At 36.8% G+C, this 72089-nt stretch overlaps 3 protein-coding genes across 4 annotated transcripts; 2 read left to right on the top strand and 1 right to left on the bottom strand.

Annotated features, from left to right (window-relative positions):
• Positions 1 to 3807: 3807 nt before the first annotated feature.
• LOC121430791 (transcription elongation factor A protein 1-like) lies at positions 3808 to 25686 on the top strand. The gene is made up of 9 exons (XM_041628191.1): positions 3808 to 3876; positions 11163 to 11237; positions 12206 to 12320; positions 14059 to 14274; positions 16081 to 16146; positions 20315 to 20469; positions 21784 to 21930; positions 23009 to 23080; positions 24457 to 25686. Exons 1-9 carry the CDS (start codon positions 3808 to 3810, stop codon positions 24463 to 24465), a joined length of 924 nt encoding a protein of 307 aa, XP_041484125.1. The 3' UTR covers positions 24466 to 25686.
• Positions 25687 to 32721: 7035 nt separating this feature from the next.
• On the top strand, positions 32722 to 46417 carry LOC121430804 (trichohyalin-like). The gene is made up of 11 exons (XM_041628212.1): positions 32722 to 32834; positions 35277 to 35518; positions 36682 to 36854; positions 38267 to 38448; positions 39033 to 39233; positions 41274 to 41485; positions 42152 to 42284; positions 43656 to 43823; positions 44509 to 44789; positions 45190 to 45375; positions 46128 to 46417. Exons 2-11 carry the CDS (start codon positions 35378 to 35380, stop codon positions 46260 to 46262), a joined length of 1812 nt encoding a protein of 603 aa, XP_041484146.1. The 5' UTR covers positions 32722 to 32834; positions 35277 to 35377; the 3' UTR covers positions 46263 to 46417.
• Positions 46418 to 56176: 9759 nt separating this feature from the next.
• Positions 56177 to 67144, bottom strand: LOC121430828 (heparan sulfate glucosamine 3-O-sulfotransferase 1-like). Of its 2 annotated transcripts, XM_041628244.1 has the most exons (3): positions 67007 to 67144; positions 60788 to 61889; positions 56177 to 56317 (listed from the first exon to the last, which is right to left on the bottom strand). In XM_041628244.1, the coding sequence occupies exon 2, from the start codon at positions 61845 to 61847 to the stop codon at positions 60816 to 60818; it is 1032 nt and encodes a 343-aa protein (XP_041484178.1). In that variant the 5' UTR covers positions 61848 to 61889; positions 67007 to 67144; the 3' UTR covers positions 56177 to 56317; positions 60788 to 60815. The 2 variants fall into 2 exon arrangements, with proteins under 2 accessions (XP_041484178.1, XP_041484177.1); XM_041628243.1 differs by lacking the exon at positions 56177 to 56317 and having other exon boundaries at positions 60307 to 61889.
• Positions 67145 to 72089: the final 4945 nt, after the last annotated feature.

The raw sequence follows: 72089 nt of genomic DNA, 5'->3' as shown, positions 1-72089 counted from the left end.
GTTTTTGGAACCCTTATCACGTTACGTACGTAACGTGCCCTATCGTGAAAAAGACATCCTTTTTACGTGTTTTTTTTTTGCCGCGCATGGTATCCACTCGTCAATGTAAGTGGCCCCTCCGGGGTCTTAAGGTAACGTTTAAACGTATCAATGGACGTGCATTCACGGATTGTCAGGGGAAGATCATTCCATAGAACTGGGCCAGCGTGAGCAAAAGCCCGAACCCCCAATGTCTTAACGGATTTAGGAATAACTAGGGAACCAGAGTTTGATGAACGTAGGGTCCTGACTGGAGTGTATTTGCTGATTAGATTAATATTGTACTGTGGAGCAGAGCCGTTAATTACATGGAATACAAGGAGAAGGATTTTGAAGATGATGCGATCGTTGACCTAAAACCAATGAAGAGATTTCAGAACGGGTGTGATATGAACGTGTTTTTTAGATAGGGTGACCAAACGTGCTGCAGCGTTCTGGAGCTTTTGGAGTTTAGACAACTGGGTGTTGGGTAAATTGTAAAGTAAGGCATTCCCGAAGTCAAGTCGTAAAGAGATCAGAGCATGAACCAATTTTTCAGTAGCAGATTATTTTCTGATGAACCCAATATTGCGGAGCTGATGCCTTACAGACCTACAAATGTTGGTTATTTGATTTGACATAGACATTCCATAATCTAACATGACACCTAGGTTACGACACGTCAGGGACACATTAATGGTACATCCCGAAATAGAGACGGATGACAACTTGACCTTACTAAGTTGAGCCCTTGAACCAAATAGAAGGAACTCAGTTTTGGAGGGATTCAATTTCATGAATGACTATCCAGCCAGGAGTGAATGTCAGCTAAACAATTCTCAATTAAGAAGGGCAATTGCATTTGTTGCATCAGCCTGGTTAGGTTTGAAGGAGAGATAGAGTTGGATGTCATCGGCATAGATATGATAATTGATATTATGGCGTTGTAAGATATGTCCCAAACTAATCAAGTAAATCGAAAACAAAGTGGGTCCGCCCACAGAACCCTGCGGTACACTGTGAGAGAGAGGCATACTAGATTTGCAGTCATTAATACAGACAATCTGCGAGTGACAGGAAAGATATGACTGAAACCATTCATATGCCTGACCCCTAACACCAAATGAACTGAGTGTATTAAGTAGAACAGTATGATTGACGGTATCGAAAGCGGAAGACAAGTCGAGTAAGAATATGGCTGATATATTTCCTTTTTCATAAGCAATGAAATCAGTAGGCTTGAGCAAGATAACCAACGAAAGCTCAAAAACTTGTTTCCTGCTGTAGGGTCCTCGATCTGGAAATGACCAAACTCTTATTCACTCTAAAAACAAATCAGTAAAAAATGACTAGTTAATAGGGTCAGCTGGGTGCAACTGTTATTCTAGTCATATTTGACTATTTTCTAGACATATTTTACTAGAACAGAGTTAATTCTGACTAGAATATATGTCAGAAATGTGAATATCAGTGATTGCCATATCAGTTGCTCCCAGCTGACTACTAGCTGGTCTAGTCAATTTGACTATGTTTGATTGCATCCAAATGAGTATTAGGGATGGGGGCTCAGTGTCTTGGCTTCCAATTGCAGGGATACACCACAGCACTGGCGTATAGATGGGCTTCGGGGGGGGGGGGGCATGTCCCTCTCCCTCAAAAAAGTTCAACGACCAAGAAAAAATACAGAAAGGGGGACTGATTATGTAGTATTCTAAATGTGTTATAAACATGTATCACAAACTTGGCTTTCATATTATTTTTTTAATAGAGATTTTGCCCCATACACCATGCTCGGTCCCACAAAAATGTATCATTAAGTCACTGCTCCTCAGGGAGTGGAGATCGTACATAATTATACACGCTATATGCAGGCAATTAATTCAGAATCAAATGACTGGGATCATTATCGAATCGAGTTGCTTTTCCGATGTGATCGAAGACAAAAATAAAAGTAACAATTTTACTTTATACTTAAAAAGCATCAGTCGTTATGTCCATGTCATTAATATTGGTCTGTTGATCATGGGCGGAAATTCCAGGGGGGCAGGCCGGGGGACGCGTCCCCCTAACCCAAATAGTAGGGAGGGCATAATATCAAATGTCCCCCTACTATTTTTGGTCTTTTATGGAAAAAAATACATCATTGAAAATCGAAATAAAACCTGTATTTTTGACGAGATAACCTTACCTTTTGGTTGATAACTTTTTTTTCTTTTGGCTTGTCATATTTATTTTGGTCGAAATGACCTTGGTCCCGGCCCCTACCTTTGCTTGGGGAGAGATTTCCGCCCTTGTGTTGATCATTATTTTCTTACACTTCTTATATCGGCTTATTTTCAACGTTGCCGATATTATGCTTGAACCCCCCCCCCCCAAAAAAAAAAAAAACAGAAGAAACCTCTCAGACCAGTTGATGTAATAACAAGAATGCGTATATACGTAAACACCTGTAAAGGTCAGGGGCAGATGCAGCCTTCGCCAATAAGGGGGAGGGCCTGGAATTTTTTTTTCAGCCACATTTTCCCTGATCGGCCGTTCGAAATTTATTTTTGTTTGTTTCTTTGAAGGGGTACTCCTAATAATAGTCACTTCTAAGCTTTCAATCTTATAAATCAACATAAATAATAATTTCATTATAGCCTTATCTATGTGTGAGCTATTTTTTTTTTTCGTCCTAAATTTAAACATTCTCTTCAACTATGTTTGTGATCCTAAAGGATATATGTATCCAACTAAATAATTACTGCGATATATAGCGCGAAGCGCGAACTGAAAAAATGAAATTTTGACCCCAAAATGGGACTTTATTCATGTTTTTTAAATCATGAAAAGGATGAGTAGTTTGAAATCTTCTGAAACTACGGATATATAGGCTCCTATGATTTAAATAGAGATGAATTAAGAAGCTGCGTATCTGAATAAACATGCGCGCATGTGTTTCAAATTTCGACCTAGAATCTGGGCATTCTAAATGCCTTTATTATCAATAAAGCGAGCGCGAGCTTAAAATGATATTTCGATCTGAAAAAAGTGTCAATTTATAAGGTCAGTATTTCAAGCACTTTGTCATTGTGAGGTGGATATGGATCACACTTAAAAAAGCACTGACATTTTCCATTATCATTACCTTTTTGAGTTTAGACATTAGTTAATATTATCAGACCGTAAAACAAATTTTTACAAATAAGCCTATACTTTTTGTAATTTGTAAAATAATCAAAACAAATAATGAAAGTTTGATTTCCGAGCTGATCTACGCTTTGTATTATGACTTTAAAATTTGATATTTATAAGCTCCATATTGAGCAAGATATGTAGGGCCTAAATCACCTAAAATAGGCAATGCGAGCGCGAAGCGCGAGCGAAAATTTTATATTGTTACGTGAAAGAATTAGGCATGCCAAATAATTTTTGAATAATATCCCAAGTCTTCCTCTCATCTTATTTTATTCACTCGTCTTCTTCCTCTTATATTGTATGTTTCCCCAATGGATCCGCCTATGATAATAATGATAATAATGATAAAAACATATAGGGCCTAGGCCTATGTATAGCGAGGTTATAACTCAAATCCAAAATGATGATCATAGCTCAGTGCGCGCGCGATCCGTGGTTTTTTTCTTAAATTCTTGCTGCAAATTGCGCGCGGCGCGCGCGGAGTACGAGTGCACACGAATTTCGATATGCATGTCGATTGAAGACGAATCCCGCCATCACTTTCAATTCTTACTTTTGTTACAGCTTCTTTGACTCTTTGTTGATTTAAGCTCTTGAAAGAAAAGTGTCAGAATGTCAAACTGTGAGAAAGAAGTAATCCGTATCGGGAAGCAAATCGACAAAATTGTCTCAAAAGGCTCGGTAAGTAGTAAAGAAGTTATCCCCTTTCTACTCGTTGTCCCGTGTACTCACATCTGTGTCGTGTTGAAAAAAAAAACTCTGACACGGAAATTCTGATTAAAGCCAAAAGGAAACTGTTGACGTGATATCTGTGCTCTTGAAATAGGATTATTATTTTAGAAATGAATTTCAATAAAAGCCTTGGCCTTATCCTTAGTTATCATCATCCAACTTCACACTGGGCCTGGGGACAAACTTGACACACACCTCAATATCAGCAATCCGAATGAATGGAAGATTTTCAAAAATCAAAAGAAATCTAGGTTATTTAGTATTGTCGTGATGCGATGACAATAACAACTGACTCGGACAATTTTTCAAACGAAAAAAATAGTCTTTATCTTTTCTCTCTTGGTGGGCTGTGGCTGTATATTCTTTTAAGTTGAAAGAATGATAAAATAGTAGGCCTAGGCCTAAAAATAAAATAATAAAGCAAAATTAATCACACTGAAAACGCTATTTAACTGTGCAATTACTCGTAATCTGAGTCCTGTTCCCGCGCTGAGACTGCCAATCTTTTAAAGGAGGTGACTCAAGATAACGAGTGATATGCTATGTCTATTCATTATCCAGGCCAAGTCCCCTCTTAAAACTTGGGAAATTGGCAGACTCAACAGGGGAATGGGACTCTGATCACCAGTCATGAGGGGTACAAAAATTAGACAGTCAAAAGGTGTTTTAATGAGATTTTCATTTGTTTTAATGATTCTTATTATTGGAAATATCCATTTATCATCTCTAGGAAACTGAAGGTGGCAGAGTGGTTTTGAAGAGGAGGGAAATGAGGGGTATATGTAGATGAATATCAACGGGTTAATTGCCATTTTGTATTTTTGGGAGAGGGGACTTTGGTCACGAGTAATAGTACTCCTAGTTATCCAAGATGAATATGAACAGGTTAATTGCCGTTTTACGGGGAGGGGGGATTGATCACGAGGAGTAATTAGACAGTTACATTTTTAAATGAGGGGTAGATGAATATTAACTAGTTAATTGCCGTTTTATTTGGAGGGGGGATTTGCATCATGGGGAGTAGTTTATAGAGTTTTAATGCAATTTTATTGTTTCTAATAATTCGTATTGAAAATGAGAAACTGTCAAAGTGACAGTGATTTTGGAGAGGAGGGATACATGATCAATGGGTTACTTCGGATCTAGGGGAATTGGAATCACTAGAAGTAATTATACAGATATTGATCTTTTTACCCGACGAAAAAATAGGCTGTTAAAAAGAGGGAGATGCAATTTGATTTATTTAGTAAAAATTTGATAGACAAAATATAAAGTATAATTGTGAGAAACATATGAAAAGAGATTTATTTAGCATAAAAAGTATAGTAGACGACAAAATAAAGGCATAAGGGCTGAAAAGAAGTGGATACAATTCTGATTTATTTAGTAAAATGTGAGTCGACAAAATAAAGCAATGGAGACTGAAGAGGGATAAGCCAAATGCAATTTTGATTTATTTAGTAAAAACGTACTAGACGAAATAAAGCAAAATTTTAATAGTCAGAAACATGAAAGAGACAATCCTAATTTATTTACTATTAAAAGTACTACATGTAGTTAACGAAATAAAGCAATAGGGACTGAAAAAGAAGTAGATGCAATTCTGATTTATTTTGTGAATTAGGAATTGACAAAATAAAGCAATAGACACTGAAGCGGGATAAGGCCTGACTGTTAGGTGCAAGTTTGATTTATTTAGTAAAAACCTAATAGACGAAATAAAACAAAATATTTATTGTGAGAAACATGAAAAGGTGAATATAATCCTATATGAAAAGTACTAATTTAAAAAAAAAAGCAATGGTACTGAAAAGAAGTAGATGCATTCTGATTTATTTAGTAGACCTGATGACAAGGATGAGAAATATAGCTGCCATCCAAGAAGCATGTCTTCACCTTCATACTTATGACCATCATGAGAAAGTTGGCTCACACCAGTCTGGCCTGTTTCTGAACCAAAATTTCTGACTCGATTTCAGAGATGAGGTCATTTCTCAGTTGAGCTCTAGATTGCTGGAGGCTTCTAATGATTTACATGTATGGCGGCCATATGATCATTCCTGGTATGGTCTTTATCATCTTGGCAAGATAGTAGCCAAGACTTTCTAGCCTCCTTTGTGATATCGTAAGCTGTGCTGACAGCAGCATTCCACTCAGGTTTGCCTTTCCCCAGATGGAAAGGAGTGTGGTAATTCCGTTGAATATGACATCATGGATTCAGCAAGAGGAAGGAGCGGGTTTTCAGGATCTTGAAGATGGACATCATTCAAGTCACGGATGCTACAAAAGAACTTGGCTGCATCTCTTTCCATGGGAATTGTGTAGGATGTCCCGATGGAGTCTTGACTGACACTGCCACTTACCGGTATTACCCTGAGTCTTTTCAAAGTAATCTTGGTTTCAGATTGAGGAGCAGGACTGGTGCTGAATGCTGCATCATGAGACCGAGTTTTCAAGACTAGCAGGTGATCTGAGGCGTTAGTTGGATCATCTCTCATTTTTTTAACATTACTGAAGAGGTGCTTGTCTCTTGAGGGGACAAGAAATGAGTCTAGACATGACATATGCCTCCCATGATCAATGTTGCAAATGGTGATTCTCGAATTGGCTCCGATTGTGATTGCGCAGTGCTTTCGAGACCGGATCGTAATACGAAAACTTGTTTCCTTAGTATAAATGTGGATTAAATCTGCAATTTTGGAAGTGAATTCCCCTGAGCTTTTTCCCGAACTGAGCCTGTATAGATCTACATGTAGATCTAGTGTGGGGATATCACTCGTGTCAAGGTGAATACATTTGATTAAGTGAGTGTTGCTGTTATGTGCCACGAATGATTGTTAGGCCAAAATTATTTACGGTACCTTTTCCACGTCAACACTGTCAATGTCGGGATTAATTTTTTAGCGACATGACCACTACATGTAGTTTCTACTCCCGGCCCAAATTCCTATCATGAATCCAGCCCTAAAATGTGTAAATGGCTGAAGTGAAAGTCTAATTTGCTTTAACGTTTAGTTTGGACTTAGTGAATCTTGTTTTTTTTTAAACTATGTATTTTTGGAAAGATTAAAAAAAGAGCATTTAGAATGCGGGATCCACTCACCACTGCACTGCACTGTTTACTCCATCACCTGTAATTGAACTGATTTCAGACTGTCGCATATGCAATCAACTATGGTGTCGTCAAAAATATTAAAATTTAAGAGGAAAAACTTTTTATCTAATCTATTTCTTTTTCCGAATGAACAGACAGAATTATTTTTAAATAATAGATGATGTTAATTGATTTTCTAGATCACTCAACTGCCTCTTCATTTAAAAAATCAATGTTTTTAATATAGTTTTAAAAAGTTTTTCCCTTTAAATTTTAATGTTTCTGACAACATTGTGATTGCGATTGTCTGCTAAAATCAGCTCAATTAAAGCTGACAGAGTAGGCCTTAACAGTGCAGTGCAGTGGTGAGTGGAATCCCGTCTTGTAAATGTAAATCCTTTTTGTCTCACCTGCATAGCAGAGTGAGACTACATGTATAGGCGCCGCTTTTCCGACGGCGGCGGCGTCAACATCAAATCTTAACCTAAGGTTAAGTTTTTGAAATGACATCATAACTTAGAAAGTGTATGGACCTAGTTCATGAAAGTGGCCACAAGGTTAATCAAGTATTACTGAACATCCTATTAGAGTTTCATGTCACCTGACCAAGGTCAAAGGTCAATAGTCAGCACTGCTGCTATGTTGAATCGCGTGATGCAGGTGAGACGGCCAGAGGCATACCACTTGTTTGTTTAAAATGATTATTCCCCAAATGATTATTTTTTGAAGAAATATAAATTCACCAAACTAAAAAGAATTAGATTATCAGCCATTTACACATTTCAGGGCTGGATTAATTATAGGAAAAAGGGGGGGGGGTTAAGGTTTTATTTTCATCCCATCCTGTGACATCATACAATCCAACCTCTCTTATCCGCCCTCCCCTTATCAGGATCTCTCTATTATCCGGACGCACACTTGCCGCGATTTTTGTTTTTTTCTTAAATCTAGTATGAGGGGAAATTAGATTTTGAATCTAAAACAGGGCTCGACATTAGCAGTGGCCCGGGGCAACCTAAATTGAGAGTCGGGCCACCAAATTTCTGTAAAAGCTCTCACTTGGTGGCCCGGTCGGGCTACCAATATTTTGATAAATTCTAATGTTCTCTATTGTTTTAGGGCCACCAAATTTGCTTTGCGGGCCACCAAAAATATGAAACTGATAATTTTGGTGAAGCGATCAGGCCACTAAGCAAAACAGTTAGTGTGGAGCATTGTCTAAAATGAAAAATTCCTATGCAATTGACTTTGATCACATACATTTTCAAGTTTAGTCTACAACCACATTATCTTTTTATGAAAATATCTTTACCCATATCACAGAAAGAATGTATATAGACAGGATACTTTCCCAGTAGATCGAGGACAGCGCAAACATTTCATCACATTCATTTTTTTCTTTTGCAGGGCGAAAACAACATGTCTCGCCAGCTAGCGCTAGGACTCGATATTCACTGCGCCAACTATCATTTTTTCAGCTAAAACAGCCTAACAATGGCTGACTTTGCGAAGCTGCGATGCCCGGCGCGATGATCAAATTTTTAAACTTACTTTCATCGAGTCATTCTCTTTCTTTCGAGGTATGTCCGTTGTATCATTCCTAAATTATTTCAGCAGGTAAATTATCCAAGAATTTTCGCATCCAATCGATTTAATTTCCGCAAAAAAAAAACGCCTATAATTTGCACTGACACTGCAGTGAAGACTGTCTGTACACCCACTACAGTAGATTACCTGTTGCTACCATTGGGGAGGCGCAGCTGCGTGTATTTAATATTCGGTCTACCAGATCCGGATAAATCCTCTATCCGGTTTGGTACTGGTCCCAACGTGCCTGGATAAGAAAGGTCGGACTGTATAGGCAAAATCCCTGGCTATTGTTGATGACAATGTTATTGCATTGCCATTGGCTTTGCCTTTTTCTATCATTGAATCTTGTGATTTTCAATCTTTCATATGAAACATTATCCATATTAAGACAAATGAGTCACAATATACTGGAGGTGACTGATGCCAACTCTTAGCTGCGAATGCACAGCTTGTAACGAGTCATGAGTGTATAAAAAAAGAACTTGAAAAGGACAATAGACCTTGGACCTGACCACTCTATGGGGCATTGGGACCTTGATAAGGTTGAGAAAAGCTGCCAGAACAGTCAGACCTTCAAGCACCATTGACAATCCACAGATATTTAATCAAAATTTTTACCTTAGATATAGTTTATGATTACTAAACTGCAATAAAAAGGACTGATTTCACTAAGAAAAGTTCATAACTAAAAGAAAAAAAAATAAAGTCAGTAGACAGTTGACCCTGCGACAAACCTTGACGCCATTATTGAGTGCATTTGTGTGTTAACATGGGTACCAAAGCAGCACATATGCACAAATGCTCTATTACAGTTTATGAGGTCAATACTGTTATGTTTTGACCTCATTAGTATAGGAATGGATCTGACTAGAAATACTGAAGACTTAAATAGGACTGGGTCAGGGTAGAAGAAAACCTTCCATACAAAGTAGGGACTAATTTGTACATTGTGATTTGGCCGTGAACCAGAATAGCCTGGTGGTTAAGTTTCTGCCCGGAAAGCAGTAGATGGCAGGTTCAAATCCCACTGGTTCCAATTTTGTCTGACTTACAATTTTCATTACAGATCGAGCATGTGATCTTAAACACATAGGAGTAATGCAGAAATTTGTGTACAAATTATAATTTCCTCATATTACAGCCTCTTTATTTAATATCTATTGTCCATGGTGGACTGCATTTGCATATTAATGAGTGAGAAAGAAGAGGAGGGTATTAGAATTCCAGTTCATTGTGATTTAAACGTGAACCAGAATAGCCTGGTGGTTAAGTCGCTGCCCAGAAAGCGGTAGATGGCAGGTTTGAATCCCACTGGTTCCAATTTTTTCTGACTTATGATTTTCATTACAGATCGAGCACGCGATCTTAAACACATAGGAGTAATGCTAAAAATTTGTGTACAAATTATAATTTCCTCATATTACAGCCTCTTTATTTAATATCTATTGTCCATGGTGGACTGCATTTGCATATTAATGAGTGAGAAAGAAGAGGAGGGTATTAGAATTCCAGTTCATTGTGATTTAAACGTGAACCAGAATAGCCTGGTGGTTAAGTCGCTGCCCAGAAAGCGGTAGATGGCAGGTTTGAATCCCACTGGTTCCAATTTTTTCTGACTTATGATTTTCATTACAGATCGAGCACGCGATCTTAAACACATAGGAGTAATGCTAAAAATTTGTGTACGAATTATAATTTCCTCTTATTAAAGCCTCTTTATTTACTACATGTACAGTACAGACTACATACAGTGTACCAAAGGAGAAAAAAAACTCTAGGTAAACTTATGCGCAATATGTCAAATGAAAAAGTTGATTGTCAATCAACCCACACTGATACATGTAGGAGGCGAATCCCTCAACCCAGGGACCTAACGCATGAAATAATTTCGTAATAAACGCTATAATGACATTCCTTGTCTGATATTAGGAATGGGCTATGCATGGGTCAAAAATACTTATTTTGTCATTTCAATATGACAACAGTTTTTTTTTTATTCATTGTAATGTATCTCAACATGAAATGACAATATTTTTTGTCTTGGGTCCGAGAAAAAAAAAAATCCAAAATGGCCGCCCAACCCCCCCCAAGAAAATCGCAGTTTTGGCCACAACTTCTTTATTTAGTGGTCAATTTCTCTGGTTTTGGTGTCTATTCACATTTCACACTTTTTTCGTGGACCCAAGACAAAAAATATTGTCATTTCATGTTGAGATAAGGTAAAAGGAACACAAAAAAACTGTTGCCACAGTAAAACAAAAAAATCACCCATTTATAGCCCACTCCTGCTTATATCTTTCAATTTTTCACCTAAACAAATCTGAACATTATCAAGGTTGGACTCGCTCAAGCGTTCCTTGGCTGGCTTCATTCTCTCTCCTTGGACCCGGTGTAGAAAGAGTTGTGTTTAAAATCCCAAAGACATGTACATATCATTGTTTGAAAGCCAAGTTGCATTTAATCTTTGGAGTTGTATTTGATCGTGACTCTTTGAGCAACAGGCCCTTGACCGTGTAGACTGATGTGTTTTGTTTTTATTTATTTTGTTCAGGAGTCCGAGGATCCGTTGCAGTTACTGAAAGAACTCAGATCATTGAACAACACCATCACTCTGGAGGTTCTTCAGGTACGTCTACATAGTTTTTTTTTATAATAAAAACATCAAAGAAAATACAAACCAGCAGCCAGGAATTGAAGAAATGTTCAATTACAGTTACTTTTCAATTAAATTACTTTTTTCAATTACAATTACTCGTGTCAATTACAATTTCAATTACTTTCTATAAAAGTCATAAATGAAATCATTTTGTATTCGTTATGTACAAGCACCACCTATTTCAACATAATTCTTTTAAAAAGTTATAGAGAAACTGACAAGATGAAGCTTTATGTAAAACAGCAAGGATTCTGCTTATTACACTCTTTGATGGTGAAGCAGTTGACATGATAAAGGTCATGAAATTAAATCATAAATAAGTTTATTCTAATAATAATAATAATAATAAAGGTATATTTACCCAGGGTAGCCACTTCAGTTCCGAAAACTGTTCTCCCAGCGGGCCCTGCTATTATTACCCGGCTAAGCTAGGCTACCTTCTCGGTGCACACAGCTTTTTGAGGAATTACTTCCTGCCGGTACCCATTTACCTCACCTGGGTCGAGTGCAGCACAATGTGGATAAATTTCTTGCTGAAGGAAATTACGCCATGGCTGGGATTCGAACCCACGACCCTCTGTTTCAAAGTCCGAAGACTAATCCACTGGGCCACAACGCTCCATAAACTCCATTCTAAAGTAATTGAATGTAATTGGCAGTGATTGAAGTCAGTTACAATTACAATTACTTTCCCTTTCAAATTTTGAAATATAATTACAATTACTCAAAAAATGTAATTAATTATATAATTTATCAATTACCTTGTAATTAAGCCCAACCCTGCCAACAGCCTTGTTTACCACCACCTCCCGACTGATTTAACAAGGAAGTTTTTTTGCAATAAACCAAAGTAAATGGGAATCTAAAAAAAAATAATTAAAAGTTGGCAGCTCTGACGGTAATTGCTTCTGAAACTCGCTCCCCCTTTGCCTCTGCAGAAAACCCGGATCGGGATGGCAGTCAACAACCTGAGGAAGCAAAGTGACCAGGAAGAGGTCATTAACCTTGCTAAGGTTCTCATCAAAGGCTGGAAAAAACTCCTACCTCAGCCAGGTGTGTACAATATTTTCGGTATGAGGGAGTGGGCAGGGCAGGACGGGTCATAGGCCCGTATTCTGAAGTCAGGTTTAACTTACACTCAGGTTTAAAGTTGTTGTTTGAGTATGGGAAGCCAAAAGTATCAGGATTTTTTATTTAGTTAAACGTTTCTTATGTTTGCTGTGCTCTTTCCTGAGTCATCGATGGTGAAGACAATAATCTATTCATACTTCCCAGACAATTATGAATGATTTGGGGGCCAAATGAGCTGAAATACATGTATGATATCTCTACCGTTAGTATGTATGTAACAATTGGCTATTCATACTTAAACCACAACTTTAAACCTGCTATCAGAATATGGGCCATAAAGTTTAATAGTTACATGTGGTTTTCTGAACAACTCAATCGGATACATGTTCTATTGTTGGAAAAGAATTCCTACTTCTAGCTTTGTACAGTATTGTTTGTAGGATGGGGGAATGGATGGTTTGGGGTTGGGTTCATAAAGTTAGTTACATGTAGTTTTCTACAGAACAACTGTTTCTGTTTGTGGTAACTCCCGTAGGAACTCGGCAGGACAGCATTTTGCTGGTAAATGCCAAGCTGGTATATAACCAATTACCTATGAAATATTTTACGTCTAGGTTAATCAGTCATAGTGGCTGACGTTATAGACTACAGATATCACTCTTGGGCCTTTTTATCAAAGTGGAGACAATGGCAGAGTTGGAATTCGAACTCACAACCTTGTGATTATGAGTCCATTGCTCTAAACACTGGACCATCAATCAGATACATGTTCTATGGTTGGAAAAGAATTTCTACCTCAACAGTGTTTTTAGAGTATTGTTTGTGTGAAGGGGGAATGGGCGGGGCGGGGTTCATAAAGTTAGTAAGCGACTTTCTGAACAACTCAATCAGATACATGTTCTATTGTTGGAAATGAAACTCCTACCTCAACAAGGTTTGTAGAGTATTGTTTGTACAATGAAGGAATGGGTGGGGCGGGGTTCATAAAGTTAGATCTACATGTAACTTTCTGAACAAATCAATCGGATACATGTTCTATGGTTGGAAAAGAATTCCTACCTCAGCAATGTTTGCTGATTATTTTTTGGATGACAAGGGGGGGGGGGGTGGGCAGGGTTCATAATTCTGTTTGTAAGTAATCATGAGATTATGATCGACTGATACATGCCCTATGGTTGGAAAAGAAATCCTGCAGTACCTCAGCAAGGTTTGAAGAAAAAAAAATTGTATTACAGAGGGAAGGGCAGGGTATTTGGGCAAAATTTACAATGCTGTTTGCAAGTTTGCATGAATTTATGAATAACTGATACACGTTCTATGGTTGGAAAAGAATTCCTTCCTTGACAAAGTTTGAATTACCCAAGAAAGAAATTTATCCACTTTGTGCAATGCTTGGCCCAGGTAAGAGGAATAGGTATCTGTCACTTTTTTGTGGTAGGATTTCTTCCTCAGATGCTTTTATAGTGTTTATACAGGGGTTCTGCTACGGCCGGGTAATAAATGTAATACCACATGTTAAAGCACAGTTTAGTTAGTATGCAGGTATATATTTGGATAAGGTAAAGTGTTATTGGCCACAGTCCATTAACGATTAATGCTATTTTTTATTTTGTTAAAGCCAGTACGTGGAACTGTTCAATATTTACTAACATCATTTGGACCTACATGTATTATTATCGTTATCATATTATGGATTTCTCCGGTTTGGGGCCATGTCTAGGTGGGGGCACACCCGCTGCCAAGGCGAAAGAGAAAGCGTCAAATGGCGACTCAGGGAATTCATCAGATCAGGGTCGAGGAAATGGCGACAGCTCGAAGACGATAAGCAGGCAGTCATCATCATCTTCGGCATCTTCCCATTCCTTCTCCTCAACCAATCTCGATGGCATCAGGGAACGTTGCAAGCAGATGATCTCAAATGCTCTGAAAGTATCGAGTAAGTGAAAGATAACACTAATGGGGCGTTGCAAGAAACTTACAAACAATTGCATATTGAACGTGAAGTCCCCCCAAATCAAGTGTGTTTGGGAGCTGCAAGAAAGTTATGTAGCAATTAAATGCAAATCAACTACAAATTTTGAATATAGTAGAGTAGAGTAGGTTTATCAAAACAAAAACACTTTGGGCCAAAAGGCCAAAATACAGGATTTTTCACAATTACATGGGAACACAACGTAACATAACTTCGAAATACATAAAAAATACTGAGATAGTAGCATTTAAGGCGTTGTGGTATGAGTCGTCATCAAATGACTTACAATATTCATTATCACTATTGTGGTAATTAATTACAGGACTTGCGCTTGATTTGAAATTGAACTTGAATTTCTTGCAACACCCTATAAGTCCCCTTTTCACAGAGCTTAGGGATTGAACATGCATTTGATTTCCACAAATTCATTTTAGTTGTTTAAAACTTTTTACAATTGTTTTATACTCAAATTATGACATGTGTTGATGGTGTCATTAAAAAATTCAACAAGCAATAAATCATTGTATGTAGTATGATGGATGCAAGTAATCATAAAACTCAGCCCTGATCAGTCTTCATTCTTTGAGTTATATGGCCCTTACTCTGTTTTATGGACATCATCAGTATTGACTGTTTCAAATTCCCTGGCGGTTACCATGGTAACAGTCAGTAACCAGTGCTTTGAGGCCAATCAAAATACAGGATTTCGTTTCTGCACTCGGAGAAGGGCAACTGGTCAGCGCTAGCAATGCGACTTCAATTGGTGCCTAGGAGGTTATATGCATAAACTGCAGTGATGATTGATTAATTCTCTGTTACTAGGTGTTATAATTTGTTACGATTCCTCATTGCATATATTGACCATACTTCCTTATCACAAAGCATAGCAATCATTGAAGAACGTGTTCTTGCGATTGATTTTCATGGACTACGATGCATAATTAATCATGAAAATCAAGCATGCAATTAATACACTCACCTTTGGGTTATACATGTAGGACCCAGGGGTCGATTGCACGAAAGGGTCTTTCCAAGGACCGTCTTTCGTGTCGCCCATCTTTTATGATGCGCCATATGCGGGATATTTCTCTGAAATGTATGATAAACAAATAGAATTTGTTAGCGAGCATTTTAATCAAATTGTATACAATTTCATGATATATCACATCATTTTATACACAAAGATTTTGTTTACTATAACGGATTAATAAAAAATGTTTGCAGGTAATTTATTTGAAATGCGTTTCACATGGCGCATCATAATAAATGGGCGTCACGAAAGACGGTTCTTGCAAAGACCCTTTCGTGCAATCGGCCCCAGGTAATAATGAGTTAACTTTCGGGGTGAAGCATAAACATAATTTCATAAACTTTGCAATAATATTAATTTTCTATATAATTAAAGGATAAACTTAGGAAAAAATGAGACTCATTTATTGTCATTGTTAATGCCAGAATTTTGCCTTGATCCTGAAAATATATTTTTTTTCTTCAAAAAGGTAAATGTTTACTTGGGGTCCTGGTAAAAATAAGTCTTTAATCAAATTGCGAACTTCATTCATCTACTAATACTTGTTTTTATTTCATATCATCAACATCATAACAGCCCTAGAATATAAATCATTTACCAGAAACTGGATTAGTAAAAACAACACTTTTGGGAGGATTTATCAAAACTTGTTGAAGGCTTGAAATCATCCATTTTGTTAAAAAGATAGATGATCTTACCATTATTCACCGTTATGTTTTTTTTTCTGGTTTGTTTTCCAGTACCCGATATAGAAGGAGAAGAGGATTTACAAGATCCAGAAGAACTAGCCGGCATCATTGAGGATTATATCCTTTTATTAAAAACGTGTGCGCTTCCTTCTCGCTCAGGCCTCAACACTGACACCAACACCTAAATCATACTTGAAATCACCCATTGCATGTAATGTCAAGTTAATGATAAATGCCATCTGTGGTGATGTTTTTAAAATGAGTTTGTACAGATTCCAATAATGAGCACCCAAGTGTCTGTTTGTTTGAATTAAAAAAAAACTGTGATAGAGGATTTTGAAGGAATTGTGTCATTGCTGAGAAATCACCAAAATTTGCTTCAAATTTCATAAAAATGTCAGATTTTTTTTCCAAACAATAATTATACACAGTCCCACGTGTACCTATCTGTGTTGGCGATCTTCAGTGTTATTGTTTCCAGCTTAGATTTCATGATTACTCAAGCACACTGGTATAAATTCAAGCAGCAAACCTAGTTTTGGGGGATGAACTATTGTTTCATCCCTCTCCCAACTTAAAGTACTAGTCCACCTCAGAAAAATGTTGATTTTAATCAACAAGAGAAAAATCAGACAAGCGTAATATTGTAAATTTCATCAAAATGGGATGTAAAATAAGAAAGTTATGACATTTTCAAGTTTCGCTTGTGTTTCACAAAATAGTTTTATGCCCAATTTAGTCAAATGCAAAAGAGAATCGATGATGTCCCTCACTCGCTATTTTTTTTTTGTTTTTTATTGTTTGAATTATACAATATTTCAATTTTTACAAAATTGACAGTAAGGACCAACTTAGCTGAACCATAAAATGTTAAACATTGGTTATTCCACATATTCAGGGAGAAATACAACTTTGTTCCACAGGACAATGAGGAGAAAATAAGAATACTTCATATTTCACATAAAAATTACAAAAGACATAGTGATGTCATCACTTCCCTAATTTGCATGCCGACCTGGATGTGCATACAGAGCTGCCAAGTAGTACTGATTTTCCGTATTTAGTACTGAAAAGTGAAAAGAATACTGATGGTTTCATGCAAAATACTGATTTCTAAAGTTTCAGTTGTATGTGTGGTCCTGTGGTATTTTTTGAAAATACTGATTTCCTCACCGAAATACTGATTTTCAGCTTCAAAAATACTGAAATGTTCCTTTACAGGTTGGCAGCTCTGTGCATATAACTATTTTGTGAAATTACGCGAAGCTTAAAAATGTAATTACTTTCTTATTTTACATCCGAATTTGATGAAATTTTCAGTGTTATGCTTGTTGGATTTTTCTCTTTTTGTTCAAATGAACTTTTTGTTGGGGTGGACTTGTCCTTTAACCCTAATTCAACAATTTTCGCGATATATCCGCTGCGCAAATTTTTTTGACCTCGCCGTTCACTGAATTTTTTTCTTTCAAGTCTCGTGCAAATTTTGAGACCAAATTTGTGACGCCCGGGTACGCGGTTACGACATTACACAACATTATGTAAGTGCATGTCAGACCCCAAATTGCTCATAAACGTGATTTCATGTACAAATTCAATGCAAATTAGCCAAAATTCATAAATGTATCATTATTTTTACTTCTACTGATTAAACTTAATTTATTTTGCCTTATTTATGATCAGAATTAACCCTAATTCTCCCGGGGGGGGGCCATAATGGCCCCCCCTCAACAATTTTCGTGATATATCTGCTGCGCGAAATTTTTTCACCTCGCAGCTCACTGACTTTTTACATTCAAGTCTCGCGCAAATTTTGAGACCAAAGTTGTGACGCCCGGGTACGCGGTTACGACATTACCCAACATTATGCAAGTGCATGTCAGACCCAAAATTGCTCATAAACGTGATTTCATGTACAAATCCAATGCAAATTGCGTATTTAGCCAAAATTCATAAATGTATCATTATTTCTACTTTTACTGATTAAACTTAATTAATTTTGCCTTGTTTATGATCAGAATTATGTCTGGAACAATTTCCATTGAAAAAACAATAAAAAACAAAAAGTAAAAAAACAAAGAAATACATAAGAAATTCATAAAACAATAAAATACATCAGAAATTTATTTCCAAACCAAAGTTTTTTTGAATTACGATTGTTAAGAATGCTACAAAGAAAATTTTTACCAAAAATTAGCTTTCTAGGAGCTTTATTTAGTGAATTAGACCAAAAAGTATGATTTATGCATAAATTTTTTTTTTTTTTTGATATATTCATATTCCACAATCATCAAAGTACATTTCGTAATCATGTTTACAATGAAAAAAAATGCATAACATATGCAGGATTGAAACGTAGCAATGAAATTAAAAAAGTGGAGGGGCCTACTAAAAAGCAGAGCTTGTAAAATGTAGACCCCCTATCAAAACTTTATACAAGGGTAATATGATACAAATAGAGTAAAATAATCAGCAAAATTTTATAAAATTATATAGATATAAACACTGTAACACAAATGTATTTACACTATATACAAAATTAAATATTGACTTTAAAAAATAATCAATACTACCGTGGATAAGTATGAAGTTCACAAATATTAGATTGAATCAATAAGAATTCAGGAGAAATTTTTTGATGAGTAATTTAAATCGTATAAGATTAGCTGCCTCTTTCATTTCTCTGTCCAGAGAATTCCAGAGTTTTGGTCCTGTGAAAAATACAGTTTTGCTAGAAAATACTGTTTTACTTTTAGGTAAGTGATAGTCATTTGATTGTCTCGTATTATATGAATGTAAAGTATTGTTTCTCATAAATTTCTTTTGTAGGACATTAGGTACACTATTTCTATCTAGCTGATACATGAATTGGAATAGTTGCAAGCGGTACAGGTCATTGATTTTAAGGATACGTTTCTGACGAAACAATTCATCCGTATGAGCTCTAAAGGACATATTGCATATTATTCTCAGTACTTTTTTCTGAAGTAGCAAGACTTTATTTAGTCTCGTTTGAGAGGCATTACCCCATGCCAGAATTCCATAATTAAGATATGGTAGAATTAATGCACAATACAACATGGATAGCACCTGTGCTGGTAGAACGTATTTAAGCTTATTGATGACTCCAATATTTCTTGACACAGTTTTGCAAGTATTGTTGATATGAGCATTCCACGTAAGCTTGTTATCAATAGTAAGACCTAAAAATTTTGTTTTTTGCACTTCTTTGATTTCAGTATTATCTAAAAGTATTTGATGCAGTAGATGTTTCAATGAATGACTAAAAAGCATATAATTAGTTTTTTGCAGATTCAGTGACAATTTGTTGGCTTTAATCCAGTTTGTCACTTTTTTAAATTCTGTATTCATAGTGCTCACAAGTACATGTGGATCACGGTGTGTATAGAAAATATTGGAATCATCAGCAAAGAGAATAAATGAGAGAACATGAGATGAATTTTTCATATCATTAACATAAAGTATAAATAACAAGGGGCCAAGAATACTACCTTGTGGAATTCCACAGGAAACTGGCCTTGTTGGAGATTCTGATTCATTTACTGAAATTAGCATAATTAATTCATATAAAATAAAATCTCATTATTTTGGAAAATTTTACCATACAGCCTTGTAGATTACATCGCACACTACCAGCGTGCAAATTTTTGCGTCGCTCGCGCGAACGGCGGCCGAGGTCTTAAGGGGGGGCCATAATGGCCCCCCCCCCCCCCCCCGGGAATGACAAGAATCAAAATACTCCGGGAGATTTAGGGTTAAGTCTGGAAAAATTTCCATTGAAAAAACAATCAAAAACAAAAAGTAAAAAAACATAGAAATACATAAGAAATTAAAAAAACAATAAAATACATAAAAAAATCGGTCTTGGTACCAGAATTGTTTTCATTCACAATCGTTAGGAATGCTATAAAGAATATTTTCACCAAAAAGTAGCATTCTATGAGCTTTATTTAGTGAATCGGAGCAAGAAGTATGATTTCATGAATAAATTAGCATGATTAATTCATATAAAATAAAAATATGAATTCAGTGAAATTTACCAATGCAGCTGTGTAGATTGTCATTCTCTACCATCATGCAAATTTTTGTTGTGATCGCACGATTTAGTGGCCGAGATCTCAAGGGGGGCCATAATGGCCACCCCCCCACCCCCCACCCCCGGCTCCAGGAATGACAAGTATCAAAATACCCGGGAGATTTGGGGTTAGCTAGTATGCCATCATGTAAGTTTAAATACTTTGTGTTAAGCACCTTGACTACCGTGTACGTATCTACACTGAATTCTGTAACACCGACAATCGGTATAAGAACAGAGTGAGGAGTAGGGTGTCGAACCTCCAGGACAGTAAGAACCCAGAGCTTCGTAGGATGGTCCTCAACGGATCCATTGCTCCGGAGAAGATTGCTTCCATGGCAGCAGAGGTAGAGTTATCACTTAGTGTCCTCTCTGCATGTGCATTCTAATTTTCATAAGTCCCTTTAATATCTTCCTGTTATGATGGCTACCAAAGCCCCCACCCCCGGCCCCAGGAATGACAAGAATCAAAATACCGGAGATTTGGGGTTAGCTAGTATGCCATCATGTAAGTTTACACTTATGTTAAGCACCTTGACTCCTGTGTACGTATCTACACTGAATTCTGTAACACCGACAATCGGTATAAGAACAGAGTGAGGAGTAGGGTGTCGAACCTCCAGGACAGTAAGAACCCAGAGCTTCGTAGGATGGTCCTCAACGGATCCATTGCTCCGGAGAAGATTGCTTCCATGGCAGCTGAGGTAGAGTTATTATTTAGTGTCCTCTCTGCACTTAGATCATCAACTCAACAACTCCTTCAAGTACCTAGACTAAGAACTAAGACACATGCCAAAGGTCCTTCTCCTACAGTGCCCCAACCCTTTGGAATTCCCTCCCCAGTACTCTTTGTATCACAGTATAATCCTGGACTTTTCAAATCCCAACTTAAAACATTTATCTTTAATGAAGCATTCAATTAGACCATTCCCTATACTTGTGCCATATGTGACTGATTAATGTTAATGTTTTTTAGTGTTATTCTTGGACCTTATGTTGTATAATTTTACTTTTGTAAAGTGCATTGAGAGACTTTTCAGGTCTGAAATGCACTACATAAGAACTGCATTATTATTATTATAAACATTATAGTTTTCATACTTCCGTTTACTTTCTCATATCTTCCTTTTATGATGTATTTTGTTTTCCATTAACTCTTTACTCTCTTTTTTTATCTTTTCTCTTTTGTTTCTTTTTTTCTTTTTTATTCTCTTTCCTTCCTTTCTTTCACTCTGTTTCTTTTTGGTCCACATCTTTAATTTCCATTTCCTTCTTTTGTTTAACCTCTTTTCTTTTTTTTCTTTTTCTCTTTTCTTTTCTCTCTCCTCTCCATTGCTTTCCTTTTTTCTTGATAAACGTCTGTATATATCATTCTTGAGGGTTGGGTTGAGTGTATCATAATGTGGATCAATTTCTTGCTGAAGCAAATTATGCCAAAGTCAGAGGGCTACTCCATGCGTGTCAGTGCAGAGGATTATTAAATCTTTGTTTGTTTTTTCCTTTTTTGGGGGGGTTCAACAATAGATGTCCCCCCACCCCCCAAAAAGGATCATCCTTTGTGCTGACGTGGACTTATCCACTTATTCATGACACGCCACTAATGTGCTGTCACATTTTCATGATTTATTCATAGATCTCTCTCAAACTATATTTATTTACAGGAGATGGCAAGCCAGGCGATGAAACAGATGAGACAGAATTTCACGAAAGAAGCTATCAACGAGCATCAGCTTGCCCAGACCGAAGGCACCCGATCCAACCTACTCAAATGCGGAAAATGCCAAAAGAAAAACTGTACCTACAACCAGGTAAACCATGACCATATTTTTACAAGAACTTCTTATTACTGATAAGTAAAAATGTCTCTGGACCACTCAGTTTGCTCTTTTTCAGTAACAGAAGCTTGGAACTTGCCATTGATGTTAAGAAACAGTAATCCTGGCAGGCGTTTCATAAAGCCGTTCATGATGTTTGAATGTCTTTACACACGACTGTTGACTCTTTCTTGTGCTCAATGATCCCTGTGTAGTTGACTTGGCACCTAAGAACATGTTCCAGTCGTGTGTAAAGTCATGTGGAACTCTATGAACAGTTTTATGAAACGCCCACTAGGTGTTAAATCCTGTTAAGGCTTTATTTTCAGTGGTGGCTGGATTAACCAAGCACTCAGATATATTGAGCCCCCCCCCCATCCTGTCCCTCTTCCATTTTATGCTATTTAGTGAAACCTTCAATCCACCTCTTGCTCCTTCCATGTCTTCTTCGTTCACCCCTTTCCTCTCTGACCATCCTCTTTCAATCCAACCCTCACCACTTGCTTCTTCCACGTCTTCTTCGTTCACCCCTTTCCTCTCTGACCATCCTCTTTCAATCCAACCCTCCTACTCTCCTCCACCCTTGCTTTTTCCATATCTTCTTCAGTCACCCCTTCCCCTCTGACCAACCTCCACCCTCAACCAAACACTCCTACTCTCCTCCACCACTTGCTTCCTCGACATCTTCTTCCTTCACCCCTTCCCCTCTGACCACCCTCTTTCAATCCAACCCTCCTACTCTCCTCCACCACTTGCTTCTTCCATGTCTTCTTTGGTTCCCCTCTTTCCATCCTCCCTCAATCCAACTCTCCTACCCTCCTCCATCACTTGCTTCTTTCATGTCTTCTTTCGTCATCATTTTCCCTTATAGCGCATGAAGGTAACAGTATGAATTAATCTTTTTTGCGCACAGAGAATTTACATTTTACGGCTTCAAATATTAAAGTATCCAAATATGTCTGGTAGATTATTACGTAATTTATGTCAATCCCTTAAAAAGAATAAAGAATGATGCAATAATAAACACTAACATTGGTTTAACCTTTTATTACCAAAAATATTTTATGCACAGATGCAGACAAGGAGTGCTGATGAACCTATGACAACCTTTGTATTCTGTAATGAATGTGGACATAGATGGAAGGTAATGATTTAAGTTGACCCAATAACCAGGGCTCCACACTAACCCTCTTTTTCTACTGGTCCGACCTGATCATGTCGGACCAGTACATACCCAGTTTTTCCATTTTTTTATTGGACCAAACCTAAAATTTACCTGTCCCAAAAATATAGAAAAATATAAAACAGTTTATTTGCTGTCTTTTATTTCTTATTGTTACCCACCCCCTCCCCCCCCCAAAAAAAAAATAAAAGTACACACTCACAAAATAATTCATGAAAGCCATTTTTTGAGATGCCAGAACCATTTTTATAATTTACAAAAGAGAAGAAAATATATTTTGTATCAGATATTATCTAATGTCGGACCGGTAAATCTGGCTTTTTCTGAAAAGTTACAGGCCAGACAGCAATTTTTACCGCTCTTGGACCATCCGACCGGTGCCAGTGTCGCGCGCTGCAATAACATAAATTTAGACCTGGGGAGTGTTTCACGAAGATTTAAGTCAGACTTAGGGTCGCGCTTAGATTCAAGTCACAAACCGATTATAATGCATCAGTACATTGATTTTGGGTCCGTTGCAGAAAGAGTTGCGTTTAAACGCAAGTCAAAAAATCAATCGCAAGTCCAAAATACGCGCTGTTGATTGGTTGAAAATCAAGTTGCGCATGATTTTTAGAGTTGCGTTTGATCGCAAGTCTAAAAATCATGTGCATGGGACACACTGCCGCATATCAATCAATCAGATTATGTGTTATAGAACATCTGTGCATTGGCGTGTGACTCTTAAGGGGGTGTTGCAAGAAAATATTTGCAATCAATTGCAAATATTTTGTTGCAATTTAACAACTGATAGAGCAACGTAAGCTGTAGCAAATCAGATTGAACTTCTTGTTTCAAGGAGCAAATTAGCAATCAATCACTAATTTGCAATTAAATCCAAGACATGTGATTGATTTGGGGACCAAAAATATACTTGCAATTTATCGCAAGTTTCTTGCAACACCCTACAAGTCACACTTAACCTATTGTGAGACACTCCCCAGGTCTCCGTAATATAAAGATTTGAAATCGATCAATAAATGCCAATGACCAATCAAGATCATCGTTGCATGCACACTGATTATGAACCAATCAGAGTGATTCTTACATATTTGCGAATCCTCCCACCCCCTTGAAAATTTTGTAAAGCAGCCTATATGGGAATTGGAAAAATCTCATGAAATGGTTACCTATGATTTAGGTCGTCCTTTTCATACACGATAGCACACAGCATTGATATTTCTTGTCTCATTTTCTATAAACACAACTTATTTCCTCATTCCATATACCATTCCAAGACCTATATGTATGCAACCAGACTCATACAATTCCATTTTGTCTCTGTTTTTTAATTGCAGTTCTGCTGATGACGGCCAATTTCTCTGTTGTACATAATGTTGTATACAAGTTGCTCTCACCCGATGTCAACCTTTTGTACATAGCCCCGTACCTGAAACCACGGCATGATAGAAAGAGTCGCATCTCTGTGGAGTCATGGCCATTGTCACCAGTCAACCATCGGGACTCTTGGAGAACTTTAAGGAGATGTGTCAAAGACTCATCCCACCTGAAGACATACTGAAAGTGATGATACAACTTACAATCCTATCCTGGAGTACTTTAGATAAGGTTTTCTAAAGGCACATTCTCCGTGGTTAGGTAATTGATATCGATGACAGTATTGGTGCTCCACGTTGTTGATCCTAGATGATTTCAGCCGAATTAAACTTGAGGCACATCCTGTACCGACAAGATACTGACCGTTGCATTCATCCTGGAAGATATCCGATAAAATACATGGTTTCCAAGTGGCAGCACTCCGTGGCATTAGTGCTGTTGGTAGTGACGGTCATGATGCTACTGTAATTTTTGAGGATTTCAAGCAGAATGCACAAGAGGCACATTATACCTGACAGGACTGGAGGTGGTAATATCTATCTTGTGTTCCTAAATCCTGTAGGACTGCAGAAGAATAAATGCCAAGACACCACACTTCCTGTCAATAGTTCAGATGGTAGTGACAGTCATGATGCTACTACTGTCATTCCTTGAAGACTTCAAGCAGACTACCTCAAGAGCACATCATACTTGTCTGATGGTGGTAAAACCTACAGTATCTTGTGATCTCCAATAGGACTTCAATAAGAATATCACACTTCATTGCAATGGTTCCGATGGCAGTGACAGCCGTGATGCTACACTCAAGAGCATATTGTACCTTGCACGACCGATGGTGGTAACAATTGTAACACAATTATCAATCCTGGAAAATATCAGACATAATACAGGTATTCCAACCTGCAGCACTTCCTAGCAATAGTTCTGATAGTATTGAAGTCATGATGCTACTGTTATTCTCTGGAACTTCAAGTAGAATACTTCAGGAGCACATCGTACCTGACAGGCCGATTGGTGGTAGTATCTATCTTGTCTTACTCATTGGAGAAAGTCTCCACCAAGCAATCTTGCCAGTAACCCCTATGTTGCAATTGACATACCCTGCATGTGGAGGACATGGTGGTGTGACTGGATTGATGATTAAAATCGGCTCAATTTGCTCTATTCGAGTCCTCTGGGGCCCGTTGCATTAAACTTTTTTACCTGAGAAAACTCAGGTTGTTTTACCAGAGTTTTTGCCCTGTGCTAAAGTCAATGGCGGAAATCAGACTAACCTTAGTTTTCAGTTTTTACCAGAGGTTTCTCAGGTAAAAAGTTTTATGCAACAGGCTTCAGGTGTGTGGAACAACAAACACATTGGGTGATATTTTGATAGCCATGATTAAGTTAAACCTGGGTTAATTAGACCACTCGTATGGAATGCCACCTGTCAACGCATTCACCAATCAGACATCATTCATATACTGCTGCAAAAATTTGTCAATAAATTAATTGGGTCATGAAGTGGGAAGAAAAGGAAAATACACAAATGTTATGAATTCTAATGAATTATATATTGATACGTCATAATAATTCCCATGAATATGGAAGAAATACTATGAGGTACAGCATTCCATAAAAGTGGTTTAACCTAGGTTTAATTGTCAGAATACCACCCAGTTTCTCTGAAGAAAATGTTAGAGGCAAGGTCTGTTATTTAAGTTTTCTCTCTTTATCAGTGTTCTTTGATGGCTTCTCTATGGCTCTTCTGCTGATTGCTTGGTGTCCATTAGTCAAGTTTGATCCCGATGACATTCTGTTGTTTAGTTTGTTTGTTATTGGTCCTCTCCAACCCAGATTTTCATGTGACAAAGTGATAAAAGTATACAAAGTGGACATTGGACCGTCTGGACGTAAGACTAAATGAAAGTTAGACTTACAGGGTACTAGACATTGAGTAGTGTAGATCAAAATGATAGAACTTGGCCCATGTGTTTTCAGGAAATCTGAGAAATACACCAACTGAAATTTCCAGCATTGTGCTCTGTAAATTTTACTCTATTCATGTAGATATAAATGTTTTCAGCCTGGACCATCCATTTAAGGCCAGGTGGGTGTTTCGTAAAGCTGTTCGGAAGTGAAGAGTGACTTTAAGAATGACTATTGAACCTTTCTTATGCCTTAAATAGTGACTAATGAACATTTGTTAGTGAACATCATTTACCAACAAGAAAGGATCACCAATAAATGAATTAAAATTTATTAAAGTCACTCTTAACTTAGGAACAGCTTTATGAAACGCCCCCCCTCCCCTTGGGAATGCTTCGTGAAAGGAATTGTCGGACGTTTTATCTGACAGTTACCATAGTAACAGGGATACTCGGTCTATCAAAATCAAGAAAAGTTGTCATATCTGACAACTTGTCGGACAGAAATGGTGATGAAACCCTCTCCTGGTCTTCAATGTTAAGAATCAGGCCTATTACTGACTTCATGGGGCCTAATGAAATATTCATGTGGTCATATCTCAAGCCCTGTTGAACCGCTTTCTACCAAACTTCATTGTCCTTGAGAGGTGAAATAAAATGTGATAAAATGGTTTTGATTGTGACACAACACTTTGGTGCTCTGGATGGGTTGGTTAGTGTTGACATTTATAATCCTTCCCCTAAGCTGTGGTTAGTATGAGGATTCCATAATAGGGATGGTGTACATTGTAGATTGGTCTAAGTGCATTCATATACATTTTGAGACCAAGTTATGTCTGTCTTAACCACGAGTCCGTAGGTCAAGTGCAGCACAGTGTGGATAAATTTCTTGCTGAAGGAAAACACACCATGGCTAGGATTTGAACCCATGACCCTATGTTTGAAAGGCGAGAGTCAGAACCACTGTACCACGACACGCCCACAAACGTCATCATCAGTGCTCAGTCGATTTTTGTGTTCATGGTCTTACATGACTCCATTGAACATTTTTGAAAAGTGTATATAAATCAAAATATATTCCATCCACGTTTAATGTTATTTCATTTCTTATTCATCTTTCTGTAGATAAGATTCTGTTTCCTCTTTGTCAGTTAATAGAAGCATAATATTTGAAGTGATTGCTTAGTTTTTGTTTTGTGTTATTTTCTCAATCTGAACTTTTATCTGTATGTATAATGAATGAAAACCTGTCTACAAGCACTGTCTCAAATTAATTATAACCGATTATTTATACCTTGTCCGAGTGAAAGACTTTACTCCAAACTCTCTGTCTGTGCTTTGGTAGAGGCCGGGTTAATACATGTACATTATCATGTTAAGCAGGGCCTGCTGGTAGAACAGTTTTCAGAACTGAAGTGGCTTCCCTGGGTAAAATATGATGTTATTATCAACAGTATGTAGTGAATCTACATGTACATGTAGTCTCACTACTTCAGACTCTGCACAATGCAGCATGCAAATTGCAAACAACAAAGGTCTGTGCCCCTAGACTAAATGCAAACCATCAAAATTAAACCTATCTAACAAAAAGATATATGAGACCAGCATTTTCAACAGTTGAAATGTATTTGTATTCAACATAATTTACGATGTAGCATTTATATACAAGCAGTGCCACTCTCATGGCATGGGCTTGTGCCATTACATTGGGTTATTGCGACAGGTCGGCCAATCGCAAAACCCAACCATTCGAGAAATGGGTCCCCCTAAATTCCAGAAACGCCGGGTTCAGTTTACCTGATTATTCGAGAGAAGAGCCCCCTATATTCCTGAAAGATCGAGACCAATTTACCTAACGATTTGTGAAAATTATAGCCAAATCTCAAATGGTCGGGTAAACTGGACCCGACGTTCCGCGAATTCAGGGGACCCTTTTCTCACATGGTCGGATTACGCATTTGCCCGACCCAACATGATAACCCGATGCGATGGCACATGCCCAGGCATGCCATGTAATTTCCTATTCAGAGGAAACGTGAACATTTTTGTAACAAGGTTGAAAAAATAGCTGTAGTCCAAACTTCCTTTTTCCAGCACTTCATAGTGCAATTTAGGAGTGAATCATGCTGGGTACTTGTCTAATTCACCTGGGTTAAAAGAGCACATTGTCAATGAATTTCTTGCTTAAAGGTATTGTTTAACTTTGTGATCAGCCAATTTAAAAAATTCTCAAACCAAGATGAAACATGTTGACAAGTGCATGTATTAGAACTAATAAACCCTGAAAACAACCATTATTGAGAATGAAAAGCTAAAACTACAAGGCAAACCCAGATTTTGTAAATAGGTGTCTTATAGACGCCTAAATAGTACACATAAGTGTATGGGATGAAATTAAGATGGTGTTTCCAATCACTTTATATTTCAATTTTTGAAGCACTAAATAATTATTTTCGAACACAATTTTTTCTGGGCTTCATTTTTGTAACATATCACAGACACAGGTGACAAGTGTGACCTTCTAGCTCAGATTTTTTTAAAGTCAAACCAATGTTAACCAATCACTTAAAACATACATGTAAATACCAGTTGTAACAATCTAACTGGGAGTTTGAACAGAATCCAGGAGAAAAATAATGAACTATGTCCCCAATGATTCTGGTCAAAAATGGGTAATTGCTGAGAAATTGACAAAATCAAGTATGGCATTCCTGCGAGATGTCAGGTCTTTTTCCAAGGAGTAATAATAATACACTGCCCTACATATGTCTATCTGTGTTTGTGATATTCAGTGTGGTCACTATCAGCTTAGATTCCTTTCTCTCTCTCTCTTGTATTCTTCCTCCGTTAAGGCTGGAGAAAGTTGATATCAGCTGAAGTATCTAAAGACAATTTCATCATGATTTCACAGAGCTAGGTTCATACGTGTAACATAAACCACATGTAGATCTACCATGATATGGTGACAATTAGTTTTGGATTCATGACTTTCTTGTGAAATTGTTCTCTGCTATGTCAGGTATTTGTCTTTAAAGGGGAATGAAACCTTTGGAACAAGTAGGCTTGTGTTGAAACAGAAAAATCAAAGAATAAGAACAAAGAAAGTTTGAGAAAAATCGGACAAATAATGAGAAAGTTATGAGCATTTGAATATTGCAATCACTAATGCTATGAAGAACCTCCCACTGGCAATGCGACAAGGATGTGTGATGTCACATGGGAGCAACTTTCCCTTTGATGGACTATAAAATACTCTCAAAATGTCTCTTTTTGCTTTTTGTTATGGTGATACAAACTCTTTATCCATGATGTATTCTTTAAAAATCTGTATTACATGCCCTCCTATAGAAAGAACACATGATCTACTGATAGATGTGATAAAAGAGGCAATTTAAGTGAAATATATACTTAAGTAATGGGGAGAGTTGTTCACAAGTGACATCACACATATTTGTCGCATTGCCAATTTGAGGATCTTCCATACCATTAGTGATCACAATATTCAAATGCTCATAACTTTCTCATTATTTCTCGATTTTTCTCAAACTTTCGTTGATCTGTTTATTTGATTTTTCTGTTTTCACACAAGCTATCTTGTTCCAAAGGTTTCATTCTCCTTTATTCCATGGCTGGGATTTGAACCCCTGGACCTCTGCATTGAATGTACTATTCTGAACCACCAAACTACAATACCTCCATACATGTTATTAGATTAATATGTGACCTGCCACCCGAAATCATCAATAAGTTGCCCAAAACGAATTTCATGATTGTTATTGAAATGGAAAGAGCACATCCTAAGCTGTAAAATGAAATATAACTTGTATGCAACGACATGACTGAATGGAAATTTTTTAGAGAGAGAAAGCAAGGTTTGAAGCATGTGGTTCACTGAAGCATGAGATGTGCACACTGTACAAATCTCTTTGAAACTTTGAAGCAGTCCAGGAAATATGGTGTCAGACAAACTGTTGTACAGTATATGTATCTCCTTTTTTACTTAAAGGGATGGTCAGGGCTGAAAATATTTATATATCTAAATTAAATAGAGTAAAATGTAAAGAACAAAATGCTGAAAATTTCATCGAAATTGGGCCGTGATGAGTAACAATTTTATTGAATTTTAAAGTTTATCAATGTTTTGTGAAAAAAGTTATATGCACATCGTCGTGAATATTCGTTAGGTGGGTTAATGATGTGACATCCCCACTTTCCTTTCTGTTATGTTATTACATGAAATCATAGATGTTTCATTATTTCATACATGTGTAAATGATGTGTCTCCATTACGAGGGAATAAGTTGCACCGATAAATAACTAATGTATTTAATCAGCTGTCAATCCAATTGTAGTTCTTGGTAGAAAAATTTTGTACAAACAGAATTTCATATAATAAAATACAAAAGACGAAGTGGGGATATGACACCATCAGCCCACCTTATGAATATTCATACAGACATGCCTCGAACTGTTTCAAAGGAATAATGCAAATCTTTAAATTCAATAACTTTGTTATTTGTTTTCCGATTTTGATTAAATTTTTAGCATTTTGCTTTGTGAATTTTACTCTATTTATTGAGATATAAATATCTCCAGCCTGGACCATCCCTTTAACTTTACATCTTTAAATTTTGGCAGTAGGAAGAAGAAAAATTACTCTTTTAGATAACCTCATTTTCTCATTTTTACTTCGTGATAACCAAATTACTATTTTGGACATTTATAGAGAATCTTTTCTGGCAAATTATTCCTTATTTTGGGGTGCAGGTCACATTTATATTTTATTTTGTTGAGTTCATTGCACAGATATGACAAGATGGGATTCAGTCACAAAATTTGTTTAAAAAAAACAAAGCAGAACAATCAAAATGAGCATTGAAGACCTTGTAGATAATTATAAGAGTATTCTGATCTTTGTATTTACCGTATGCAGTCTATCTTGGTAAATGTGTAATCATGTATATTTTGTGAATAATTGTACATACTTTTCAAATCAGTGCAAGGGGGAAAAATGATAGAAATTTGAAAATGGTAGAATGAAATCAGAATGTTCGCTCGATCCCCCTTCCCCTCTTGATATGGATTATGAAAGATTGGATGAAATCTATTGCTAGAAAATGAAAGTAACTTTGGCATCAGTGTGTCAAAATATGTTGATAATGAAGGAGAGGAATATTTGCTAGATTTTAAATATACGGATAGAAGCAAGGGTGTTGCCTCTTATTATTTCCTTTTCAAATGATACAGAGATAATGTCTTGAATTGAATGATATTTCTTGTTGCATTTAAGGATTTAAAGATACAAACGATATGATGCTTTGATAAGTAGCAAGAAAAAATAAAATGTTCTTTATAATTAATGCATTTTGGAACATGCCTATGTCTCTTGTAAATTTTAGATTATTTTTTTATTTGTGAGGGAAATGTTTGATATTAGTGGGATGATGCTGATGATGCTGGTGGTGATGATGATGACGATGACGATGGTGGTGGTGGTGATGATGATGGTGATGATGATGATGATCGTGATGATGATGATGATGGTGATGATGATGATGGTGGTGATGATGGTGATGATGATGATGGTGATGATGATGATGATGGTGATGATGATGGTGGTGATGATGATGATGGTGGTGATGATGATGATGGTGATGATAGTGGCCTGCTGATGATAATGTTTGTTGATAATGATCATGATTGATGATTATGTTGGTTGCGGATATGCAGAGATGCCAAGTTCAAAGACCAGCTATTCGTGAGATTTTCTGTGAATCTGAGTGAGATCATAGACTTTGTGTGCAATGTATATGGCAATAGGCTGTGATAGTTGCGTGAGACAGAGATTTGAGGGGATGAACAAGAGTCCAAAATGCTTGAGTCTCACGCATAATGCGTGAGACTTGGTAGCTCTGTGATGATGGTGGTGATTGTGATGATGATAGTGGCCTGCTCATGATAATGATTGATGATATTGATGATTATGTTTGTTGCGGATATGACTACTAGCTCCCCCAAGATTTCCCAACTAGTGAGGACAAAAACAATTACTTCAGTACCCCTTTTGTTTGATGAAAAAAAATGTCTTTTTTGTCTTGTTAGTTTCAGCATAGGTCCATGGTTTCAGCAAAGATGATGATGTGCATAGGTGTGGTGGTGATTGTTTGAAAGTGAATAAAGGTGAAGAATGCAAACATAGAAAGGGGCCAATAAAAATGAGAGAGATGGGTGATCATTGATTCTTTTTCGCAAATACAAGAAAATGAAATACTAGTAGAAGTGCATAAAATAGCATTTCCTTTTTGTTATTTACGCCCTCAATTGCTGAGGGTTCAACAGTCGTGAAAATGGAAACCACCGACGCTGCATGACGTAGCAACAACATGATAGCGACATTGTAACTAATTATGATTTTACTTTAGAAACTTTTGGTAAGCCGATATTATTAGGAGTTATTTTTTTTTTCTACTTTGTCAAGATTTTCAGTAAATTCATTGTGTAAGTTGTCTGTACAGTGTGACTGTTGTTGGTCTGATATGGAGTCGTGACGACGTGTTGCCTGCTTGTCATGCTTGTTATCGTCACCTGCCCTAGCTGAGCTTAGCTGGCTTACGCTTGGATCTGTCCCCGGAACTTCGGCGAGTGAGTCGTGCAGTGAGCAGATGTGTGACACTCGCTAGTCTTGAGGACGCAATGATGATGTTGTTTATAAGCTGTCATATACTTCTTCATCATTGACGTCTTGACACTTTAGCCACAGTGTCCGGCCAAATCGTGGTTTTGGGAACCACTCGTAGATTTGTGTACGTGCACTTGTGTACAAAGTCAAAGACAAGTCAAAGTGAATGGAGGTGGAAATAGGGAACCGTGCATGCAACCTAGCAGTTTTTTCTACCTTTGAGTTCCTAACACCAAGTGTCTACCGAGGAGACAACTAGGGCATGAAACAGGCCCTAAACGAACAACAACAACAACATGTGACTGAATAAAGGGCTGCTGTATGAAGTGAACGATGGTTCCCAATATCACGATAATGCCTAGTGTCCTAAAAAAGCGAAGAACAATAATAAAGAAGATGGATTTCCCTAGGAAATTCGGGAATCCATCTTTTCATAAGATGAGCGCTCAAAAAACATTAATTTTATTAATTTCTAAACCTTCCTACGCATAGGCGTAGGAAGGTTTTGAAAAATGGTAAATAAAAATGTCAAAAAAAGATTTCTTACCTCACTGATGCCGCGTAGACCCCTCAATCCACATGTAAACAACGGAAATACAATAGCGTCGACCCTTGAACCGCCTATGTATGACGTACTTCCGGCTAACAACGCCGTTTCGAAAAAACATTTATAGGCCTAGATAAAAATTATTAGTTTAGAAATAATAAAATTTATTTCATAATTATAAATAATTTGTAGCATTTAACAATTGTCGGTTAACATCGCTTCATAACAGGAATGGATATTGTTACTAGCTGAAACTCATTCTTCTACGATCACTTTGACTTTATTCAATGAATTAGATCTTGTCCCTGCTGCCTGTTGATTTTTCAAATTATTGTTTTCCTGAAAGCAAGAAAAAAAAAGATAGATTGTTGTGGACAATCAACAGATTCCTTTATGCATTCAATTTAAGGAATATAATTTGCACCCTGTTTAGTTGTAGATTCCATATGCCTATGGTTTGAACAAATGGTGCAGATTTTGCATTTCATTGGCAGAATATGATTATTTTTTTAAACAACCTTTTTTTGTGTGCATAAAATTACTTTCCCAAGCTTGATAATGATTAACAAAATGAAAATCAAGCCTAAGCCATTTTATGTAAATCCCAGCTCAGTGTAAAGCAAATATCGTCACGATGGCCTTGGTGTGTGGCTGGGGGGAGGGGGGGAGTGCGCAATGCACTCCTCAAAGTGGTTTGGGCAAGGAAACAAGTTAAAAAAGGTAGAAGATATCTACAAATCAATATTACTAGCTAAATTCCACGTTATTCATGATTAAGGTCTACTCTTATTCGCATAATCATTTCAACATTCCGCGCAAATCATTTTTCACTAACTTTTCAAAAGTAAGTGATGCTCACTCAAGCGGAAATATTTTTCGAGAGTTATATCGTCATTTGCTTTAAAAGGATCTGTACCAATGTTAAAATGTGAAAAAATCTTCAGGATATTACAAATGTATAATTTTACAGGATTTTTTCTTAGTGTATACTTTTTTTTGATACGCACTGTATATTTCCCCTTGAGCAGCAGATCACCAACGCACACTCTGCCCTTAGTGAATAGTGGGGCTAAGGGGGGGGGGGGAGGGTTTGGCCCCACTAATTTCCTGGGGTTAAGCTTAGCCCACTTGGTTTTCACACTACGTTTTAGCAAAGTGGGCTAGCGCTGTAAATACTATCTGACCCTGCAAAGGGCAGGGTTAGCCAGCTTATTGTAGTGCTAGCTCCACAATTACAGTACTAAGAGATGCAGTGTGAAGTGAAACTGGCCTAAGGAAAAGTCGGGCTAAGCATTAAATAGCCAATCACAGAAGTCAAAATTTCATGATAATCATGCTTTGTATGGTAAAATCATCAATAATATTCATGAGCTGGGTGATAGTCCGGTGTTTAGGCGTTAACCTCGGCTAAGCAAATAGTATGGGGTTAAGAAAGACAGTGTGAATAAAGAAAAAGATAGCATGGGGTTAAGGAATGTCCGGGGGTAAGGATAGTATGGGGCTAAGGAAATGCAGTGTTAAAAGAATATAAGATGGGACGGGATGACATTAATGCAAAAGTCTATTAAACCTGACAGCAGTATATGGGGCATAGGATCTGTTTATTAACATTGTTTCTCTCTCTATTATGTTTTGCCCCTCAAATAGCTAATTCTAGATTCTGAAAAGTTGTGGAGAGATACAGCACTTACCCCTCAGGGTCAACCTTGGGACCGAGTTGACCTTGCATTGCCATTTGACCTGCAATCATGGCGGAGCTCGCTGAAAGGCAGCGGGTGGTAGACGCCATGTTTGTCCAGTATGATAAGGAATGCAAAGGGGAACTGGATCCAGTGGAACTTCAACTCTTGCACGAGAGCCTTCGGATGGGAGGGATCAGTATACCGCAGGTAATGATGATGATGATGATGACCATGATGGTTATGATGATGATGGTGATGATGGTGATGATGGTGATGATGATGGTGATGATGATGATGATGGTGATGATGATGATGATAATGATGGTGGTGATGATGATGATGATGATGATGGTGATGGTGAGGATGATAATGGTGATGATGATAATGATGGTGGTGATGATGAGGATGATGATGATGTTGGTGATGATGGTGATGATGATGATGGTGATGATGAGGATGATGGTGGTGATGATGATGATGATGGTGATGATGATGATGATTGTGATGATGATGATGATGATGATTGTGATGATGATGATGATGATGATGGCAATGGTGACAACAATGACAATATAAACAACAATATTTCAATTATATTTATAACAGGCATTGCATGTATGTATTCTTAACACACTACGTGTGTATCCACCTTTATTTATATATGAATAGCCAATGATGCCTTAGATTTGAAAATTTAAAAAACTGTTTAACATCCCTAACAGTAATATCTGTAACAAAATCATTTGATTGTCGATCATGCATTGTTTCTGTTGATTTTGTTGGAACAAAAAAACAACATGGATAGATTGCCATTGCTCCAACCTAGGTGCATGATTGATGGGCAGTGATGTCTTTGCTTCAAAATACAAGGGAGTCTCAAACACACAAGACATTAACTTTTGTTACACTAAATCATTTGTAATTATCAATATTCAGAAATATCTTTATTTTTTAATTCTAATTTCTCGGGGGGGGGGGGCGTTTTATTTAACTCTGAAGTTAAATTTAGTTTGTCTTGTTCTGTGTGTTATGTTGTTCTTTTTAATCTGTTCAGTAAGTCTGTAGGCAAATAGCAACCATTGCGTCTCTCTCTCTTCTTTTCCTTTGGGAAGGTTCATATTATACAAGCTATGCTTTTGAGTGAATCTCTCATTTCCACAGATACCTTTTTTCTAATTAAACTATATTATAATTTGTCTCCAAAATGTACCACATATATTTATATGTTAATCATCATTGATGTTAAATATAATTTGACAATTATTTGTATCGTAAATATTTGTTATGAATGGATGAAAATGATTTGTATCAATATTTATGTCATTTCTGTTTTAAATAAATCTGAATCTGAATCTGACTCTCGTTCATAGGTGAAGGCATCCATGATGTACTGCTGTGCCTTTGAGGATTCCTGTGAACCCAGTGAACTCTTCAGTGTCCTGCAGGAGATGGACAGGAGGTATTTCCTTCTGCAGGACTTCCGTTGGGAATTCAACCTCCTGGATAGAGAACAGAAGGGTTTTATCACAGAAGACCAAGCAAGGTAAAGGAATAGGGTATTCTGGTTTGCTTTGCCACTCTTTTCACGGTGGCGGTGCCAGGGTGAAGCATCGTAAAAAAACATGTTATACCAAGGTTTTTTTACCTGACTGCTAAAAAAAGCAAGAATGCCTGTGAGCAAGCAACCAGGGGACCAACGGCTTAAGGTCCTCTCCGAGGGACCTGGTAATGAGGATAAATGCCTTACCAAAGGGAATATGAATAATTAAAAAGTTAATAAATAAATTGCTTCTCAAAAATCCCGGGTGGGCACTGGTCAAAAAAAAAATCTGGATAACTCGGGCCTAGCAAAAAAAATATAATTCCGAATTGAAGAGTGAACAACGTAATAAATCAAGCTTAAATTTGTCCTATAGAATGCTTGTGATTGGGTCACAATATTTTCTGGATAGGGTAACCACAGAAAGGCTTATTCATGCATTTATACAGAGCTGCCAACCAGTTCGTTTTTGGCGTATTTAGTACGTTTTTGCAACCAAAATATAGCAGTACGTTTTTTCTTTTTTCTTTTTTTTTTTCTTCAAAATCTTAATTTATTGAGACAAATCATCATCTCTACATGTCTCTATTTTATAAAACTTACTCAAAATGGTTATTGGATCAATGTAATTTCAGGTAACTTTTTTTTCTTCAATCATTTTGTTAAGACCAGGGTGAGATATACACATGTTTCAATGTGTTTTTTTTTTCATCTGCAAGAGCAGTACGCATTTTAGCTTGCATGCAGCTTGAGCACCTCGATGAGCGTGCGCGCCATGCATTTCATTATGAAATACATTTTTTTGGGGAAAAAAACATTTTTTTTTATCACAGAATACAATTTTTCATTTCCAGAGGTTAGCAGGTCTGTTTACATTCAGTCATCTGGACTGTAATAATGGACTGCTTAACTCGGAGTCCCAGATGTTTTGCTTTCATAACACCAGCGCATACAAAATGCACTTGCAAGTTACACAAAACAAATTAAAATGTGTGACACCGATTCTACAGAATCTCCATTGGCTTCCGATTAGGGCTTGTTTTATCCTCACACTTGATTTATTGAAGTGCATTAATGGGAATGTCCCTGCTTGCCTCTGTGATCTCATTCAGAAATATCAACCCAGTCGAAGTCTTTGTTCACAATCAAAGGATCTCTTCCGAAATGTTAAATCCAAGGCCTTTGGTGACAGAGCTTTAGGGAAACTGGCACCAAAGACTGGAACAACTTTATGATGTCAGATTAGTATTCGACAGATTCAAATCTGTACCTTTTCAAGAAGGCCTTGGATTAATTAGCATTACAAAAGAGAAGTAAAAACAAACCTCCGCACGCATCTACATGTATGGAGACTATTTATATGGTATTAAGCATCTCTAAGAACTGACCGTCATTTATATTTTCCAAAATACTAGATTTATGTTTGAAGCAGTGCATGGAAACCTGTTCTCACGTCGTCGATGGGAGAAGTTCTTACGCAACAGGCCTGTCAGGGGTAGCGGGATCAGCTTCGCTGAGATCGAGGTGGACCTGTGTAACATCCCTAACCGACAAGAAATTGCCATGGAAGAATATGAAGAACTACGAGAAAAAGAAGGTATTGTTATGATTAAATTTTTTATCTTAAAAATAAACAACCCCCCCCCCAAAAAAAAATCAATGTTTCAACTGTACAGTAGGACTCCGCAGAAAAAGTAAAGTCAACCTTTCTTCAACTTTGCCATAATAATCAATACTTTGGTCTTGGGCATCAATGGAAAGACAAGACCAGGCAACTTCAAATAGTCTGAGATTCGTTCTATAAGCATAAATGCATTCCCTGAACCCTAAAACATAGGTGAAGACACCAAAAAGTATGTGAAAATTCAAAAAATGTGATTTTCTTGGAAAATGGCGACCATCATGGGTTTTGGGCTGGCACAGTTTTTTCTTGAACTCACGACCAAAAGTGTTGTCATTTCATGTTGAGGTAGGGTGAAAGGAACGTACAAAAACTGTTCTCTAAGCAAAAAAAAAGTTTTTAGACCTGGAAGGGATATATCATTGTTCCTTTTTAAAATACCCCCCCTTTTTTTTTGGAAAATCCTGGTTGTACATGTTTATGACACGTAGCTGGCAACCTATTGTTCGTTTTGATCTGGCTGGTCACCTTGTCCTTTCGATTTTGTTTTTGTTTCGCAGAAAGGAACAAGAAACACGAAGGAAAGAAACAGCAGGAGGAGGAGGCCAGAGAGGCGAGGAGGAAGCTTGAGGATGAGGAAAGGAGGAGGAAAGCAGAGGAGCAAAGAAAGAAGGATGAAGATGAGAGAAGAAGAAAGAAGGAGGAAGAGGATAGGGTGGAGGATCAAAGGGCACAGGAGCAAAGACAGCGAGAAGAAGAAGGTGAGACTCATACCACATGGGCTAAACCCATTTGGTCTAAGGTCCACTCGGTCTAGTATCCACTAAGTCTTATTCTTAAAGGGGAAGTTCATCCTGACAAAAACTTTATTGTAAAAATAGCAGAAAAAATAATAAAAAATATTGCCGAAGGTTTGAGAAAAATTCATCAAATAATTGTGACGTCATATGCGAGCAGCATTCCTACATAGCGAATGGTAAAAAATCAATAAAATGTCATTTTCTCAGAAAATTGAAAATGGTTTTCACTGTACCTTTTGTATATCAATAGACAAATTATTTCACACCCGATCATGAATAGAAAACAAAATTAAGTCATCAGGAACCATGCAAAATTTGAAATTCATGCATTTTATATTACATAACACATGGGGCAGCTGCTCGTTTATGACGTCACAAATCCAAAACTTTGAACTCTAATAACTTTCTTACTCTTTAACGGATTTTCCTCAAACCTTCACCAATAGTTTTTACTATTTTTTCTGCTATTTTTGCAACAAAGTTTTCTTCAGGGTGAACTTCCCCTTTAAGTAATGCCCAGTTTGTCTACTCCACAGATAGTCTAAGACACCGTTCTCATTGCACTTTCTAAAACTAGTTTACTGAAAACCGGTTCAGGAAACCAGTTTAGAAGATCATTCTGCTGGCGTTCCCATTTGATCTCAAGAAAGTGGTTTTCAAAATCACTTCAGTAAAGCGATCGTGTTGCTATGGAAACGCTATCATTGGGGTGATACGTTTTGCGCGAAATTCGAGCCCGCAGCGTAGAAATTCTACACCTGTCGTATGGAGTAGCACGCTCAAAATGTGTGGAAGATCGCTTCCCGAAGAAGGGTTGTGTCCTCACTTATGCTAAAACCAGTTTAACAAGGCAAAGCGATCTTGAAAACTACATCGTGAGGTAGATCGGTTTGGATGATCGCTTCCAAGATCGCTTCGACTGGTCTCCACTAAACTAGTTTAAGAAAGGTAGTGAGGACGGTGTCTAATACCGCATGGGCTCAGTCCAATTGGTCTAAACTCCACTTGGTCTAATATTCAATTAATCTAATTTTCATTTAGTATTAAGAACAGATGGTCTACTTTCCACTTTGTACACTAATTATTGTGTTACTATGCCAAATGAAAATTTGATTTGTGAATAGTTCATCTTATCATGTAGACTTCTTTTTGTTAGACCAAGTGGATATTAATTTGTTTCATTTAACTCTTCCCCCCCCCCCCATTTGTTTTGTTTTATATTTCTATCATATTATATTGTCTTAGGTACTTATACAACATTTCATGATATATTGTAAGGTCAGGGTTTATCCTTTTTGGCTGCTTCCCGCCAAGCATCATTTTATATATTGTACCAATGTAAATATTGTATTTTATGTATGTGTATTATGTTATTGTATTTTTAATGCCTTTGTTTATGAATAAAAAAATAGATCAAAAAGGTACAGCCTGATATTAATAGACAAATTGGCATTTTGGCTCGATGGCAATTGAGACCAATTGGTTAGTAGAGAAAATAGCCAAGAATTGTTGAATAGACTGTGTTAACTTATACCTAATGTAATATTTGCATAGTCGCATGATGATGAATGACAATACATGCAACATGCAACATACGATTTGTAGATGTACATGTCGTCTAACTGGACCTAATAGATCAACTGTTTGGCCTATGGAGGAATAGGACTAGGTCGCAGAAGCATAATAACTTGGGCCTAACTTTCGCCTTTAATTTTGCTATACTTTACCTGTGCATCACAGTACGGATGCAGTTTTTGTGCATGGATTATGAAATGCACAAATTGTACTGATCTCATTCATACTTCGTTGAATGCTGTGGATTCTAGGCATATATAGATTTGGTTTATTGCTCTTTGAGTCATAGTTTTCATTCGAGTCTGAGGGTCTAGTTTGCCATCGTTTTCTCATTGCCCAAATCATACGAGCATAATCCAGCTAAAGGATTTCCTTATACACATGACAAACTGTTCATTTCATCTGATGATTTTATTCTTTCTTCAGAGAGAGGAAGGAGAGAAGCGGCTGAACGGGAAGCGGAGCGAGAGAAGAAGGAGATGGAGGAGAAAGAGAAGGAGCGGCAGAGGGAGCTGGAGATCATCGAGGTCCAGCAAGCTCTGGAGGCCCAGAGGGAGCTGGAGGCCAAGGCTATAGCACTCCAGGAGGAAGAGAGAGCCGAGATGGAGAAGAATAAAAATGTGGAGGATGAAGCCAAGGTAGGCTGCTGCTTTTCTTTTTCTTTTTTTTTTTGACTTGTTTTCTTTTTTTTTACAAATTTGTAAACTTTCTGATGGTGTTGGTGGTAGTGAGGAAAAGAAAAAGGGAGATTGATATCGATGATGATGATGATGATAATGGTGATGATGGTGATGATGATGATGATGATGAAGATGATGGTGATGGTGATGATGATGATGATGATGATGATGATGAAGATGATGGTGATGATGATGATGATGATGAAGATGATGATGAAGATGATTATGATGATGATGATGATGATGATGATGATGATGATGATGATGATGATGATGATGATGATGATGAAGATGATGATGAAGATGATTATGATGATGATGATGATGATGGTGATGATGATGATGATGATGATGAAGATGATGATGATGATGATGATGATGAAGATGATGATGATGATGATGATGATGAAGATCTTTATGATGATGATAATGATGATGGTGGTGATGATGGTGATGATTGATGATGAAAGTTGACGGAGTCGATAGCAATAAAGATTATAGCAGATGATGAAAATGATTTGATGATGATAAAGATTTTGAAGATTGTATGCTCAAGATGATAAAATGATATCAGAATATGAGATCATGCTCTAACCCACATCTTCTAATTATTTCACTTGTCAGGAAGCTGCAGAAAAGGCTAAAACGGCTGAGGAGGAGGCTAAGAAGGCGGCAGCAGCAGTCAAGGAGGCAAAGGATGCAGCGAGCAAGAAAGCAGCAGAAGAGGCTGAGAAAGCCGCCAAAGAAAAGGCTAAACGTAAGGAATCACTCTACATCTTTTACGATAACAAATGCACAATTTCTGTAAAAAGTTTACTATTAGCCAATCAAAATGGAATGATGTCCGTAGCTTAAAACTGCTATTGTATTTTGTTTTATTGTAACAAATTGTAACAAGCATCCTATGGTATTCAAATTTTGAATAAGGAAAATGTGTCATAGGCCTGGGGGCCGTTTCATGAAGCTGTTCGTAAGTTAAGAGCGACTTTACGAACGACTGGTGATCCTTTCTTATATACACGCTAAACCATCGCCAATACATACATGTATACCATAACAAGAAATGTTCACCAGTCGTTCTTAAAGTCGCTCTTAACTTATGAACAGCTTTATGAAACACCCACCTGGTGGTGTTTCATAAAGCTGTTTGTAAAGTTACGCACGACTGGAACCAATTACATAGGGATATCCCATAGCACAAGAAAGGATCACCAGTCGTGCATAAAGTAATTTGTATCTTATGAACAGCTTTATGAAACACCAACCAGGTGACTAATATAGTGAGTCAGTATTATCAAGTTTAGAAGTTGTTTAATGTATTGCCCGCTGGCTCTTTTACTATTATTTGGGCTGTCGAATACCAATGAACACTTTATATGAGCATTTTGTTACTCTTGAGCTTGGATGTGATGAGAAGAATATTTCAAAAGGAATATATTACAAAAATCATCAAATCACAAATGCTTACAGTGAATTCGAAAACCACTGGTTTTGCCTCAAATGACCTCATACTACCTGTGTGCAAAACACAACCAAGTATGGAAATAATTTTGTTTATTTTCGGCTGCTACTTACATACATACATAACAGGTACTTATATAGTGCTTTATAATTTGATCAAAGCGTTTTACAATAAATAACTAATAATAATGAAATTACATTAAAACAACACCTAAAATATATCTACGGGGACTGGTGCCTGATCTTAATGCCCTGTTCACCCGCAGTTTAAGGAACTTGCCAGAAGGCAATCCGGCAGGTTCATAACTCACAAGGGCTCTAAAAACACCAGGCCTAAGCTAAACCCTAACAAAAAACCAACTTACGAAAGGGAACTAAACATGAATATTTAAAACAATAGTTACACAAAAAATCATATGAGGAGAAAAAAATTCAAGGAGCAAATAAATGTGTTTTAAGCAGAGATTTAAATTTACTTCTCATAACCAATAGTTGAACCTGGATAAGCTTAATATGGCATTGAATGGGGATTTTTTTTTGGGGGGGGCACTTCCAGGGCTCTTTTGAGCATATTGGAAGTGAAATTGCTCCGAGCCACTGTGTTATTTTTTTTTCCCTGGTTACAATTTGCAAAAAGGCTTATTGGATTCTTTTCTCATGACATCAGGTGAACGTCATAACAAGATTCGCAAGGAACTCAAAGTGGCCATTAAGGAGAAGGACAAAGCCAAGCTACAGAAGTCCGTCAAGGAATTCAAGGATGCTAAGCTCGCTGACACAGACGGCGACCTTGCGAAGGCGGAAGCTATCCTCAAACGCTTCAAGGCAAGGGATGGTAAGGAAGCAAAATTAGTCATTTTTTATTTCTTTCCCCTTTTTGCTTGTTATGGCGGATATACCTTCAGCTATCAAAGGCAATTTTTGGGGGATTGATTGATACAATATATTTGACTCAATGATCAATTTGACTCATTTCTTTCAACTTAGTGAATAACTTGTTCTCTGCACAGTCCATTCATCTAGTTATACTGTGAAAAATATGCTGTGATTTTAACCCTAAAAAGGCTCAACAGTTTCAGCCATGCAACATTATTCTGCCTAGATTTCAAGGCTGAATTCTTTCATGTCTTTTTCAGATTTTGATGCATTTTTTGAATAACGAGTCCCTAGTTGTAACATACATGTATTTTGTGATGCCTGCCATGGAATAAGGCTTTTTTTTCGTGTTTTGTATGTTTTCCATATCTTTTCTTCCTATTTTTCTGTTAAGATCAAAGAAATGGTAATTTTAATGAAGAGAAAAAATGGTAATTCTATTCTTCTGCATATAAAACAAATGCAGAAATGATATATCATACTTTGGCCCCCTAAATTCTGATATTAATTCAATTTAAAATAAAAGAGATGACAAGTGTGAGAATTCTAATAAATGTATAAAGGTAATATTGTGTAAAAAATATTAAGAATGGAATGAAAGTAGGCAAGAAAATGAGAATTTTTCATTATGCATAACTTGTCAGATTTGGTGAAAGCCATGGACAAGCGCAGCCTGGAGGACCTGGAAAAGGCCATCAACTTTGTCAAGAAGAATGGCTTCGAGGCCCACATGCCACAGGAGATGATCAAGGCCAACAAGATGCTGCTGTCGCTCAAGCGGCTCAAGCGCCTCCGGGATGAGATCCTCAATCTCAAACAGAGCACGGTGGCGGAGATCCGTAGCTACTCCAAGCCTCCGGACCAGGTCCACAAGGTCATGATCGGCACCTACCTGTTGCTGGGCAACAAGGAGAAAGAGCTGCTGGTGAGCTAATTTCTGTGTCCATTTTGTTTTTCATCACTTGTACTGTTTAAAGAACAACCCAAGTTCCGTCAAGCAAGAGGACACCCCACAAGAAACAGTAATATTGATTTTGGTCGGGCGGGCAGGAACATCATAGATAATATGAGTTACAAAGAATTTAAAGAATACCTTGAAAGGATAACCCATGAAAGCCGAAAGGCTTATTTCCAAGGGGGTCCTATTGAACTAGAATATATTTTCAAACTTTTATGTAGATAATGCAGTATTATTTTCAGATCTATTATGGTGACTGAAATACAAAAAATATGGATTTTTTTCGCTTTACTTAATAGACACGCCATGGCGATTGTCATTTCCAGTGGCTTTCAAGTTTCATAATTTCATTATTTGCACTTTTTAGGTATGGAAGGGGATGCAGGCCCTCATTGGGAAGACTGGTAAAGAGGGCTTGAAGCGACGTGTCATGGAATGCGACCCCAATAAGATTCCTCTTGCCCCCGCTGAGCGTACCATTGTCCTCCTCTCGAAGTTTGACCTTGAGCAGGTCAGAGATGTCAGTGCAGGTGCAGCTGTTTTCTTTGCTTGGGTAAGTGGAATTTTGCTACGGGGAAAGGAGCGGGGATGAGCAGGGCATGTCTTTTTTCGTGATGACCTAGCGAGCCCAAAGTTTGTGGGAATGATGATGTAATAGGGTTTATTTAGTCCGAATAGGGTTCATTGGTATTCATAGCCCTGGGCCCATTGCAGAAAGAAATCTTGGTCGTATTGCCAATGGGAGGATCTCCTTAGCATTTATGTTGACATTCAAATGCTCGTAACTTTCTTAATATTTGTCCAATTGTGCTTGATACTTCATTGATCTCATTCTCTGATTTTCCTGTTTTCCTAACTTGATCAAAGTGTTTAATTTTCCTTTAAATGGAATTTTTACTTTTGTGATTGAAAAAACTTAAATGATTTTTTTTCAAAGTTGAAGCTTTACCATTTGGGCAAGCAGATCCGACTTGGGGTGTATTGATGGTTCATCTGCAAAGGCAGATTTAGCGTTTTGAAATGCCCATCTATACAACATATAGCACTTTTTAAGAAAAGTGTTTCTAAGTGCCGCATACTATTACCCCGGTTTTTAGCACACCTTCCCTGATCAGGCTCTTGAGCATTCATGGAATTTCTACTGCACCTGGGTGAAGAGTGCCAAATGTAGATAAATGCCTTGCCAAAGGATCCTCGTGCTGTGATGGGATTTGACCCCCAGACCTTGTGGTTCAAATTCTGGAGACTTGTCCACTGAGCAACAACACCTTCACTTTGCACTTCTACTTTTGTCTCCTGACACAGGCTACAGCCACGGCCGAGGATGTGATCGAGAGGGAAAGACAGAAGGCAGAGGGCATCACCCCAACGGAACTACAAAAGGGACACAAGACCATCAAGACGGAGATGAAATCTGGAAACATTACTATCACAATTTAGTGAGAGAGAATGGCATTGATACGGAACTGCCAACCAGTTGTTTTCAGTAGTCAGTACTGAAAAAATGATAGGAATAATGATGGTTTCATGCAAACTATGGATTTCTAAATTTTTGATAGTATATTTATGGTATTTCTTTAAAAATACTTTGAATTTCTCACCCAAATACAGATTTTCAGCTTTTAAAGTACTGAAATGTTCTTATTCAGGTTGGCAGCTCTGTTGATATGTTATAGAAGAGATAGACTAGTAAGGGGGTGGATAGATAATTTAGTGCAGAGAGAGAGAGAAGGGGGAGGAAAGAGAGATAGAAATGGAAAGAGGCAGATAGAAAAAGAGACATGAAGCATACAAGAGAGGGGGCAGTTGCACACAAATAGAGAAATGAGAGGGAAGAAGGAAAGAAGGGGAGAAAGAAAAAAAATCATGGATAGAAAACAATACATTTTGAAGTATGAGCATAATTTATTTAGGGGATGGGAGAGAGATAGAGAGTGAGAGAGGTGGATTATTGTCTTAATATTTTGAAATAAGTTGTAACAAATATATATTTGAAAATTATGTTACTGTATATAGCTGTAATATTTTGAGATCAAGATGATATATTTATCTTTCTTTTTTTTTACTGATTTTGATTACCACCGAACAAATTCATATTTGAAAATATTTCTTGCAACTCTACCATTCCAGTTGATTATGACAATTGGCAAGGCGTTGATCTTCATTTGCCGCTCTCCACCCAGGTTTACGACCCCGAAAGAAGGAATTCCTTGAATGCTTAAGCACCTGATTGGGGTAGCTGTGCAAAGCTGGGATAATAGTATGCATCCCCTAGACACATTGTATTAAGCATTTAATAAATGTTGCATATAATGGTGATGATGATGATTACATGTATTATATAATTATGAAACACTCTGGATAGCTTTGAATCTATGTTATCTTGTGGATAACAGAATGATTGTACTAGTTAACGACATTCAATACCAGCGCTCAACAAGAACTGCTGGATATATCTCATATTTCCCGAGGTCAATCGCAACACCAGCCTCATTTCAAGTCTGGTGTTTTGCCTGGTGTTGGTGTTGTCACAACACTAACACCAGATTTAAATACTGTACTTGAACTTAGCAAATATGTCTCTGGTGTTTAATAATATTGTCACAACGCCAACACCAGATTTGAACAAGGTACTTGTAGTCAGCCCAGTATGTCTTTATCATGCTCTGGTTTAATTAGATTTAGTGTTTTGTCTGGAATGGCAGGATAGTGATGTCCTTTATATGAAACCACACTCTAGCCCGTATTCGGAAGTTGGGTTTAATTTAAACTCTGGTGTAAATTTGTGGTTTAACTATCGACAGCCAATAGTTGCATTAATTCTAACAATGTTATGTAAATGTATCAGCTCATTTTTCGCTCAAATCATTCTTAACTGTTTCGGAATGATGAAATAATATTAACTTTCTCCACCATTCATGAGTTAGAAAAGAGCACAGTAAACATAAGAAACTTGCGATGCAAGGAAAATTTTGACATGTTTGGCTTTCCATAATTTCAGCACAGATTTAGACCATGATCTAAAGTTAAACCTGACTTCAGAATACGGGCCTATGTGTCTGTTTGTGGATTTTACACTGCCACATTGTTGAGTAGCTTTTCTTTCCAGTACAACTAGAATGATGTACTCCAGTACTCCATCTTTATGTGTTATAATATGTGTTGCCATGTCTTTCAACTTAAATTTGTAGTTTGTAAATTTTTAAACGTTTGATGTGTTGCGTGTGTGTACTTCTATGTCCATATTCCTTGTTACTTTAAGGTTCAGATTAATTGGACAATGTTTACAGCTTTAAACAAAGCACATTCTAGTACCTGATTGTGATATCGACACCAGGGGCCCATTTCATAAAGAGTCACAACCGGGCCCCGTCTTACAAAGAGTTACGATTGATCCAATCAGTTGTAGCTCTATGGAAATCCATCAGTGCCATAATTTTTTCTACAAGAAATTAGCAGTTTGTCCTTTGTAAACAAAGGAGAATGCACCAAATTGTCAAGAAATCAATGAATTCATGGATATACATTCATATCTAGAAAATCTTTGGTACAAGCATGCATTTTATATGTTGACTTTGCTGGCTTTCCATAGTTGCGATTGATTGGATCAATCACAACTCTTTGTTAGATGGGCCCCTGTTGCAACTTTTCCATTATGGCAACTACCATGACAATGGGGCTCGGCAGCCAATCAAAATCAAGGTTACCATGGTACATGTAGTTGCCGAAATGGGAAAGTTACAACAGTTGTAACTCTTAATGAAACAGGCCCCTGGTGTAAATATGAGTTAATTGTAATTCCAAAATAGTAAAGAAAAAAATCTGCAAGTTTTAATTGTAATATCAAGAGGAAGTATTTGTCAATACTGGTAGTGAAGATCTGAGTCAACATCTGAAAGCATGATTCTGTTTCATACACTCGTTTTTTCCAAGTCTTGTTTCAATTTATCAGATAAGATTAGATTGAAAAACGTTACAATAAAGTGCATATAGAATGAGTCATACAGAATACTGCACTTTTCTTAAAGCTTGTGTATAGTTTTGGTAAATCCACCAAAATGCACCTATCACTATTCCAATTCATTGCTATCTATTATGAATGGATATGCCCTATAACAGTTATGATGTGGAGGATATGAAATGAAAATGTGTTTTACAGTATAAATTTTGCGATTTTACATGGAATTTAACTTGATCGGGTCACCCGATCAAATTAAAATATCTGTGTGTTTTTGTCTTTCAATTAAATCCTATTCCAAATCATGGAATGGGCTGAAACTTTCAAGATATGTTCTTTGTAACTTTTGGATATCTAATCACTAAATTTATAAGATTAGTGCTTGAATGCCCATTTTTTAAATTTAAAACAAGCATCGCCGAGAGAGGGCGCTATATATCCAAGATTTGAAATTTTCTCAGAGAAGTGCAGTTGGAAAAATATCTAACGGTCTCTACGCTTCAGTAAGACTGTCATATTAAATGATATTCGATTATCAATCACATTATTGACCCTTTACCAAAGCTATACACAGGCTTTAAGGCCTTTGAACCAATAGACAAGTGCAGAGTTACCACTTGGCAAGGTTTCTCAAATGGCCTTCCCTTTCATCTATGTGGATAGACAAATTACAAAGTAAGATATGATGTAGGTTTGCCTGACATTGCATTATGCAGAAATTGCACAGACCTCGGGGCCCGTAACACAAAGCTTAGCAATGATAGTAGAACATTTATGATTGATTCCATTGACTACAATGTACAATCAATCGTGAAAATCAAGCGTATGATTAATCGCTAACCTTTGTGTTACGGGACCAGGGAGCTAGAATAGTGTGTCAATGTGTATCTTTTTATGTTTATGAAGATATTTGGTGCATTAGCATGTTGCTCTACTTCGCCAACAGTTAATTACCAGTTGCTAATGAACACATCGTTGCTTACCAGTGAATCTGTTTGAAAACACAATTCAAAGGATTTTACCTGACTGAATAATCAAGACATCAAAGTTGGTGCTTATCTCATTGAGTATTATACCACATTGATATTTGAGTTCAACTGACCATCTGATCATGGGCAAAACAGAACTACAGATGGGTCCGATAGATCCCTACCAAATATGGGCTGTGAATGGTTTTATCATGTTCCTCCGATATGTCAAAATGAAAATATAATGAATCGCAACCCCCAAAAAATTATAACATTATCACTTTAGTACTCTGTAGGGCTATGTGGAAGCGTCGTGGTGTAGCGGTTCTGACTCTTGCCTTGTAATCAGAGGGTCGTGTGTTCGAATCCCACCATGGCCTAGCGTCCTTTGGCAAGGCGTTAATCCACACTTTGCCACTCTCCACCCAGGTGTTAAATGGGTACCCGGTAGGATGCGAAAGCCTATATGTAGTATGCCTAGCAATTGAGTCTTGGAACTCTTGTTGGAATGCTCCCCAGGGAGTGGAGAAGGTGCATACATTGTATGCGGGCATGCAAGGATCCGATGACCGGGGTAATAATATATCTGTAAAGCGCTTAGAGACGTCGTTCCGATGTATTAAGCGCTATATAAATGCGGAATATTATTATTATTATGTGATGCACATTTTTAAAAAGACTGTATAAAACTTTTTCCAACAGCTCCGTCCCAGAGTCTCAATTGTTCCATTCAAAGCAGCTATTCTTGTACTGTTCAATGATTTTTCATTCCTTCCAATTACACCTCCGTCCATTATTACATGATTGTATTTGAGAGTATTTGATATTGTACAATATATATGTTATGTTAATATTACGATCAATCTGTCATACATTCTAAATTGAAGTCTTTACCACTTATGCTATGAGCAGGTGCAATCTTTCTACTTTGAAAAAATCCATGGATATTTTTGGGAGCATTTCAGGAAACATACATGGGTAGTGGTGTTTACTGATTTTGTTATAAGCTACTGAAATCTTTACATGTGATTGGTTCAGAGCAGTTAAGAATTATCAGTGTGTGTCGTGAAACACCCCCCTGATCAAGAATGAATTCATCACAATTTATATCTGTTGCGTGTCTTGTGCTAGAGTTAGCAATAAAAATATATATTTTATATTTCATCAATATTATGATATCCTTTTTCTTTTCTCTCTTATGTCTTTTTAATATGTAAATTGCCATTCGTCTACTGCCAACTCATCCACTCACCACATGGTCAACATCCATTTAGTCGTATGCCATTTCGTTCATCAACATTTTGTCTAACAACTATTTGGTCCAATCATCACTTCGTCTAATCACCATTTTGTCTGTGACCATTTCGTCTCCTAACCACTAGGTCTAATATCCATTTCAATGTCACTTATTTTTCACAATTAACACTTAGTCCTATTAGACCAAATGGCATATGGACTAAATGGTTATTGGACCAACTGGTTATTAGAAGAAATATTGAGTGGACAAATTGGCAGTGAGACAATGTGGATAGTGGACGAACTGATAGTAGACCAAATGATAGTACATGTAGATGAGTTGGCAATTGGACGAATTGGGAATAGACCTTTTTAATGTACCCATTATGATGGTTCTGCAAATTGCATGTAAAAGCAAGAGTATTCAAATCTTTATCCCCGATTTCCTATGCATGTTTAAATATTAACCAACACTGGCATACCAGTGATACCCCCTCCCCGAAAAGGAAGAGGGATTAGTTTTTTTTTTTAATAATGTGTATTTTAACTTTTCAACATAATTTCCATCAATTGTTTGTTTTGCATCTCACAGATTGGGGCTTTTTATGTTGAACGTTACCATAAAATAGATTAATGAAGTGAAAAAAAAATCCTATTCGTTTTTCATTATTAGCAATTATTTACAAATTTTGTAAAATAGCATGTACTGTATCCAAAACTTTGGTCCATCAAATTTTTGCCTCAATTCCTCTATTACGAAGCATATGGTGGTAACTGTTGCTTGAACATCTACTTGAAAACAGCAAGATTCCTAAAGATTGAGTTAATATTCGCATAACATATAGAACCTTTCTCTAGGTGCTTTACAGCATAAAATGTAGTATGAAATGAAGTAATTGTATGACTTAAAAACTAGTCTGAAAAGTAGAAATTACTGATACAACATGAAATAAAACCAAGGATAATTTAATCAAATTTAAGCATATTAAGACATGGCTTTGGAAGGCAGATATGTACATGGCGCCTTGTACATGTGAGCAAATACATCAAGGACAGCTAGCCGATACTTGAAGTGCCTTGAGTGGTTAAGTTTAAGTGGTTAAGGGCATTAAGAAGTCACAATACTCCTACAATTATATTGAAATATAATATGAGTACATGTATTATTCTGTGTTGGAACTTGCTGATTTCTGCCCTCTCTAGCTAGTGCTTAGTGCATATTGACCCCTTAAGTTTTTTTTTTGCTGGTTGATATTGATACATCAGTGCACATCACATGTCCACTCAAATTTTAGCATCTTTAACAGTTTCTTCACAGTCTCAGTATTTGAATGGATAAGTTTATTAACTTTTCCTTTATTTAATTCATTCACAAATACGTAAATTCTTCCATTCTTCGATTCATTCAATGAAGTCTGTAAAAAAAATGAATGGATAACTACAGTAAAGGTTAATAAAAAATGTATTCATCCATTAATCATTGAATTGACTAAGGGATGATTTAAGAATATTTATTTAAAAGTGAAAAAATAAACCAAGAAAAAATGAATAAATGAAATAAATTAGAATAATTGATAGACAAATACACTGAATATAAATTGTTAATTGATTCATTTGATTATTGTAGTTGATTAATTATTAAATAAACTAGTTAATATTTATTTTTTCCTGCTCATATTTATCGACAAATATAATTAAAATATCATGGTAGGTAAAACATCATGTAGATGTTCAACTTCTAGGAAAAAGTATTTGTAATATATTTATGATCGACGGCTTCATGTAGCTCGGGTCAAAAAGCGTGCAAGGATAAGAGCTTGATGGATGAATATTGTATTGCATTTGAACCTTTATTAATCTCCAGTAATTCCTTACAGATTACCAGAGGATTAAGGCAGATGGTATGATATGAGCCACTAGCCATGCATGCAGAGACTAGAAGTAGGCCTGCATGTACATACCGGGGTGCTGCTATCCAGGAGGCAACCCCCCCCCCCCCTTGTTTTTTATGTAGTGCGAAAAAAAACAAGAGTGGAAAGGGGAGATGCATGTAAGAAAGAAGAGCACCAAAAAAAATCAATGTGAACTATTTATTTCTGTAGTTTAATAAAGAAAAAAGCAGGTTCTCTCTTAATTGTCTTCGTCCCCAAATGAAAATACCCTACCGACACACCGGCTTCCTGCTTCGATCACTAGCTGCCATCCTCTCTGATCCTACTTTTCATTTCCTTCCTACATATAATTGTTTTCTTTTAATAGCTTAAAGGTCAAGTCCACCCAACAAACAGTTGATTTGAATAAAAGGAGAAAATTCCGACAAGCATAACGCTGAAAATGTACATGTATGTATATATAACGTGCCCTATCTTGAAAAAGAAATCCTTTTTACGTGTTTTTTTGGTCGCGCATGGTATCCACTCAATGTAAGTGCCCCCCCCCCCGGTATATATGTTTACTGGTCGGTATGCAAATTATGATCAGACTGATGATGTCACCCACTCACCATATGATCATTTATCCTCATTGTCATGTGAAACTTAATTTTATTCCTCCCTGAATATGTGAAATTACCATTAAACTGTTTATGGTTAACTCAAGTTGGTCCTTATCGCCAATTCTGTAAAATTTGAAATATTTCATATTTCAAACAACAAAAAACAAAAATAGTGAGGAACATCATTGACTCTACTTTTTTAACCAATTTGCACCGCCCACCAAAAAAAATAACTTTGTTACCAGAATTTGAGGAAATTTTCAATCTTTTTCGCTTGATGAATTTCAATTCATCATTTGGATATGCATGTACATGTTTTTATAACTTAATATTTTCATCAAGGAACTAGTACCAATTTAACGGCCTCATTGCATAATTATTTCTCTCTTTACTTCTACATTATCGCCCCCCTTTTATCATACAAACACTGGTGTATATGGTAAATGGGGGGGGGGTGGACCCCAACAGTTTTATGTCAAGCCAGGGTGGGGGGAGGCAAAAAAGAAAGGCTAAATAGTGAAATATGATACTTTGTGTATTAGTGGATATGTCAAAATCTTTATTATTTTCATTTTTAAAAAGGTCAAACTTTTGCTTGCTCGCAAAATTCGAGAAAAAAAATTTGTTCCATACACCAACAACATTACACTGCTGCAGATACACATACAATGTACATGTACTCACACTCCGTCTCATCCCATCTCCTGGGGGGGGGGTGTTGCTTGCAATCTCCTTTCATCCCCCTCCCTTATCTCTCAATCGAGCATCTCACTCTAATACCCTTTTCATAAACCCATCCTCCAATTAGCCGCCTAAGAGTAATGCGGATAATTCAACAGAAATTGCATTCACAAACTCCGAAAATAATCTGCATTATTTTTACGAGCGCCCGTCCTGAAAAAGGAGGATAATCGTCATGACAACTGGACACGCCCCCTCCGATGCGGTGGTGTTGGAAAAGGGTGACCTTGTAACCGCACCATGGCAATTATCCGCATTATTTGGAAATGCGTTCATAAAGTCAAAATCTGGTCCCGATGCTGAGCTTATTATGCGGATAATAGCAGCATCAAAATAATGCGGATAACTCTGGTCCTCCTCCGATTTTACGACCAAATTATGCTGCTATTAGCCGCATAATTGGGTTTATGAAAGGGGTATAACTCACTCTCCCTCCCTCTCACACACACACACACATACATGTACACCAATATATCTTTTCCTCTCCACCCCCCCCCTTCTCTCTTTATCTCAACCCCCCCCCCTCTCTCTCTCTCCCTCTCTCATAAAATTCACCAATCAATTAAAATCAAAACAAATCAAATGTTAGTTCACATTATTTTATTCTGAGATACAAGAGCTAGTTTACAAAACGTCCAAATTTTTTCAGAAGTGTTAAAAAAAACAGCATACAAAATGTTCTCTTTATTTCATGTTACTACTTGAGCCCCATTGCTTAAAAGTTATGCAACTTTGCCCTCCAATGGTAACTACCGTGGTACTGTAACAATACTCCTCAGCCAGTCAAAATCAAGGATTCCGTGAAAGTTACCATTGGATAGCAAAGTTGCCATAATGTATTAAACTTATAAGCAATGGGGCCTGGTTATAGTAGAAATATGGCATAAAAAGCATACTGTATTGTACATGTATGTGTATAGTCTACTCCACCGGCAATGTTAGATCACCATTGACATGCCGTAACGCGACCACATGTTAAGAATGCATCAACAAAGAATCAATGTTCATAAGTGTACATGACTACATGTAGCTCTTCATTCAACCACTATCGATAACTACTGACATTATTTAAAAAAGCAAATCTAACGACCCTTGAAAGTACATGTACAGCACAACATTTTTCATTTGTAAGTTTTCATTGATTTCATGATTACAAACAATCACATTTTTTTTTGTAGAGCACATTAGTCTTCATGTGTCTTCTGTATAAAATGCATGTCGATCAAATTGTTTACATACACGTTCTACATGTACACGTGTAGAAGTTCACTTACATAAAGATGCACGTACATGTACTACATATCTTATGATAGTCAGGTCCAATTACATACATTAATATCAAAGGAATAATAAATAGAAGAAAATGGAGCAATATATATTACAGGCCATTGAAAGCTTTACAAACATGCATACACTATACAAACAAAGAACATAAATGTACATGTAAAGGATGAACGTCATATAAAGTACACACACATATTAAAAGGTATTGTCAATCCACCTTTAAAAAATTGAAATTACTTTTTTTTTTTACTCACATCATGCCAGAATTAGCAACAGTACATGATTCTAAATTCCCTTTATCTTCATATACATGTACATGACTTGTGTTACATGTACATGTAGAGTGGATCTAGAAATACATGTAAAACAGATTTGACCTGGCTGTCAACTAGGCCTATGTACACTGAAACACTGGAACGTAGAATCGTAAGTAATAATAAATACATGTACTGTCCAAAATTATACATGTAGGACATTTTCACTAAAGGCCACTGGTACATTCACTTTGCATCAACAGTCTCTACATATCATATTAAAACAGGAATTACGCTAATTTCATGATCAAAATATCACTTCAGAGGCATGTATTTTTTAAGCACAAAAGCAGTGATTTTAAGCGTGGACCTATTGTAATACATGTAGTTCTATGTTAAAAAAAATTTCTATTGAGCAAAATCCATTGAGACAAATTTGCCCTCAGTACCAGCCAATGACGCTCATCCCTGCAAGATGCAAGTTGGCTTCCTGAATAAAGCAAATAGATTTTCTTTGAAGGGGAAGTTCATCCTGACAAAAGGTTTACATGTAAAAACAGCTGAAAAACAATTAATATAAAAAATATTGGTAAAGGTTTGAGGAAAATTCATTAACATTTTTTATGTCATACACGTGCATGTATGGGAACAGCTTCCCCGCATAAAAAAATAATGAAATGTCATTTTCTCAATGAATTGAAAATTATTTTTTTTATTGTACATGAATCGATATACATGTACAGACAAAATCGACAGTCCTATAAAAATGAAAAAAAAAATACTAGTCATAATGAACCACTTGAAAATTGAAAATCATGCATTTTGCTCAAATATGATGTCACAAATCAAAAACTAAAAATATCTTTGGATTTTGCTCAAAACTTCACCAATATTTTTTCAACATTTTGTTCTGTAGTATTTTTTTCCAATTAACTTCCCTTCAGTGTCAACTTCCCCTTTAATATTATTGACAGTCTCCATGATACATGTATGCTCTACATTATAACACTTCTATGATTTTGTTAAAGGGGAATCCAACCCAAATAAAAACTTGCTTTTATAAGAAAAAGAAAAATCAGACAAGTTGATAGGTGAAAGTTTGATCAATATTGGACAAACAACAAAAAAGTTATGAATTTTTAAAAGTTGTAAATATTGGTAATCACTATACCCATGGAGACTTCAAATTGGCCGCATATGGGATGTCATAGTGATGTAAGGCAAGGACTACTCTTCCATGTACTCCAATACATATTATGGCTAAAATGTCATTTTTCCCAAAAGTTTTATTTCAAATTATATTTTTCTTTCATGAGGACATAGAATAATATACTACCTGGATTATATTTAGATTACTGCCCCAGGGGAATGGGTACTTAGGAGAAAACCACAAATCCCTGATAATAAAGTACATGGCCTATGGGAAAGTTGTCCTTGCCCCTTGTCATAATTTACTTACCCAGTTGCCAATTTGAAATCTACATACTATTAGTGATCTCAATTTTAAAGCAGCTATAACTTTCTTATTGCTTGTCCGATTTCTTTCAAACTTTCGCCATTCTATTTAATTTATTTTTCTCCTTCCCAACACAACATTTTATGGCCAAGGCTGGATTCCCCTTTAAGCTACAGTAGATTTTTCTTAGAAAGAAAGGAAAACTGGAGAAAAGTTGCTTCATACAATACAAACAGGTCAGGAGAATAGATTTAAAGAAAAAAATAACCCTGGTATCAGTTTGGCTTACAAGAAATACATACACATGTACAAAAAATTAGATTAATAAAAATTAAATAAAAACAAGAGAAACTTCCACAAAGAGAAATGGATTTATCTACAAGTTGTAGGCTTCTAAAGTTTTAAAGTTGCGACTGAGGAGATCTGACACGTAGTGGTACATGTACATGTACACTGTACATGACGGAGATATTTAGACCTATATGTACATGTACATGTAATTCATTTTAGTTTCTCAGAAAATTGAAAGTGGTTTTATTATTTCTAACTACATGTAGTGCATTTCACTAATAAATTAGAAACATTTTTTTTTACATACACACATTTTGATGAGAAAAAAAAACATTGTATTTTCATTAATTGTGGATGATAACAAAATGTACATAAATCTATGTTGGATAGCATTTATCAGGCAGCTGCTGTACAAAAAAAAACTCTTTAAAATCCATGACAGTTTTCTTTAATTTTCATCCTTTGAACCTCAATTTACCACGTTTCTCTCATCTTTCTGCTTTCATTGAAATAAAACAAAGTTGATGTTAAAAGGTGGATGCTACAGGTAAGCCTATAATGTATAGGCCTACATGTACATGTATGTACATGTGTAGCAAGGTTGTGTAAACACAAAAGATTTCCTGTATTCATGGATCCCTATACAAAGTGAACTGGCAAGAAAGGTTCTATCCATACATGCAGACACACAAAAGATACTCAAAGCAGTGTCTGACCAGGGACAAGTTCCAACAGTCCTCACTACTTACATACATGTACATGTATGGGCTATGGGGGTGTTAAAAGTCTGCAGGCACAGACCCCGATTGTAACTTTGATTAGCAAGTGTGTCTCCACGCAAAGACTAGCACATACAAAACTTACAGTTTGAGGGCCTTCAGTTCACAAGTCAAGAGTAGGCTGCACATTCAGACCCTTAATAAACTCGAGTGAAGGGTTTGCCCAGCAGATACAAGTTTTCACTAGTGAGGCCGGGTCCAATGTATGGTTTTTCATTATTCTGAATGACAGCAAATTGGCAACTTTTTCATTTATTCAGTATTTAATCAGTATTTTTTTTAACTCATTCTATTTTTTCAAAGTATGAACATGGAGAGAAAAATAATGAGTGTCGGTAGTTTTAGGAGCAAATGGAGATTAATTTTTAAAAGCCCATGGGTGTAGATCAAGGTACAAAAAAATGTCTCATTATCCTGAATGCTAGCAATTGAAATTGGCAACCCTTCAGTTATTCATTTTTCAATCATTTTGTTTGACTCATGCTACATGTACATCCATATTCTACTTCTTCCAAGTATGAAAATGAATGTTGCAAATTTAGAGAGCAAAAGGAGATTAATTCTAGACCTTACAAAAGCTGTATATATGTACAGGTGTACATGTACTTCTATGGGTTGAAAATTATGTAAAATTTCACAGGCTAGAAAATACGAGAAGCACATATATGCAAACTGTTTGCATTTGGTTCATGAAAGGGCATTGTACATGTAGATCAACGTGTGCTGTACATTTCCTGACGGCCTCAGTTTCCCTGGCCACATGTGTAAGTGTACATGTATGTACAGGCATGTCGGCATATTATACATTGTAAATGTACATTACCATGTACGGTATATTTACAATACACTTACAGGTCTACATGTAGAACTCTCGATCTTTAATGCAGCACACATGTATGTCCAATTCTATACAATGCCCTCAAAGATGTAGGCCTAAACATGCATGCACATTTGTATGTACATGTACATTTGTACATTATCCATGCAATACCTACGGTGCATGTACATGTAATTGTAAACTTGCATTACATGTGGTCACATGTCATAAGGTGGTCCAATTTCGCGAACAGGGTAAAAATGGTCAAAAATTTTATTTTTTGATATGTTATTGCTTTTACCATTCTCTAAATAATGAAAAAGTTTTAAGTCTCGAATACCTTTATTTTTCCTTAAAATGACTAATTAACAGCTAATTATTACATAGACGTCAATGTAAATGTGAATTTTGAAATGTGTTTTTCTCAAATTGGACCTGCTGCACATAAAATGGTGTAAACAGTTGATGTAACATTGGATCACCCTAGTATTTTGCAGTTATAATCTTGAAACATCAATGATTATTAAATCTACCAAAAATCGAATAATTATCTATTATTTTATGCATATTAATTATAATAATTAATTAACAGTATTTAATTTCACATTTTTGCCCCCAAAATACCTGTCACTGTATTTGTATGCTTGGCAAAATGACAACATCATGGGTAGAAATGTTTGTTGCAATGATACACAACATTTGTACTAAAAATTAAGATTACAAGTTAGATAATTAACCAAATCTCTCCGGTTTACTAATTGATAAGGTTGCAGATCAGAGCTGACATACACATGTATTCCATTGCTGCATATTTTCAAAATTGTCAAATTTTTATGACATTTAGTTGTTCCCTGCTTTAAAACGCCCAGAAATATGAGGATATCAGTCATATTACATATTATAGTAAGTTGTTAATTAGGTTTAATTAATATTTTATCATTTACCGCATCCACCGGCTCCGCATCCACCGGCTCCGCCACCCCTGTTACTTCAAACTTAATGTGCTATAATTTTTGTTCCTGATATTGTATTGATCTAATTCATAGTAATATATTTAGCCTATAGTTCTAGCTTTAAAATGAGATATTACTCAATAAATTTGGTCAAGATGCTGTGATGTAGCAACAATTTATCCATGGCACCGTGTGGAAAATTGTTCATACGCCACCCTTTTTGCATACCCAACTTATGAAATGCGACCATGTACATTTTTATGTAGGGCAATGTGTGTATATTTTGAAAGTTTGTACAATTAATTCTACATACATGTAGATAATATCTCGAGGCTACATGTAGGTCGAAGGCCTACAATTGTTCCCCTGTTGTTCCCCTGTATTGCTTATTGTACAACAACAACTTTAATAACTTGTTGTACACTAGGAAACGGGAGGCCGAATGTCAAACAATCAAACAGTTGCACACACACCGTCCAAATTATACCGTTGCACGGGCCAGGAAAAGGTGACGTCACTTGTCACTATAAAAATATGATTCAACACATTGCATAGTATGCTTTTACAGGTGCACTATGCGTAGGGCCGGGATTACTGGCAGAAATGAGCATTGCTGCGCTTTTTACACTTGGGTTATATAATAAATCTTTAATATTATTTTACCAACGCCTCAATGGTGTTAGTAATGCCTACATGCAAGAGTATTTAAGTTAAAAACAACCTCATGTTTATACCTGAATTGATACGAGACAATTCCTTGATTCATTCCCAATCAAACCTTCTGCCGACAAGGTCAAAGAACTTTTCATTGAACGGGCGGAAGAAATCCTGAAGCTTGCGAAGTACTTTGGGATCCACTTCCGGATGAGGCTGCCCCTTCGAACTCCCCAAACATCTTAACTTCTTCTTTTTCAAACAATAGAATCCCTTTGTTTCATTGTACACAAACACTTTCTCATTGAAATAGTCATGAAGACCGAGGAACTGCTCCACCCGCTTCATCTCCGAAAGCGGGTCTACTATCAGCTTTGCACCATCCACAAACATGATCTGCGTAGTGGGGAAGTAAGCGTACCAATTCTTCACGTAATTGGCGTACATACTGGTCTGTACAGCTTGATAGCTGGTATCGATCTCACCATTGAGAAGTACCTTGTCTTCGAATCGAGGAAAATTGCGATTCTTATTTGCCGTGTGACTCGAGATCTGCGTGTAATCCGATATAGTCCTTATTGTTGGATCACGCACAATGGCTAATAATCTAATGGAGCTATTCATGCGGTAAATTCTATCAGGCGCTTCGCTGGTGATAAAGTACGCTGGAGTCTTCTCCATGGTGATTTGATCTGCATAGGAAAAAGGCATCTGCTTCCTATACCAAGTCAGACCTTTTTCGTAAAAGTCATCGAAGAAATGAAGTTCTGGCTTCGCAGCGGCGATACTCGGATGCATCCTCAGCATCTCGATGAGCGCCCTCGTGCCGCACTTTCGCACGCCCATCACGATCGCCTGAGGTAGCCTCTGTTCAAATGAACCACTGTGTTCGGCAGAGAGCAACGAGATTTCATCATTGATCCTATCCACACTCGCCTGTAAATCATTGCCGTTGTTTTCGTAGCTAACTTTCTGCTCGTCCCCGTACAGGGTGCACAAGAGTTTTCTCATCTTCTCCTTGTCTGAGATTTGGTCCGTGGATAGTAGGAGCAGGAAGGCTGATATCACCAGTGCTGCAGCCAAGACCCGTCTGTTGGACAGCACATGGTGGTTCAAAATCTTCATGATGTCACAAATCATCTTGATGTCAGTCTGTTACAAATGCGACATGATCCAAAATGCCTGTATAAAGAATAAAGAAAGAAAAAATTATTGTAGAACGATGATTTCTGTTTATAAAATTCCATTAGTTTTGAAAACTCTTCATTCACTTTACAGGAATACCATAGAGCTCTATGGGAATACAGAAGCCAATGTATGAAATTATTAAACACATCTCTACAGCTCTCAGTGTTTTTTTTAAATGCACTCACAAGAAATGATACTTTTGGAGAAGATGGCAAAATCAAGATCTTACTTCATAAAGACTTGTTAAAGGTCAAGTCCACCCCAAGAAAATGATGACTTGATTAAATAGACAAAAATCAAACTAGCATAGTGCTGAAAATTTCATCAATATCGAATGTAAAATAAGAAACTTATGACATTTTAAATTTTCGCTTATTTTTCACAAAACAGTGATATGCACAACTACATGTAGGTGAGTCAGTTGATGATGTCCATCACTCACTATTTCTTTTGTTTTTATTGTTTGAATTATACAATATTTCATTTTTTTATAGACTTGACAATAAGGACGAACTTGACTGAACCACATAGTATTAAAGAATGGTACTTTCACATGTTCAGGGAGGAATTAATCGTTGTATGATCACTTGACAATAAGGAGAGAATTATACTATTTCATATAGTAAAATACAAAAGAAATAGTGAGTGGATGACATCATAGTCTCCTCATTTGCATATCAGCCAGAATGTGAATATAACTGTTTTGTGAAATTAAGCGAAATTTAAAATGTCATAACTTTCTTATTTTGCATCCGATTTTGATGAAGTTTTCAGTGTTATGCTTGTTGGATTTTTCTCTTTTTATTCAAGTCTACTTTTTGTTGGGGTGGACTTGTCCTTTGACAGATGCACACTTTTTCAAAACAAGGTTACAATCAGCTTATCAAATTCAATACCCACTCAGATAATTTCATTGATGCCTCTGTTCCATATAGGCCCTATATTGTTCGTTAAACACTGATTTTAAATGTTTACTTTGTCAATTGTATGTTCCACACGGCCCTAATTGAAATCAGTCTGTGAACTGTTTGGGCTTTTTAACCGTGTATAAATAAAATAAATCTTATCTTACAGTATCTTATCTTATCCATTATAGCGATGTCACACACTCGCGTTGGTCAAAGTTTGCATCTGCCACTGTACCAAGATTTTAAAATCTGCGTTCATTGGATGTAAATGATTACATAACGTAGCATAAATACATCCTCACCTTTCACGTTATTCGCATTATTTTAGGGTTGGATGAAGTTTTATCGATAATTTTGGGGCTTTTTGGACATCATTCTGAGCAGTCAATGTTTTTCGCCCATGTGCCATTTTGATATCATTCTGTACATCTTTGAACATAGAGGGCAGCAACACATGACTGTGCGCTGCCTTTGACGCATACATTAGTTGGTACTTCACTAAAATTGAGCTTTGCGCTTGTGATATTTTCCATTCAATCGAAATGGAGTTGAGTGCAGTCACGATGTTTGGATTGTCATAATTATCAAAGTTAGGGAGATCATGTTTTATGGCTAGTAAGTATTCATATTTTGTTGAGATTTTAGAGTAATTTCTGTTGCTGTTCTGTGCAGTTTGACGAAAAATATGTTTTCTGTGATTTTCCATTTGAAAATCCACTTTCAAAAGGCCATTTCCGTGAAATCAAGGAAAATCACTGTGTCCCTGCATAATAACGGGTGTTATCGATGAGAGAAACGTTATCGATATCGCTAAGTGGCAAAACACAAGCGATTATCAACAAGTGTGACTAGATTCACCGCGAATTACACACAGCCCATGCGCAATTAATTTGCGTTCGCGATCCCCATTTTGGATTCAGTAGTGAATAACATGGTTGGAACTGCCCTTTATCGACCACCGAATTTTCTAAGCATCGTATCTGCGAAAATATAAGTTTTACCTAGTTTTCGTCTCACTTGTGCAGAAAATGGAGCAGATCAGATTCCCATGTTTCGATCAGCAAATCCGATTCAATTCGCGTATATATCGGTTAACAACAAATACAATTTTATATTTGCTCATTTGCACCCTTCTTTTGAAGCCGACTTCCCGCAATACACGTCTAAGTTTACGGCCGATTCTTGTCCGGTGGCGACATACTCTTCCATATCAGTTCTATGTCAACATGCTAACTACTTCCACTGCCATCTCCAGCACATGAGTGATGATTGACGACGGATATTTGTTCTAAAGCCGTTTCCTATCGGATTTCTTGGTATGAACAACTGTTTTTCGGCGGGGTTCGGTTCTAGTCAAAACAATTTTGAATTTTGATAAATTCTAGTAAATTTTTTACCTTTTCCCCCTTCTCTTGCTGTTGTAAAATTGATTCTTACCGTTCCTAAGGACACTGTGCCTACTCTCCCGCGTGTATCGTTTAAAAAAACGCAATAATCTTAATGCGTGCAAGGTGGTCGGTTTTTAAAGAGGTGGTTGATATTAATGATATGTGGTGGTCTCACTAAGTTACATGTGGAGTAGGATGGGGGGTCGGGTGTCCGGACACTTTATATTTTTAAAGCCTTCTTTTTTGTCTTTGGATTACACTAAAAATGTGAATTCAAAAGTGGAGGCGCACGGCCAATATGGAAGACTCTCTCCAATATGGGAGATTGTCTCCCATATTGGAGACCTGCTTTGCAAAAGGACAAAAGAAACAACACCAACAAAAGCATGATTTTTTCCACCCAAAATTTTGTCTCAATGAGGTCAGAAGCCCATTTGTTTTGTGTGATCGACAACAAAAATCCTTATCAAAACAAAAGTAGACAGTGAATTTTTGAAGTAGATGGTGAAAAGGGGTAATTTTTCATGAAGAATCTGCTTATCACATTTTTATTTGCTGCCAAGGTAATCCTTTTGCAGCAAATGTAAACAAAGGACATTAGTCTCCAAAACTGGAGACTGTCTCTGAAATTGGATACCCAATTTCTTTACAAAAGTCTCTGATATTGGAGAGTATCTCCCACATTGGAGACAGTCTCCAATATTGGCAGAGCAACCAAGTCTCACGCATTTAGGGTCCGTCTCATGATCTCATGCACGGCACGCTTTTCTCTCATGCATCGGGACCCGACAGAAAAAGAGAAAAATTAGCATTATTCGCTAGATTATATCACCTTCGCACGCCGTCGCGTCTACCCCGGTACGTGAGACGAATGGAAAGTGCAGTCAGCGCACAGGTGATACGATGAATCACGTGCATGCATCGCATGGATTTGTAGTATGGATCGATATCAAAATGAAGCCCATATATCGTGCGCTCGCCTTTTCGAAACGTACATTTATATTTTAATTTTTGTTCTCTATAATATTTCCTAACATTTTGTACTAAAAATTGATGAAACTTCGCTGTAAATTTTTCCCAATGACTTTCTAAAATTGATCGTCCGGACACACAACAACTGGGTATATAGTACTGCGAACATGGTGAACCGATTTCAAGTTCAAATCACTGATTTTAATTTGAGATGTTTTACAAGAATTTGAAGAAAGAAAGGGCAAGGAGTGAGTCTATGGCTATGCAGACCTACCAAGTCTCACGCATTATGCGTGAGACTCAAGCATTTTGGACTCTTGTTCATCCCCTCAAATCTCTGTCTCACGCAACAATCACAGCCTATCCCCATATACATTGTACACAATGTCTGTGATCTCACTCAGATTCACAGAAAAATCTCACGCATAGCTGGTCTTTGAACTTGGCATCTCTGACTCTGTCATGTCTGTCTATGTCCTAGTGTAGGGCTAGGCGATAGTCATGATAGTAAGATTAGTCACTGTAAAGTAAGCCGATTCGGCATTATCGTGATATAGGTAACCACCATTCACTTCATACAGCAGCGCTTTATTCAGTCGCACGCACGGTTCCCTATTCCCCTATTTCCACCTCCATTCACTTTGTAGTTTGTACACAAATGCGCGTACACAAATCTATGAGTGGTTTCCAAAACCACGATTTGGCCGCCGATTCTATGTTTTGGTCATGATCTGTTGCCTTTGTTACCCTAAAATAAACTTTAAAGGACAAGACTTCCATATCAGAATATCTATCCCCCAGAGATGCCAAGTTCAAAAAAATGTTATGCGTGAGATTTTCATGACTCGACGTCTCTGTGCGCGCGCGGCCAGTACTTACACTCGTACGTTGCGAAAAGGCTCGCGCACAACGAGCGCGCGCATGAGATATGGGCTTCAAAATCATGCGATGCACGCACGCGATTCATCGTATCACGTACTAGCTGTGCGCTGACTGCACTCTTGATTCATCTCGCGTGCCAGGCTTGACGTGAAGGCGGTCGGCCAATCGTATAATCTGGCGAATAATGCTATTTTTTCTCTTTTTTTCTGTCGGGTCCCGATGCGTGAGAAAAATGGGTGCCATGCGTGAGATCGTGAGACGGACCCTGAATGCATGAGTCTCACGCACAATGCGTGAGACTTGGTAGACCAAAAGCTTCGGTCTCTGTTTTGTTGGTTGTTCAGCTGAACTTCGTTGGCTTCACTCACCAAATACAGAGACCGAAGTTCTAGCGCGATCTGTACAGGGGACTCAATGGCCATATGTGTATGTACTTAAGATCGGATAAAACGGGGAAGTGAATTTGCGCGACAGCCGAGGTAAGTCACTGTTTTTGTTCCTTTTAACTTCATTTTTCTCCGTTTTTTGGCAATTGATGCCAAGAGGGAATATAAATTTGCACTCTGGTCACTATAATTTTCGAAATTTTTATTCATTAAAGACAAAAATTGAAAAGCCCCGACGGGGGGATTTTGCATTGCAAGTCCCCTAATGGTGGCTGCACGATAGCGAGCCGTCTGTGTACGAGGAGAAATAAAAAAAAAATGTTAAAAAACTCCTCGAAACAGACGGCTGCCAGCTGTCTAGAGACTTGGTAGCTCTGATCCCCTCCACTAAAATTGCTCACCACTGTTGATGAACGCTCCCCCGGCCCGGAGCTCCGCCGCGGACACGGCACGCCACGGGCGCGGCAGGAAATTCACATGATTGTCATTAAAGTTAGTTATAAAACTAGGCTTTGTTATGGGTTTTATTCATTAATTCATTAAAATATACTTTCGGAAAACTGTAAATTACTTACCATTATCACACTACAGTGATTTGGAGAAGATCTCATGTAAGACAAGCAAAATTTAAGCTAGAGACTTTGGAGTGAAAATGATCCCGATCTTCGGTCGGCCATTCCGATTCGCAACTCCGCTATCGACGTGTATTATACGTATCAACGACATCTAACTCCTTTGTAGCCTCAATAAAAAGATGTATATTTACTACGGATGTAGCACGACTTTGGTTTCTCTTCATTATTGCTGTCCATGGTTCCTATAAAGCCATGGCACAAAGAGATAAAATTTACATCGAGTGACCGCGAATAATTGAATGGATAAAATATAATTTAATGGTCCAATTCTCTGAGTGATGGTAAAAATTGACCCTTCGATCTTTGTGAATCTATAATGAACTCTCATTTATCATCATCACCATCATCGTCTTATTTTTCTGATGATGATGATGATGATAGCGCTGATCCAGGGGGGGCACAGGGGACACGTCCCCCCCCCCCCCTTTGAGAATCAAAATTAAAATTTTAGTATTAAAATGCCATTCAAAACGAGGTGTGCCCCCTTTTTACCTTTTTTTTGCTTGTCAATTCTTTTTTACGAAATATCCTAAATTTGTGGTTTTGGGGCTTGTCAAAATTTTCCTCCGAAATATTTGCCCTCGATCCCCCCTTTTTGAAAGTCCTGGATCGTCCCCGATGATCGATGATCTTCTTCTGATGATGATGATGCTGATGATGATGAAGGGTTTTTAATTTTTTTTCATTGAGTAGTTTTTATTGACAACTTCAATTCATATACAAAATAAAATATATATAACAAATAGAACTTCGATGTCTTTACAAATACCTAGACAACTCTTAAATTTAACATCATTTTTTCATGAATGTTACAATAAAACACAATGTCAGACATCTTCCAATACATAATTATAAATAACATTGACTCGTGATAATTATAGGCATCAAGAAGAAACTTCTACAGTAAATTCAACATATTGAATTTTCTTTTCAGTGTCAAATAAAAAACATAACTGAAGAGAGATTTTCCAAATACAAAAATATATAATAAATAAATAAATCATTAATAAAACTTAAAACGAATTGAAGCCATCAGCATATGTATATATTTTAAAAACCCATCACCTCGGCCTCCTCACCGAAATAAATTCAAACTCAACTACAAAACTCAGCCCTACTAAAATCAAGGTATGATTAATTAATTGATATTTACCTTTATTTTTTTCCTGCTTCCCGAAAAAATTTTCCTGCCGACTAAATTTATTTGTTTCAAAATTTAAATTTCTTGCACACAGATCCGAAAGTGATTTTGAAAATTCACAAGTATAAAATAAATGTTCATATACGTTTCTTCTTCCTTTTCACAAAATGAGCATAATTTATTGGTCGAAACAAGACCAAAACGGAAAAGGTGGGGTTAGTGTATATGCAAGAGTTTACTGGAACTTCCTTAAAGTGGAATCCAACCCAAATAAAAACTTGTTTTGTCAGGAAAAGAAATATCAGACAAGGTGATAGGTGAAAGTTTGAACAAATATTGGACAAACAAAAAGAAAGTTATGAATTTTTAAAAGTTGTAAATATTGGTAATCACTATACCCATGGAGACTTCAAATTGGCCGCATGTGTGATGTCATAGTGATGTAAGGCAAGGACTACTTTTCCATGTACTCCAATACATATTATGGCTAAAATGTAATTTTTCCCAAAAGTTTTATTTCAAATTATATTTTTCTTTCATGAGGACATAAAACAATATACTACCTGGGTTGTATTTAGATTACTGCCCCAGGGGAATTGGTACTTAGGAGAAAACCACAAATCCCAGATAATAAAGTAAATGGCCTATGGGAAAGTTGTCCTTGCCCCTTGTCATAATTTACTCACCCAATTGCCAATTTGAAATCTATATTTTTTGTATTAGTGACCTCAATTTTAAAGCAGCTCTAACTTTCTTATTACTTGTCCGATTTCTTTCAAACTTTCGCCATTCTGTTTAATTTATTTTTCTCCTTCCCAACACAACATTTTATGGCAAAGGCTGTATTCCCCTTTAATCGATTATTCATTGTGCAATATCTTAGTCTTCAAAATATACTTTCTATTTCCTTATTAGTAAGATCATAATTCGTTCTAATTCTTTCAAAAATAGGTTTAATTTCATTTTTATACAACAGCTGTTCATACATTTCTTTTGATGTTAAAAACATTAAATTAAACGTTTTCTTACCCAAATTGAAATCGATTCCATATATGCTTTGCATATATTTCAATATTGTTCTTCCAACTAACGGGTAAACAGGCATAAATATGCTTAATTTTTTCAACATCATTAATTTGCATCTGAATTCAATTAAGAAAATGTATATCACATTTTAGTTAACCGTTATTATCCCAAATATGATGCAATCTATAAACCTCTTTATCGTATAGAATCTTATCAAATATACAACTCCCTGTATATTGAATAAGCTTATTATTAAAAACTACCACTTTCCCAAACTCTTACTTCTAATATGTCTTATATTTACCTACTATTTTATTTGGAAGCTGTTACTTTCAATAAACCTGGTATATTATAGTCACATGAAAATAACAAATCTCCACACAAATGTTTAGTGGCAAAATAAAAGTACTGTTTCCATTTTATATTCATCTTTATTTAAAAGTATTTAATCCACATTATTCGCTGTGCCTTTACCTGTACAGGGAAGTTTAACATCTTTAATCCTCCTTGCTTATAATCTAAAAGCATTGTATTCCTATTACTTTTGTCTTTCTTACCTTTCCATAAAAAATCAAAAAAATAATTCATCCAATGATTCATAAACGCATTTAGGAACAGGAGTAAGAGGGCTTTAGAATGATGAAGGGTTTTTTGCGTGTGTTGATGATGATCGATCGATGATCTGCAGGCTTCTTCTTCTCCGAATTTTTCTTTCTCCTTAAATCTTTAGCCCTTATATTTTTTGTTATCACCAACATCATCATTTTCCTTTCTTAGATCTTTGAAACACTGATATCACCAGTATGTATAGCGCTTAAAATTGTGTATATCTCGAGATGATGAATAGTAGTCCATTTCAAGATTTCACAAAGTTCAGTTTATGTAACTGTACCAGATCTAGATCCACGATGATATACTGACAATTAAGCCTTGTTTTACAGACTTTCTCGTGAAATCAGTGTTTACTGCAACTACTGGAATTTCTCTTTAATATATTGAAGAAACAGTAAAAACAATTTGAGAAAATGACATTTCATTGATTTTTTTTATACCATACGATATGAAGGGAAGCTGCTCGCATGTACGTCAAAAATTAAACAGTTGAATTGTTAATAATTTTTTATTCTTTGATGGATTTTTCTCAAACCTTCGGCAATATTCTTTATTATTTTCTGTTATTTTTACATCAATCTTTTTGTCAGGGTGAGCTTCCCCCATTGAATTGAATAAGGGGTGTGTCCACTGACCTGATACATCAGTGGGAGTCAGTTCTACATCCATTCACTCGAATCCCGTGTGTACTATCATATCATGACTATAAGACAGCACTAAAATATCACGGTTCACAAGTAGTCTGCAGGCAGCTGGGCAACCCTTCACTCGAGCTAAGGGTCAATGTGCAGCCTACTCATGCCTTGTGTATACTAATAAGGCTCTCTTGATCATGAAGTTTTGTATAAAATTATGCATGCTAGTCTTTGCGTGGAGGCACACCTGTTGATCATAGTTCCAATCAGGGTCTGTGCCTGCAGACTAGTTCACAAGCACTGATCCATTTTCCATCCAGGGGAGCGTTTCATCAATATTTTCATCCGACAAGTTGTCAGATCTGATATCTTTCCATGATTTTGATTGGCTGAGAGGCACTGTTCCTATCAAACTGTCGGATAAAATGGGACTTGTCGGATAAAACGTCTGACAAGTCCTTTCATGAAACGCCCCCTGAAGAGTCTGTGTCTGTCAGTATTCACGTTCAAAGGTCAGATCATATCTTCTTTTTTTAATAATATTTTTATTTTCATCCTCTTTCAAATCGATAAGTTTACGATCACAATTCATATAAATCAAGATTTTGTACATGTATACGAGACAAAGAAATATAAAGTAACAATATCAATGAGATTACAAATTTTCATAATAATACATGATTAAGTTAACTGCCCAATTTTTCTTCTATAACAATGTGAAAGCATAAAAAATAATATCAATCGACAAATAAAAACGGACTTTACAAAAGATGACTTTTTTCCCTGCACAGAATGGGAATAATCTATTTTGCACAGAAAAAAATGGATAAGGTTAATTAAATGAAGGTTATTTTGCCTGTGCACAGATCCGTGAATGGCGCCAGCTATCGACACATGAACGAAAGTCTCCTGGGTGTTTTTTTTTTCTTGTATATAAATTGGAGTCAATTTCTACAGGGCGTATGTCTATATATAAACGTGGTAAATGTAATGAAAATTTAATGTGGGAATACAGTTTTTACTCGGATTCTCTCCATTCAGCTTTGGGAACGAACGAATATCAATTCCCTCATATCGTTTCCTATTGTGAGATCGACCCAGTCACCTCGGAAGAGAGGGGGGGGGGGGGGCGCCCCTACCCCTACTGAAGTTTGGGCAAAACGCATATTAATTTGTTCCTGTTTCTGTTTGTGGTAACTCCCGTAGGAACTCGGCATGACAGCATTTTGCTGGTAAACGCCAATCTGGTATATAACCTACCTATAAAAAAACCCGTGATTTTACAGAAAATAAACAGAAGATTTTGCAGAAAGCAATAACAGAATCATTCTGTAAATTCATAAAACAGGAATTTTTCTGCAATTTAACATAACAGGTCTGTTAAAAAAGGGGAAAAGGGTGTTTTATTCAAGGAAATTTGTAAGATTCCATACACCAAATACCAAATTCCTGTAAGATTACGCAATTCAATAAGATTACAGATGATCTCGAGACTCTGCTGCAGGAACTTCTTTTATTTTAAGGATAAATTTTCTAACAGTGTATACCTATAAAATATTTTACGTCTAGGTTAATCAGTCATAGTTGCTGACGTTATAGACGACAGATA

This window comes from Lytechinus variegatus, chromosome 17 (assembly GCF_018143015.1).
Source record: "Lytechinus variegatus isolate NC3 chromosome 17, Lvar_3.0, whole genome shotgun sequence".
Classification (NCBI taxonomy): Eukaryota; Metazoa; Echinodermata; class Echinoidea; order Temnopleuroida; family Toxopneustidae; genus Lytechinus; species Lytechinus variegatus.
The sequence above is the reverse complement of the archived record's forward strand: the minus strand, read 5'-3'. Positions and strand labels throughout refer to the sequence as shown.

Bases quoted from the DNA above. Each gene is read 5' to 3' on its own strand.
- LOC121430828 (XM_041628244.1), bottom strand. From the start codon at position 61,847: ATGATTTGTGACATCATGAAGATTTTGAACCACCATGTGCTGTCCAAC.
- LOC121430804 (XM_041628212.1), top strand. From the start codon at position 35,378: ATGGCGGAGCTCGCTGAAAGGCAGCGGGTGGTAGACGCCATGTTTGTC. The intron at 41,486-42,151 runs GTAGGCTGCTGC...TTCACTTGTCAG, and splicing joins ATGTGGAGGATGAAGCCAAG to GAAGCTGCAGAAAAGGCTAA. The intron at 43,824-44,508 runs GTAAGGAAGCAA...ATAACTTGTCAG, and splicing joins ACGCTTCAAGGCAAGGGATG to ATTTGGTGAAAGCCATGGAC.
- LOC121430791 (XM_041628191.1), top strand. From the start codon at position 3,808: ATGTCAAACTGTGAGAAAGAAGTAATCCGTATCGGGAAGCAAATCGAC. The intron at 12,321-14,058 runs GTGTGTACAATA...GGCCATGTCTAG, and splicing joins AAAACTCCTACCTCAGCCAG to GTGGGGGCACACCCGCTGCC. The intron at 21,931-23,008 runs GTAAACCATGAC...TTTTATGCACAG, and splicing joins AAAACTGTACCTACAACCAG to ATGCAGACAAGGAGTGCTGA.